Source organism: Magnolia sinica, chromosome 5, assembly GCF_029962835.1.
Source record: "Magnolia sinica isolate HGM2019 chromosome 5, MsV1, whole genome shotgun sequence".
Lineage (NCBI taxonomy): Eukaryota > Viridiplantae > Streptophyta > Magnoliopsida > Magnoliales > Magnoliaceae > Magnolia > Magnolia sinica.
Window position 1 is genome coordinate 19,056,958 of NC_080577.1, and position 72,089 is coordinate 19,129,046.

The following is a 72,089-nucleotide window of genomic DNA, read 5'->3' on the forward strand; positions in this document are numbered from 1 at the left end:
CCAAAAAACTAGACTAAAAGCACGAATGTAACTGGTCTATTAATGGACGATTATTTGGACGGTTCGGATTTGTGTTACCTAGCACATTTTCATATGGGAGAGACGAATCCTGGCCAGATACAGCGCCCTCGTGTGAATTCCTTTTCTTGTCCGTACTAAGTCGGCTCAAAGTCTCGAACCCGAGATCTGCACGAGAGCTAACACACGTGTGAGAGATAGGATCCGCTGATCAGATCATCTAGTCATCCCAAATGCAGATTCCTACAGGGGCTATGTGATGGACGCGGATTGCCTAACGGCGTTCTGTGGGACCTACCATGATGTATGTAATTTATCCAAGCGGTTCATCCATTTTTCTAGATCATTTCAGCGTTGTAGCACAAAAATTAGGCAGATTCAAATCTCATGTTAACCAAACCACAAGAAGCAGTGATTGAATGCCCACCATTAAAAACCTCCTAAGGGCTACCAAAGTTTCGGAGGAAGCTGATATTTGTGCCTTCCCTTCATCCAGGTCTGTGTGACCTACTCAACAGGTGGATGGCAAATCAACATTACAGATTTACAGTTCCCTATAAATGGTCTGAAAAAATATATGAACAGCACGGATCAAACACAGACGTGAGTGTGTGTGTAAAAAAAAGAAAAAAAAAAGGAAAAAAAAAAAAAAAGACGTCATAGGGGGGCCATAGAGCAGGGTCCAGCGTCGGTAGGCAATCCGCGTCCCTCTATGATCATCAGGTGGGCCTCGCGACTATAAAATAAATGAACCGCTAAGACGTACGGCCCGGCTGATGATCACATATGCTAGATTTGTACATGGAATCTCTACGGTGAGAAACGCTAACGAGCGGGTCCCATCTTACACGCATCTAGTTCGTTCTGCGTGTGAAGCACAGGAGCGAATGAGATTCGATGACCGATACCTGGTGGGGGTCCTCAAATCCCGACAAAAACGATCGGAACCGCTTCTAGAAAGATGTGGTCAACCACACAAACCACGTGGTTTCAGAAACCATCAGCCCAGCGCCTGAGGTGGTCACGGCATCAGTACCTTCCTTTCACCAGTTTCATCGCCACCAACCTATGCTCGAGTTTTGAGTTTGGAGTTTGTATTTTTAAATTGATCTAAACCGTTGAAAATTCGGATCCCTTACCTATGACCTAAAAAGTTTTTGGAATTTGATGAATCTAGCCATTCAATCTCTCCCTTCTTTTGACAGTCACTGAATTTTCTATCTTTACCGTCAGTCCATTAATCAGGAGGGCTAGAATCGTCTGATTAATGAGATTTTTATGGAACGATCCATCCACTATAGTGCCCACCATATCAACGGTTTATATAACTTACATCCTGGAACAACTTGATCCAAATGAAATCCCGAGTATCGTGTGTTATCCTTCAGACGTGGATCGAAAAACTCGTCTTGCGTCTCGATCTGCTCGACTGGGGTCGCGGTCTGTTTACTATACGTGTGGCTTCCGCATTCGGAGGGCGTGGACTGCCCATGTAGCACACCACACCGACGTGGTACTGTTCTGGAAAAGAGCTCCGTGGGCCCCACTATGATGTATATGTTTCATATCTGCCGTTCATTTTAGGGCATGAACCAAAAAAAATGAGGCAGATCCAAATATCAGTGGACAACACCACAGGAAAGTGGTGATTGAATGCCCACCGTTGAAAACTTTTTGGGGCATAAAATGTTTAGGATCAAGCTGATATGTGTGTTTTCCCTTCATCCAGGTATGCGTGATCTAATCAACAGGTTGGATGGAAAATAAGCATTAGAGTGGGCCCTAGGAAGTTTATAACGGTGATCGTTCAATTACCACTGTTTACTGTGGTGTGGTCCACCTGTGATTTGAATCAGCGTTGTTTCTGGGTTCATGCTCTAAAATCATCTGGAAAAATGGATGGGCCGTGTGGATAAAAAACATACATCATGGTAGGACCCACAGAGCTTTTCCAGTAGCACACGCACCAGGTGCTGTTTGCTACTCTACGCACCGAGTCCCATGGCGTGATGATGCTTGTGTGACATCCACTCCGTCCATCATTCCCAAAAACAGATCATTTGAGGTCGTGAGCCCAAAAATCACGCCCATGAAAAGCTGAAGTGGGACACATGATAGGCAACGGCGAGAACGGACGCGCACACCATTGAAAAATTCATAGTTTTCATGGGCCCACTGAAGATAAGGTTAGGTTTTTTTTTTTTTTTTTTTCTTTGTTAGCTTGTTAGTACACCCACTGTCAGTTCACACTTCACTTTTAGCCACCCCCAACTAAGGAATCGATACCAAGACCTCACTGTTGAAACGAGGTGAAGATAAGGTTTGGTTAATTTTGGTTTTACTCACTTTATGAACGGTAGATGGCATGTAAACATCACGGTGGGCCCAGAAAGGTGTCTTCCCTGTGGTGTGGCCCACTTACATCCTGTATTGACCTGAGATTCAATCTCAAGATCTAAAATGAGCTGGCACAAATCATGACAGTGTGGACGGTCGTAGGAAAAATTCTCGTCGCACCTCTTAACACACAACCGTTTTCTTCCTCCCCACGATACCTTTTTCATTCCGCTCATATAAAAAGGGCGTTCTTCTAATCCACTGATGCTTGCTTAGGGGAAAAAAGCGCAGGAGAGAAAAGAGAAGCGGAGATCTGATTAGAGATGACCGAAGAGTCTTCAGAGAAATCTGATGGTTCGAAGGGTGGAGATGAGAAGGTTCCATTCTACAAGCTCTTCTCATTCGCAGATCCGTTGGATGTTGTATTGATGATTGCTGGAACAATTGCTGCCATAGCCAATGGGCTTTCATTGCCTCTAATGACAGTCATCTTCGGTCAGCTTATCGACTCCTTTGGCGATTCTAATCAGAGCAGAGTCGTTCATGTCGTTTCTAAGGTATGATCGGGAGCCATTCATCCATCTCTTGAAAAATCATGTGATCCTAGCTGTCCAATTACTGGCCCACAAATGGATGGGAGTTCTACGTCTACGTGATTCACATTCTTGGAAGTGATCCTCTTAAATCCTTGGATCTTGCGTTCCGACCTGTGAGCCCTCCATGGCGTTCTTGTCTTATGAAGGGTCAGGATCTCGTCCATGCATCTCAATAATACCGTTTTGGGCAAGGCCTGTTTGTGTGTATCCGAAATGAGAACGGAATCAATTATGCAGTGGGCCCACGTTCTTAGATCATAATTTCAAGAGCGACATGATGAGTTGAATGACGGGCACCATGAGTTCCTTTTTTGCCTCCGTCGTGACTAATTTCCAGCGTATGTCGCTAGTCACTGGGGCCCACATGCTGTCATAATCTCATGAATTGAGCCGTCCATTTTATGTTTAGTTCTTTAATACCACAAATGAGCTACTTTCTTGTACTCACACTTTATTGAATGCGATCCATTGAAAAAAATTCTTTTCAATTTTCGAAATTTATCTACGGATATCAACCTAAATTTCCCACAGTGAAGCTTATAGCATATATTCAAAAAATGGACGGTTCCGATCAGTCAATCACGAAGCATGTGGGCGTCAGCGGAAGTCTGAGTCGCAACCGAGATAAATGGAACTCGAGCACCATAAGAGTGCGTTCTACATAGTTTACCGAATTATCCAACTCATCGACTATAATTGATATACTTAATCTGTATCGTCCAAAATGGGTTCCTTGTGGATGGATCATATGCTAAAATCGTACTAATTGGACAGTCTTAATTTTGATCGTTGATTGTTTACTTTTAACCTTCCATGCACAATGGACGGTTAGGATTATTGAATCAGTGCTTTTTTTTATCAATACTCATCCACGATAGGGCCCATGAATGGGATGATCTGGTTAGACCTGTATACCACGTATACACTGGATGAGTTACGATCGGCACAGAACTTAGCTTAGGATGCATGTAGTGGTGTCAATGGGCCGGTCTCGGGCCTAAAAATCAGTTTTTTGGATAGTGATGGCCCAACGGCCCGGCCCGAAATGGTTCAAATCTAGGCCGAGACTACCCCAGGCCCGGCCCGTTGACAACCTTACATGTAGTGTAGGTATCGTATGTATACACTGCTGAGCCTTTCAGTTTTGTGTGTGGGGTCCATTGTTTAGTGATCCAAACCGTTTATATTGTGGACACACTCTGAATGGTCTATATGTAAGGAATACTTCCCAGATTTAAAAGTCTCGAACCTTACGATAGATAGATGTTCATGAAATGGACGGTGAACGGAGAAAGCGCAGCAACGGTCGGTATCCATTTGGACCAACCAAAGATAAGATAAACCATATAATGGGCAGTTCCCTGTGGGTCCCATCACATCAAACGGTCGTCCCAAGTACAAACCGAACGTACTACAAGTCTACAATATCGCGGAAGGGAATTTCCTGTAACCCCTTCCACAGGGAGTCCCTGTACGCAGGAGGAAGGTGTCTGGGCCAGCTTGGTGTCCATGTGACATCCACGCCGTCCATCAGTTTCTCCAGCTCACGTAGGACATGATCCCAGAAATGTGCCCAAGGAAAGTTTCAACAGCGGGATGGATATTTCATGTAGTGTGGCCCACTTGAATTTTGGGTATGCTTATTTTTGGTCTCGTATCCTAATATGATTTAGGAAACTGATGGACGGAGTGGATTTGACATGAACATCACGGTGGGCCCCCTGAGCTGCACCGACAAGGGCTCCTTCCAAGGCGGGTCACACGAAAGTCGCTTGCGTAATTCCAGCGCCGTATAAAGCAAACGAGAATTGCGTGGTGATCCCGACAGTTGCAAATGTGAACGCGATTCACTTGCAAATTGCAGTGACGGTATTTGTAAAGTGGCTGCTCGCTCTTTCTGTCCCACCAACTAATGATCCAGATGGTTAATATAGAAGGTCCCACCCTAGATTGGTGGTACTGGAAAAAATCTCGGTCATTTTAGATCTCTCATCCATATTCATGCAACACACCTTTGCATGGACGGTGAGTATCTTTGGTCAATTTGAATTCTTTCGAAGGGACGCTTAGATGAACGGTCTGGATCATCACGTGGTGGGACACAGGTGGCGAGCCCCGTTTGCATTCCTACGCTATTAGGCGTGTCATGAGTTTTGGCTGACCCTTCGTGTTTCAGGTAGCCGTTAAATTTGTATACTTGGCCGCTGGAGCAGGTGTTGCGTCATTCGTACGTAAGTTCAAACGTCACTCTTTTTAAAGTATTGAATTTTTATTTGGAATTCCTTCCAATGAGAAAAACTCTCGTATTCTGATTAGGTAGGATTAATCAAACGTAACTCAACAATGCAAATTCAACTTACATATGTAAAGATGTTAGCATGTACCATCAGTCTTATTTGACGGTATGCCAACGTTAATTAGTGGGTCCCATGACCATGATAGATGTGTTACATGTAAGCCTTTAAAGCAAAAGTAGAAAACAATAAATGGTTAATGGTCCACATTCAGTGCCAAAAATGAAGAAATGGTTAATGGTCCACACATCTACGGCATCTATATGTTTTATATGAGTGCTGTCCATCTATTTTACCAGCTCATTTTAAGGCATTATCCATATTGAAATCTAAAGTAGACAACGTAATAGAAAACACTGCAGATAATAACACCCATGTTCATTTTAGAGCATAACCCATATCAAAATCTCAAGTGGACTACACAATAGTAAACCGTGCAGCTAATGGCATTTATGATTGATTGAAACCTTCCTAGCGTCCACAATAAATCTTATCTACTAACTCATTAATATAGTAACATAGACCGGGGGGAATAACACAAATATCAACTTGATCCAAAACTTTTGCAGCCTCTTAGGAAATTTTCAATGGCCCGCATGCAATCACTGCTGTTTACTGTGTGAGCTTTTGATTTTATTTTTGAAATTATACCCTAAAATATATTGAATGGCATGGATAAAACAAGTACACTATGGTGGACCCCACATGGTCATCGCCCAATTTGCTTCAGATGGATACGACCGTCTAGTAGACTGGTAATATGCAATGTAGGATATCCATGATCGGGTCACTGGATGAACAGCGTCACCTGAAGCATTTTCCAGCTCGATGTAACGTGGGGAGATGCTCTGCCATATTCCTACAGCCCAACCGTTTATAAACAGTGTCTGTATTTGGTGGATTTTCTTAATGAAAACGTCATCAAAGGCAAGTCCACACCAACCATCGAACTAGAGGATGGGATTGGGTGGTAAGTAGACCTCGGTGGTGAAATGGCGTTGGTGATGGCCGCAACTGTCTCAACACTCACCACCTGCCTAGTCCGATAATCAGTTCGGTCTGCTCTTTGGGTGGACCACCCATTTTCTAAAATTTGACCGGTAAACGAAGAACATTCGACGTGACTGCACACCTCATGAGCGATCTGCCTAACTTTCGGCCTACCCATGCCAAACATGTGAGGGATTGGAATGGGTAGGACCCGAATTGCCTGCAGAAAGTTCCTACGGTCGGAAGTTTTGTGTGTCCCACAGATATACAGCTCAGGTAGGCCACGCCACACGAAGCAGCTGGAATTGAACGGTCACCATTGAAAACATTGTAGGGGCCACATAAGTGTTTGTATCAGTATGATATCTGTGTCCGCAGTTTATCTAAGTGGTAATAACCCTATGAGCAGTTTGGATGGTGTATGAACTTCAAGGTTGGCTGAGGAAAGCTTTCAGTGGTGGAATTTTCTGTTCTCATTGTTGTGTTCCGTGGCTCATTGACGTGGGGATAAACGTGGTGAGGTTGATCACCATCTTCCTCATGGATAACTACTTCAAATCCACGTAGCTTCTCGGGACTTCTCACAGAGACTTTTCGAATTTAGGAGAAAAAACAAAAAAATATAAATAATATTAATGAAAATTCATAAATTGATTGATGATTAAAATAAACTAATATACAACCCTTTAAATAAGGATACTGGAAGAAGTTTAATTAAACTACGACTAAAACTCCTCAAAATTTGTAACTTACTATAAATAGTAAATTTACTATTTATGTCCTATTTTACTCTCTTTTTTTTTTTTTTTTGACACACACACACACACCCCCACACACTCACGCCACAGTGGGATTTCACCACCTATAGATACTTGAACCCTTGACCGGGTGTTGAAACTCCCGAGAGTCTACCACCCGAGCAAGAGTAAGGATCATCCTATTTTACTTGAACACATTATTCTCTTAATTATTCTGAGCACTTTTCATGTTGGGCACAACTCGTAAAGCCAAATGGATGAAGAGTTACAATCAAAGCAAAACTTATTAAAAATAGTAAAATTGGAAATAAACAGGAAATTCGACCGTGGATTTGATAGAATCTCGCAAATTTGGTGTGGCCAACCTAGCTAGGCTAAAGTAGCTCGTCCTACCCCAAAATCATATATGGTACGTCAAGTAACACATTCCGGTTTACGAGACATGCCTGTTTTAAGGTTCTGACGGCTTTGATGACTTCTGCCTCCTATCAGGCCTTCTCTGGTCCATATTGGACATGAAAGTGTCCGCGACCCGCTGTACATCACTCACCTGAGTTTTCAATCTGCCTGATTTTTGTATTTCTGTCCGAACGTGATCTTGAGAAACTGATGGATGGAGTGGATCTCTCACAGGAATTTATGTGGGCCCCAAATACCTTCCGACCACAGCCAACTGCATGAGTCTGGGTCATTTGCCATTCGCGTCATTGGTTACAGCCATGATTTTCAAACAGTGAGAGTGATGCAACTAGGGCTGTCAACAGGACGGGCCTGAGGTTGGCCTCGGCCCATAGTTTGAACTGTTTAGGGCCCGGCCCGAGAATCTGTGCGGTCTGGATTGACCTTATTCCCTGCATTGTGTTCAAGCCAACTTCTCGTATTGAGTCACATGGTAAACTTTCTCTATGGGGCTTGGGTTGCATCCAGGGTTGTCAAAGGGCCGGGCACAGGCTTGCCAAATTACAATTTTAAAATAGGATCGCACTTATCAAGTGATCCTGACCACATAATTGGTGGCCATCAGATAGACGGTTAAAATAAAAACGTTAGTCATTCGCCTTCAACATGCGAAATAGATGGACGATTGAGAATTTTGGGCCATGCTTCATCCACAGAGAGGCCCATGATTTTGCTATTCTCATCATGATTAGCAAAATGACACATAACAGAAAAAAGGATATTGTAAAAGAACAGAAGATTTGCATGGTCCACCATCGAATCTGCCTATGGAGTGACTGGGACACACGACCGGACCGCACATGAATGCACCATTTCATGCAAGATGATGATCTGATCATGCCACCGGGCATTACTATCTACATTAAACATTCTATATGTGACATTGATCTATTGTACAGAGGTGTCAAGCTGGATGGTGACCGGCGAACGACAGGCTGCACGCATTCGGGGTCTGTACCTGAAAACTATACTGAGACAGGATATCGCATTCTTCGACACGGAAACGACAACTGGAGAGGTCATTGGGAGGATGTCCGGGGATACCATACTCATCCAAGATGCCATGGGAGAGAAGGTGAGTGATGTTATTCAATTCCCATCCCTATTTCTTCCATTTTCTTCCCCGAAGTAGCATTGTTACTCAACCTTAAATCTGGATTGATACCGCACTCTGCAAGAGAAATAGTGTTAAGCTGCATTTGGATGCACTATCGAATTGAATTGAGTTGCAGTAACTAGTCCAATTAATGGACAAGCTGTAATTGCCTTGATATTCATATTCATAGAGTAGGTCTTGAGTTGCAACTATTACTTTGAAGAAATTAGACTTGAAAATAATGCAACTGCTGTCTGACCCATGTTACCTATTGATAGAGCAGGTCTTGAATTGCAACTATATTAGTTTAAAGAATTAGACTTGAAAATAATGCAATTGCTGCTAGACCCATGTTACCTATTGATAGAGCAGGTCTTGAATTGCAACTATATTATTTTGAAGAAATTAGACTTGAAAATAACGCAATTGCTGCTAGACCCATGTTACCTATTGATAGAGCAGGTCTTGAATTGCAACTATATTACTTTGAAGAAATTAGATTTGAAAATAATGCAACTGCTGCTAGATCCATGTTACCTATCATGAACCTGAACATGGTTTTTAGACTTGGGGACTCCGATGGACTCATTCAGCCCTGAGTCATGTCATGCTAGATGAGTTGGGGATGACTCGGTCAAGCAGGCCGAGTTGCCTCCTTTTTTCTTGAAATATAAGGAAAAAATAGTAAAAATAAAATAAAATCATATAAAAAGTTAAAATGATGCTTAGGCTAATTTTAAGATAAAATCTAGTAAAGACTCACCTAAAAATGCAATAAATATCAATTTGTTGTGCCAAATTGTTGAATAGACATCTGATTTTATTTTTTTCAAATAAAATGTATTTATATCTCTATCTCTATATCTTTGCTATAATTAAAGGTTAGATTAATTTGTAAGTTTTTTTAGTCCATTTTTTTTCACAACTTTTACTTGACTAAATTGCCTTTGTAAATCTATGACAAAATTACACCTCAATGTGATAATTCCTGAATAAATCTATGGAAAAAAAAAATACCCATTAAATTCAACTCACTTGTGGCAGTTTTAAATGTTTAATCAAGTATACAAGTTTATTTATTTATTATTATTATTTTTTTTTAAATACGGAGTTTAAAACGGCAAGTGAATTACTACATTTTGCATGATTTAAATAACCAAAATGGAAATTGGGCATTATCAGATCAGTCAGGTGGAGTGTAATGGTCGTCCCCTGTTTCCATGCCAAAACACATGTTGCATTCGAGCACAGCTCAAATACAGCTTTTGAACATGAACTTCATCGAATTCACAACCCAATCTTCCGATGATATGAAGACACCATAGGTGGCACTTATTCATGAAACATAGAATTCAATTTCAGCCCAAGTGTTGATGATTTCAATCCATTGCAGCCTACATTTCCATTTACATGATGATTCTCTCTCTTTTCAGGTGGGGAAGTTCATACAACTTGTTTCAACTTTCTTTGGTGGCTTTGTGATAGCATTTATAAAAGGATGGCTTCTTGCACTTGTAATGTTGTCATGCATACCTCCTATGGTTGTTTCTGGGGCAATCATGTCGATATTCATATCCAAAATGTCAAGCCATGGCCAGATAGCATATGCTGAGGCGGGAACTATTGTAGAACAAACGATTGGATCCATTAGAACGGTAAGAACATGTTGTGTATAAGATATAATATTCGGCATCCAAACGTATGATGTCTTTGTCATTCTCAGATCACTAGACACTGTCATACTGATTCTTTCTAAATTTATTCAAGGTTGCATCCTTTACCGGCGAGAAGAAAGCGATAGCAAAATATAACAGGTCTCTGAAAACTGCATACGATTCTGTTGTCCGTCAAGGAGTGGCCGGTGGATTAGGAGTCGGTTCTGTTCTGTTTATCATATTCAGCAGCTATGGATTAGCTGTGTGGTATGGCTCCAAGTTGATACTACAGAAAGGGTACACCGGTGGCGAGGTCATCAACGTCATGATAGCGATCATGACTGGTGGAATGTAAGTTAGAGTTGGTTATTGCATAGATGCATGATACATGTAGAGATGGTTGAAATCTGTATGCTGAAGTGATGAGGTGCTCTTTCTGTCTTTTGAAATCTTGTGTCAAACCAGGTCTCTAGGCCAAGCTTCACCATGTGTGAACGCATTTGCAGCGGGGCAAGCTGCAGCATACAAGATGTTCGAGACAATTAACCGGAAATCAGAAATTGACACTTATGACACAAGTGGAATTGTCCTGGAAGACATTAATGGTGATATTGAACTAAAAGATGTTTACTTTAGCTATCCAGCAAGACCAGATGTTCAGGTATTTTCTGGATTCTCATTTCATGTTTCAAGTGGCACAACTGCAGCTCTAGTTGGAGAGAGTGGTAGTGGTAAGTCTACGGTGATCAGCTTGGTGGAGCGGTTCTATGACCCCCAAGCTGGTGAAGTGCTAATAGATGGGATCAATTTGAAGAAGCTGCGGCTCGGATGGATCAGGGAGAAGATTGGTCTTGTTAGCCAAGAGCCTATCTTATTCATGACTACTATAAAGGAGAATATTGCATATGGTAAGGCGGGTGCTACGCTTGAAGAAATCAGAGCAGCAACTGAGCTTGCCAATGCTGCGAAGTTCATAGACAAGTTGCCACAGGTTAGTCAATTGTACATTGTATTTTTATTTTTATTTTTGCAAATTCATAATTTTCTCACAAAGATGTTACGATTGGCGGCATTGGATGATTCAATTCTGTGGTTGTGTTCTATAGGGGCTCGACACAATGGTTGGTGAGCATGGAACCCAACTGTCTGGTGGACAGAAACAGAGGATTGCAATTGCAAGGGCGATTCTAAAGAACCCCAAGATACTGCTTCTTGATGAAGCGACGAGTGCACTAGATGCTGAGTCAGAGCGGGTAGTTCAAGAAGCACTTGTGAGGATTATGTTAAACCGAACAACTGTGGTCGTCGCCCATCGTTTGAGCACAGTGAGGAATGCAGATACGATAGCAGTGGTGCGTCAAGGAAAGATTGTGGAGCAGGGTAAGCTTTATAACATTCCATTACCTTTCTTCTTCTTCTAGAGAAGTACTCTATATCTTTTGGTTTGAAGTAATCAAATCCTACTTGAATTTCATATTAAAATCTAGATATTCATTCTGTTTGATCAGGTTCTCATTCTGAATTGACCAAGGATCCTGATGGAGCTTACTCTCAGCTCATACGCATACAAGAGGAGAATAATCGAGCTGAAGAAGCACCAGGCATGGACCAGGATGAAATTCAATCAAGCTTTGATAATGGCAAGGTTGCCGGCCGGTCTTCAAGCCAGCAATACTCTCTAAAGAGATCATTAAGCAAAGGTTCTTCAGGTGGCGGAAGCAGCAGGCACTCCTCGATTTCCTTTGCTTTGCCCAATGTAATAAGCTTACCAGAGGTTGTCCAAGGAGGAGAAGAACGGCACGAAGAAACCCACCCTAAAGCATCAATCAAACGGCTTGCCTACCTGAATAAGCCAGAGCTGCCGGTACTACTGTTAGGATCCATTGCTGGAGTTGTAAATGGAATGATGTTCCCTATATTTGGACTATTGCTTTCAAGTGTCATCAAAGTCTTCTATGAGCCCCCCCACAAGCTTAGGAAAGATTCCAGGTTTTGGGCCCTAATGTTTGTAGGCCTGGGGGTCATTTCGCTAGTCGCCTTACCAATGCAGGAATATCTGTTTGGAGTTGCGGGTGGTAAGCTCATCCGGCGCATCCGGTCCTTGTCATTCGAGAGGGTGTTGCACCAAGAAATCAGCTGGTTTGATGAGCCTACAAATTCAAGGTTGGTTTGCTTGCGGCAATACACTCGTTTGAATCTCTTGGCCTTTCTGAGAGAAATTTTGGTTCTGTTTCAGTGGGGCGATTGGTGCGAGATTGTCGACTGATGCTTCAACAGTACGAAGCCTTGTAGGGGATACCTTATCACTGGTGGTTCAGAACATAGCAAGCATCACAGCAGGGCTGGTAATAGCCATGGTATCTAACTGGCGGTTGGCATTTATAATCCTAGCTTTGCTTCCTTTAGTGGGTTTGCAAGGATATGCTCAGATGAAGTTTTTGCAGGGTTTCAGTGCAGATGCGAAGGTTAGTGGCTTGAACTCATGTCGGATTTTTATTGAATTTCTTCACTTTCTTTACAGTGTATGCAAAACATGGTTTGAAATCTAATATTTTAGTCTGCCATTGGACTTTTGGGATTAACCTTAACAAGATTACAAAAGTAAAAAAGTAATGCGTGTTATAAAAGGGAGAAAAAACTAAAAACAAAAAAAAAAACTATGGATTGATCTCAGTGATAATTGTTTTATAGCATGAGATGCTCCTTTTACAAATGTAAGATTCGTTGCAGGTGATGTATGAAGAAGCCAGTCAAGTAGCGAATGACGCAGTTGGTAGCATTCGGACAGTCGCATCTTTCTGTGCAGAACAAAAGGTGATGGATCTTTACAAGAAGAAATGTGAGGCCCCAATGAAGAATGGAGTCCGTCAAGGAATTGTAAGTGGCGTTGGTTTAGGATTCTCCAACTTGGTGCTCTTCTGCACCTATGCCCTCATTTTCTATGCCGGAGCTCGTTTTGTGGAAGATGGAAAGGCCACATTTTCCCAAGTTTTCAAAGTAAGTAGCAAGATTTCCTTTTCGTTGTGCCTATTCCATACATTGTTCTTACTCTTGGGCAGTTCTCTGATCTGTGAGGGGATTTTGGGATTGCAGGTTTTCTTTGCTTTGACAATGGCTGCTGTTGGAGTTTCACAGACTAGTGCAATGGCTCCAGATGCCACCAAAGCTAAGGAATCGGCCGCTTCTATTTTTGCAATTATTGACAGGAAATCTAAGATTGACTCAAGCACTGACGAGGGCACGACATTACCCAATGTGAAGGGTGACATTGAGTTGCAACATGTCAGCTTCAAGTACCCAAATCGTCCAGATGTGCAGATCTTCAGAGACTTGTGTTTGAGCATTCCCTCTGGAAAGGTATCATCTCTTTTTATTTGGAAATCTTATACAACTGGTTAATTGATACTTAATTGATATTGTCTTCAGTTAATTTGTAATTGACCCCCAAATCATGGAAATTTATCTTCCGTTGTCATCCTTGTATTAATTCCTCGCTGTTTTTAGTTCAGTACACAACAATTAAGAAAAAACTATTAATTCCATTCATTTTATTATGGTATCAGAGAGGTCCTTCAATCTAATTGAGTTGAAAATGTGGCAAGAAGCCTACTTTGAGATTTCAAAATCTTTTGACTGATGAGATGTGTATTTTTCCTGCAGACAGTTGCTATTGTGGGAGAGAGTGGTAGTGGAAAATCTACTATAATTGCCTTGTTGGAGAGGTTCTATGATCCTGATTCTGGTCGGATATTACTGGATGGAGTGGAAATTCAGAAGTTCAAGCTGCAATGGCTGAGACAACAAATGGGGTTAGTCAGCCAAGAACCCGTTTTGTTCAATGAGACTATCCGCACCAACATAGCTTATGGAAAGCAAGGCGAAGTATCTGAAGAAGAGATCATTGCTGCTGCAGAAGCAGCTAATGCACACCGCTTCATATCCGCACTTCCCGATGGATATCACACTTGTGTGGGTGAGAGAGGCGTGCAGTTGTCAGGCGGCCAGAAGCAACGGATAGCCATTGCAAGGGCGATAATAAAAGACCCAAAAGTCCTATTACTTGATGAGGCGACGAGTGCATTGGATGCAGAATCGGAGCGCGTGGTTCAGGAAGCACTAGACAGGGTAATGGTGAACAGATCAACCATAGTCGTTGCTCATCGCCTGTCCACAATCAAAGGAGCTGATGTGATTGCAGTGGTGAAGAATGGCGTGATTGCGGAGAAAGGAAAACATGAAACGCTGATGAAGATTACTGATGGAATATATGCATCTTTAACAGCTCTTCGCACGAGCTCTTCGACATAGAAAAATGGGAAGATGGTGGGAAAGTCATTGAATATCCATTCATATTATTCACTTCTAGGCAGATGTTAGGCGTGATGATCGTAATTTTTCTGGAAGAAGCTTGTTGTGGCTGCATGCTTTGGTTTACATGCTGCTACTAACCGAGAAGTTCCGATTACAACGACGGATCGTGCTAGCCCTTGCAAAGGTTTTATGAACAAGCCTATGCTTTGAATTTCCTTGACATGGGTATTGTGGGATTAGGATCCAAACTAGAATTATATCTTGTAACTTGAGGGATATTTCCCATTATATATAGGAGAATACGAAGGAATTGCAATATGTCATTTGACAATCCAATTCAATGGTGCACCCAAACACATCCCAAATCACAGCTCTGTTACAACAACAGTAGTCAGTTGAGATCAGATTAGCCCTAGCAATTTACCAAATTGCAGCAACTAACCCGCTGTAATTTGAATGTAGGCCGTCCAAATCGCCAGATCCATTGTGTATAGACCACATATTGCAAATGACACTGATGGGGATGATCGTAATCATCTCCACGTGTGAAGCACTGGTCCAAACGAGATTCCATAACCCGTACTTGGGAATTTTCAGATCCGACAAAAGGAAGGAGTCAAATCAGTTTCCAGAACGATGGGGAGTTTGAGGTTTGCTGGAATACATCCGGAAGCATTAGAAAATGATACGTTGGGAATTTAAACAATTGGATTTGAATTATTCTCAATAACCCAAATCACAACATTCCAAGCCAAACAGCCAAAGTATCAAAGTTTAAAATAAGTCCATTTAAAAGCTTTCTTTTTTCTTTTTTGGTGTGTCGTCTATCCATTGTACAAACTGCTTGGATCGAGATGTCATGTATTTAAAGGCTAAATAGTAAAGATGTCCTTTTACTTGCATGCTAGTTCCATTGTATGCCTTGACATATGCTTGGGTTTTTAGTTTGTATTTTCTACAAGTGGGATGCTAGTTTAAGTGATCTAAACCATTGAGAATGTGGGTCCCTTTCTAGATTGTCCACGACTATTTTTTTTTTTTTTTGCAGAATGGTGTTAGAAACGTCCACACGATGATGATGATCATATGGACAAATGCATGTGTGGTATTCTTGTACTTCAAAAAAAGTTGTGAGCTAAGAAATTCAATTCACACTCAGTTAAAAATACTCAATGGGACCCACTGAACTTTAGATGCGGCTGAAACTTGCTTTGACCTCCCATCCAAGTGGGACATATACAATGGATGGGTTGGATTTGTGTACTACATTTATGTGGGCCCAATAAATAATTATAAATATTTTAATGGAGGATAACTCTTCTCAATTGTTGTATGTGGTGTGGCCCACTCAAGTCATGGATTGACTTGATTTTTAAGCCCGTGGCCCACCATGGAATGGTGCACCTAACTGATATGGTAGATCTTCGACACATATCACGGAGGAGCCCACACAGCTAGACCTCATGGGAAGTTCCCTGTGTGTGTGTGTGTGTGTATATATATATATATATATATATATATATATATATATATATATATATACATAGTAACGGTACCCTGGATACGAAAACTTCCCATGAGGTCGAGCTATGTGGGCCCCATAGTGATGTTTATCAAACATTAACACCGTGCATTTGATGAGTCCCCTTCCATTTACCGGATATCCCAAAAATCAGCTGTATACGAAACTTAGGTGGGCCATACCATCACTTTGTGGAGCTAACATGAGTTTTGGATGCGGCTGAAACTTCGTCTGGCCCCTTATCCAAGTGGGACACACAATGGATGGGCTGGATTTATGAATCACATCTCCATGTGCCCAATAAATAATTATGTATGTTTTAATGAAAGGATAACCCCTCTCAACTGCTAAATGTGGTGTGGCCCTCCGAAGTCATGAATTGATTTGATTTTTAGGCCCGTGGTCCACCAACGTGGAATAGTGCATATGGTTGATGGGGTAGAAGTTCAACACACATTACGGTGGGCCCACACAGTTCGACCAGAAGTTCCCATGAGGTCGACCCCACACACACGAGGCAGGGGAGCGCGGACAGGCAGCACCGGCGACCGAATAAGAAAGACAAAGGGAGAAAGGGGTTAGGGTTTTTAAGAGGATGGGTTTTGCAAATCCTATCTCTGATACCATGAAATTAAAATTAGGTTTAATTAGGGTAGGGTAATTTCTTCACTCCCTTTTCTTATTTATAATAATAAAATATCCGAAAATTAAACTGTAGTCCGTAAGACCACCCAATATACATAATTCTCTCACGACTCTAACACTCCTTCTCAAGCTGGAGTTTAGAGATCACGCATGCCTAGCTTGAAAACAATACCAGAGAGACGAATTCCAGTAACTCCCTTAGTGAAAATATCAGCAAGTTGGTCATTAGAAAAAAAAATAAGGTGAGGGGTATTGATAATCCCATCCTTCAGTTTCTTTCGAACAAAGTGACAAACAGCCTCGATATGTTTAGTGCACTCATAAAATGTTGGATTAGAGGTGATATGAATCGCTACTTGGTTGTGACCAAAAAAAAAAAAAAAAGAAAAGAAAAGAGGAATAGACATGGGACGAAGAACCACAATTCTGAAAGAAAGAAATGTAACCACAAAATTTCATTGGTGGCATGTCCTATTGATTTGTACTCTCAGCCTTTGCTGATGTACAAACAAGGACACCTGCCTTTTTGCTTTTCCAAGAAACTAAGTTACCTCCAACAAATGTACATAAACCTGTAGCAGAACGTTGATAACTAGCACAACCAGCCCAATCAACATTACAATAAACATGTACATGGATATGTCCATGGTTGGTATAGCAAATTCCTTTCCCTGAAGCTAACTTGGTATAGAAAATTCCTTTCCCTAGAGCTAACTTGATATAATGAAGAATGCGATGAACTGCATGAAGATGATGTGAACACAGATTTTGTATGAATTAACTAACCACATAGAAAACATAAGGGATATCAGGTCGAGTGATAGACAGATGGATGAGTTTTCCAACCAATTGCCAATAAGAGTTAGGTTCAATAGGAGAACTGGATTCCATTGAAAATAACCAATGATTTGCCTCAATTGGTGAATCTGCAGGATGTGATCCTAGCATTCCCATGGTTTTCAAAAGATCAAGGGCATACTTTCACTGGGAAATAAAGATGTCATTAGTGGAATGCTGAGAAAATAGAGTAATGGCCCAAGCTCTTTTATTTCAAACTAGCGAGCTAAGAATCCCTAAAAGGATGTGATGTCATCCGGGTCATTGCTTGTCACTACAATATCATCCACATATACAACAACAATAGTTATGGAAGCCCCATACTTTTTATCGAACACAAAATGATCAGAAGCATACCATTGAAATCTAATCTATAGCATAGCTTTACTTGAGTGTTCAAACCAAGCGCGAGGTGATTGTTTCAACCATATAGTGCCTTCTGCAGTTGGCATTCTTTTCCTTCTGAATTAGAAATCTGAAATCCAGGGGGTAGGCACATATAGATCTCCGTGTAAAAAGGCATTCTTGATATCAAGTTGATGTAGGGGACACTTTCTATGGGCGACAATGGATAGAAGAATACAAATAGAGGTGAGCTTAACTACTGAAGAAAAATATCGTGATAATCAATACTAGACTTTTGAGTAAAACCTTTAGCAACAAGGCAAGCTTTGTATTGAGCAATGGTCCCATCGGGGTCATGTTTAAGGGCGTAGACCTACTTGCACCCCACTACATGTCGGCCTTGAGGAAGACAAACAAGTTCCCGTGTTCCCTATCTATTAAGGGCGGTCATCTCATCAAGCATTGTTGCCTTCCATCGTGGATCTTTCAAGGCCTTTGTAGTTGAAGGAACGAAAATAGATAAAATGACAGAAAGAAATGCACAATATGATGATGAAAGTCGTAAGAAATGTGATTACCAATAGAGGTGAGCTTAACTACCGGAGAAAAATGCATTCTTTTCCTTCTGAATTAGAAATCTGAAATCTAGGGGGCAGGCACATATAGATCTCCGTGTAAAAAGGCATTCTTGATATCAAGTTGATGAAGGGGACACTTTCTATGGGCGACAATGGATAGAAGAATACAAATAGAGGTGAGCTTAACTACCGAAGAAAAATATCGTGATAATCAATACTAGACTTTTGAGTAAAACCTTTAGCAACAAGGCGACCTTTGTACTGAGCAATGGTCCCATCGGGATCGTGTTTAAGGGCGTAGACCTACTTGCACCCCACTACATGTCGGCCTTGAGGAAGACAAACAAGTTCCCGTGTTCCCTATCTATTAAGGGCGGTCATCTCATCAAGCATTGTTGCCTTCCATTGTGGATCTTTTAAGGCCTCTGTTGTTGAAGGAACGAAAATAGACAAAATGACAGAAAGAAATGCACAAAATGATGATGAAAGTCATAAGAAATGTGATTACCAATCGGGACCGAAGGAAGAATAGTGCGCGTAGCTTTCCGGTTGGCTCTTGGAAGATCACTCGATGAAGTGGAAACATCAAGATTTGCAACTGATGAGTCAGATGAGGCAAGACAATGAGTCTCGGTATCTACGTGCTCAATGGTGTCCATAGGTGTTGAGGGTCAAATATTGCATATTAGACCCCAGTTATTGCCTGAATTTACGAACATTGTACTGTTTAACGGCTCAATTTAATCGTGTTTGTTATGCAATGTGTATTTAGGAACTTGGACTGAAAAAGGATACTAAAAGTATAGATTTGACGCTCTAGAATCACTAAGGCAAGGGACGGACTCCAGGGGACCAAGATCGACGGATTTACATGCTAGAGATCCGAGAAAATCGAGAAACTGAAGCTCAAGCAGCCTGAAAGTCAGCCAGAATGCAAGATCACGTGGTTCCCACCATATGATCGGCTCCAAAATTCATACATGGCCTGAGGACCATAAATTAAATGTACAAGTAGAATTTCAGCCGCTAGATCCCTGTAGAAGTATCCTAATGGACAGATCAGGTCATGAAACATTGATTTGGACCCACTTGTTATCTAGATATGCTTCAAACTTGGGTTTGAGCCCTTAAATTAGCTGAAAGAAAGGATGGATGGATTAAATTTCTCATAAACATCAATATGGACCCCACTTCATGCGACCGATGTACACAGCAAGTGCACGCCCGCTGTGCACCGGACCACTCAAGCCGGTCAAACTCGGTTTGACCGAGCTCTCCTTCTCCAAAATAGAATTTTCGTTTTTATTCCAGCGTTCGCACGCCGTCCATGTGGGATGCTGATGTGGGCCACCATGAGTGTCTATTAGAGAAATCTGAACCGTCCATTCAAAGACCAAGGACCATATGACCCAGACCTAGAAGAGAGAACTAAAAGAGGATAGCTTGAATGGTTTTCAACTGTTCAAACACGGAACGGACGACAGCAAGAAAAGTTCTGTGGGCCACATTGAAACTAAGAAAAAGTCATCCATACCCGACTAGTTTTGCGAGGGGAATTCAGTGGACGGAATGGATTTTCCAGGAATCACCGATCATGGATCCCATCATCATCACAGTGTAACCATCTTACGCAAGCTCTGTTTCGCGTCCGGACGCTGTCCGAGTTTTGCGGAAGGTTATATGACCATGGTGGTGATCGGACCGTCAATCAGAACCGTCCAGTAGCTATCCAAACAAGTTTCTACCACTCCTATGTGGTTGGATTTGTTAGTTTGGGCGATCCTACCTCTCGGATTGACCTCAAACACAACCCATCTCTGCGTTTTTGCTGAGTAGAGGTGCGCAGTCCGGCGTTTTTGCGAACCACATTGCGTAAAGAGGAGTGCGGAACTCCTTCTCCAGGGCGTCCTTGCCTATAAGAAAGAAGAGAGAGAGAGTGGGAAGGGATCTTGGAGGAGATCTTGGCTTGGGTTAGACGTGGAGCCAAGAGACAGAGTTTGTTTTTATTTTTTTCTTTTTGTTTTCCTTTCTTTTCTTTTGAGATTTAGTTAATCAAAACTATGGTTGGCTAAACCTCTTAGCTAGGGCTAAGAGGTGATGCTTGTAGTATGATGGGAGAACTTGTTGCTATGCCTTTTGTTTATATTGAACTAATATTGATTTTAGTTTAATTAAGGGAATGTTTTTAGTTTTTAATAGTCTGTTGTGACTGAAATTACAATGGGTCTGCAATAGCTTTGAGCATGTTCATATTCCTTTTATGTTTATGACGTCAGGAAGCCCTGTTGTTCACCATCATCTCCTGGGCATGGTCGGATGACAGTACCCTTCCTAACCTTCATAGCATGTGGATTGGTTGGTAATTAGTTTAATTCTATTGTTTACTTTGTCTCCTGGTCATGGTTTGGTGATGGAATCCATTCTAATTCATATACCTTTCGTCTCTTGAAAACTAGATCAAAATAAGTTCAGTTTGATTTTCATGGTTACACCCTTCAACTGGATGAAGATGAGACTCTAAGTCCAATTGAGTTCTTGAAGCAGGCATAAGATCTCCCTGATCTCTACATGTGGATCCTCTGAATCCCTAGTTCCCTTTCCCTAAATTCTCTAAATTTTAGATAATTATTTCACAATTATCCTCAATCTACAATCAATATTAGATTTCATCTTAGTCTAGTTCTAGTTCTACTTAGTTTTAGATAACGTACATGTATCAGTCCCTTGGGATTCGACCTCGGTCTTACCGAGTTTATTACTACATCACAACCCTGCACTTGGGGAGTGAACAATAGGTCCCAAAATTGGAAGACGAAGAGACATGGCAGAAACTTCGTACGTAAATAGGGCGTAAACTTAAAAAAGTGATGTCCTTTGATATTTATTTATAGTGAGTGATCAGATAATAGCATTTATACCCCTTCTAAGAGTTGGAGAATCTAAGAAATATGCAAAAGGTCGAATGAGATGTGAATTTATATGAGGGTCCAGCCGCATGGACAAAGCATACACATCCAAATACCTTGGGAGGTAAGCTACAAATGGGAGACTCTAGTTGTAAAATTTGAAGGGGGTAACTATTTCCTAGATACTAAGATGGCAGTGAGAAAGACATCACCCCAATATATTTTGGGAACAGACATCCGAGTCATAGCTCTAGTTACCTCTAGCAAATGTCTATTTTTTCGTTCAACGACTTTGTTTTGTTGGGGTGTGTAAATACAAAATGTCTAGTACTCAATCCCCCAATTAACAAAAAAAGTTTGGAATTCCTTACCCATGAATTCTTTGGCATTATCTAAACCAAAAAAATTTAATGACTTTATCAAACTAGTTCTAACATATTTAGCAAACATTTGGACAATGATAGGTACTTTACATTTACTTTGCATCAAATATAACCATGTGAATTTTGAAAGATCATCTATAAAAGAAATAAAATATTTGTAACTAGAAACGGAGGTCACTGGGACAGGACCCCCAAACATCAGAATGAATGATGTTAAATATTGATGCAATACGAGTTTCACTAGGAGGATAAGAAGTACATATATGTTTAAACAATGCACAAGTTTTACAATGAAGAGTATTAGTACGAAAATTATTTGGAAAAAGATAACTATGAGCACGAATAAACATATGGCCTAGGCGAGAATGCCAAAATTAAAGTGAGTCCCTGATGTTAATTCTGGATGTTGCACTACATTGGAAGACGCTCAATCAACATCAATAAGGTATAATCCTCGAGACTCATGTCCACCACCAATCTTCTTTCCAGTTTGCAGTTCCTGCACAATGCAACAATTGGGAAAGAAAGTAACAGAGCAATGTAATTGTTTAGTTAGAGCACTAATAGACAAAGTTAGATGGAAATGTTGGAACATGAAGTACAGATAATAAGTTAAGGCACGAGCTGAGTTGACAAGATCCCCTTCCAAAGATTGTAGAGTAGGATCTGTCAGCTAGCTTGATCTGATCATGAAAGGAGGTATATGTATGGAAGTTACCTTCCTTACCCGTCACAGGATTTGTAGCTCCATAATCGATGATCCAATGTGCATTAGAATGAGACTCAGGTTGAGATACATGATTATCAGATATACCTAAATAATTTGATATACTAGCAGCAGATGCAATTTGAGAATTATCCTGCCTCAATGAGACGAGGCTCAGGAACATTGCTAATATCGATGAGATGACCTTCCCCTGTCCTTCAACTTGTAAACTTAAAGAAAACACCCACTAAACACGCATAACACACTTATCTACTCAGACATGGCTAAAACACAGATTTCATAGAAAAACACAATTTGATTAAACACTCTTTTTAGATAGCTTATTTAGGACAGTAGAGAGAAGGGTTTTTAAGGACATAATGGGAATTTGATAGATCAAGTTGAGATCATTTTGGGATTGATCCAGGGATGACTTTTTATAGATGTATAAAGGATACTTTGAAGCTCTTGAATGTGTTTATTCAATTAATGTGAACATACATACACCTTTTCATGAAAAGTCACGTCTTTTCATTTAATTGTAACTTTCCACAATCTTTTGAATTTAATTTTCTTCAAGTAACTATCCACTAAGAAATACTTTTGAGTTATAAAACTCCCTTCCCTAGCCAATGGCCATGATTGAATTCCACAAATTATTCATTTATTTTGAAAAATTCACATCGTGCCCTATATTAGCACCATGATTACATCTTATTTTTTGACTATACATCTGAACGAGGATATGTGGATGCTTAACTAGCAACGATTCAGATCTTCTATTCATATGCCAGGCTAGCACATTAGATGACTTTGGCACTGGAAGTTCTCAAAACTGGTACCATTTTTTGGGTGAATAAGATAATAGACGTCTATTGACATTTTAATGCAAGGCATTTTCATATCGGGCTCGAGTGGGGTGGCTTATGGGATACAGCGGCACACTCAGGGTGGGCGGCCTGTGTGAGGCGGAACCCATGTGATGTGGGGCCCACGATGCAGGTTCAGCTGAGGTCCTAACCCATGCGATGTGGGGCTTGGGTTATGAAATAAAGGGATTGATTTGCCATGCTCTATAAGTTCGAGTTTTTAGAGCAAGTGGTTAATTGTCCTGCATCACATTTCAGTCTTCCTCTTTTCAGGGCCTATCGAAAATAAAATTTAGTACCTTTTGGTCATGAATATCTTGATAGGACAAACCACCCTAAGCATTTCTTTACTTTGAAATAAAATAATTAGAATTAAGCTCTGTCAACTGGAATACGCATTATATGAGGGGTATGAGAGAGGAAGAGGGAAAGATCGGAGAGAGATCATATCAGAGAAAAAGGCTGGGCTAGAGAGCTGCAGGCTACACACATAGGTCCGAACTGACAGCTAGAGAGATGCCGAGAAGTTTTGATAAGATACAGTAACTGTATAACAGTACAGGAAGGGGTTAGTTAAAATATACAAATTCAATTAAAACAACCAATGATCTAATCACTCTCAAAATCCTTCCTCTCTCCATAAACTGCTTATGTTCTTGTTAAATCTCTGCAATTCCCAATCAAAATTGGAATTGTGATGTGCCTGGGCATTACTCTATCTACGTTCAGCATTGTATGTTAACCATGATCCATTACACAGAGGTGTCGAGCTGGATGGTGACGGGCGAAAGACAGGCAACACGGATTCGTGGCCTGTACCGAGAAACCATACTAAGGCAGGATATCGCATTCTTCGACATGGAAACAACAACTGGAGAGGTCATTGGGAGGATGTCAGGGGACACCATTGTCATTCAAGATGCCATGGGAGAGAAGGTGAGTGATGTTATTCAAAAACCATTCCTATTACTTTTCAGACTTTCACCCCATTGAATCTGGATAGATTTTGCACTGTTGGAAGACAAATACTAGTAGGCTGCATTTGGCTGCACTATTGAATTGAATTGAGTTGCAATAATTGGTAAAATTAAGTGGAAATGGTGAACTATAATCGCCTTAGCATTCCTATTGAATTAGGTTCTCAATTTTAACTACATTAATTTCAAATTGGACCTGACGCAGTTCCCTATCATGAATAATGCATTAATTATAATTTGGTCACTTGGAACTAGTTATTGCAATTCAGTCCAATAGTGCATCCAAACAGCACTGGTTATCTTTCAGTGCTGATGACTCAATGAGGATTGTTAAAGGATCCCAATGTTGCGCAGCACGCCAACAACGCAGTGAGCCTAGATCCAATCTTAGGCCTCACCCACACCATAAATAGGAAGAAATATAAACTAGAAATAGATCAAATCATTCAAAACAAACCACAAGACAAGATATATGTGGAAAAACTCTAAACTAGGGTAAAAAACCACGGATGCAAACTTCCACTAAGAAGAACGAAGATTACAAAACAATATACTAACCTCTCCCTTGGAAGCACATAAAAAATCCTTTGCCCACACCTTAGAATAATTTTTCCTTACTTTTTCTCTCCATATAAAAAACCCTAAGAACCCCTGTTTATAGTTTAGGAAACTTTCCTTTCCGCATCCCAGTTTCGAAAGGACTTGCGACCCGAAATCCGCGCAAAATCGCGGAATGAATCTACGTAACCTCGACTGGTCTTTAAGTCGAGCCGGTCCACGACCAGTCGAGCCGGACCCTACGACCGGTCGAGCATGGCTCACGACCGATCGAGGACAGTCCCAGATGTGGCTCCACATCTTAACAATCTCCCACTTGGAGACATATCGCCTTAAACCTTCGTCTTCTTCATCCGGAGTGCAACATGTCCCTGTCTTCAAGCCTGAAGACCAATCAAAGCTGAACAGAGCTTCAGCTTCTCCTGTGTGACGGCTTTGGTCAGCATATCCGCAAGATTCTCACTTGTATGAATCTTCTCCAGAGCAATCGATCCATCTTCCAATAACAAACGAATAAAGTGATATCTGATGGCAATATGCTTGGTCCTTGAATGAAAGGCTGAATTCTTAGTCAAGTGTATTACACTCTGACTGTCACTGTACATCTTACAATCTGCTTGCTTCTTACCCAACTCTTCCATGAAACCTTGCATCCACACCATCTCCTTGCACGCTTCTGTAGCCGCAACATATTCTGCTTCTGTCGTACTGATAGATACTATCTTCTGTAACTGAGAGACCTAATTGACTGCGGCACTACCTAGAGTAAAGACATAACCTATAGTGCTTCTTCTGCTGTCGATGTCTCCTGCCAAATCTAAATCCACATAGCCCTGTAGCTTGATTTCTGATCCACTATAGCACAGCCCTACATCCTTAGTACCTACCAGGTATTTAAGAATCTACTTCACAGCTTCTCAATGTTCCTTCCCGGGGTTATTCATGAACCTGCTAACAACTCCCACTGCTTGAGCAACGTTTGGCCTCGTGCTCACTATAGCATACATGAGACTCCCAATAGCTGACGCATATAGGACTTTAGCCATGTAGTCTCGTTCCTCCTGTGTCTTTGCACCTTGCTCCTTAGATAGCTTGAAGTGGTTGGCTAATGGAGTGCTAACTGACTTAGCACCTCTCACATTGAATCGATCAAGTACCATGGCTATGTACTCTGCCTGTGACAAAACCAGTTTCTTATTTTTCCTATCACGCTTTATCCTCATGCCTAAGATTTATTTTGCAGCTCTTAAATCCTTCATGGCAAATTCTCTAGACAGTTGTCTTTTGAGATCTGAGATGTCCTTTATGCTTGAACCGGCCACAAGCATATCATTAACGTACAGAAGAAGGATGATGTATGACATATCAAACTTCTTCAAATAGCAACAATAGTCTGCATGACATCTCCTATAACCATTTCCCGACATGAAACTGTTGAATTTCTTGTACCACTGTCTCGGGGCTTGCTTTAGGCCATATATCCTCTTCTTCCGTCTGCACACTTTGTTCTCCTTTCCTGGTGCCACGTATTCTGTTGGCTGATGCATAAATATCTCTTCTTTAAGGTCCCCATGAAGAAAGACTGTCTTAACATCTAGCTGATCTAGATGTAAGTCCTCTGTAGCCATTATACTCAAGACCATATGAATCGTAGACATTTTCACCATAGGTGAAAATATTTCAGTGAAATCGATACCTGCCTTTTGTTGAAACCCTTTCACAACCAGTCTAGCCTTGTACCGTTTCGAACCATCATGCTCCTCCTTCAATCTATAAACCCACTTGTTATGAAGAGATTTCTTACATAGGTAGGGTGACTAGCTCCCATGTACGATTGGACTCAAGAGAGTCCATCTCCTCATCCATGACCTGCTCCCACTTAACCCGTGTATCTGTCTTTAATGCCTCTTCAAAACATTCTGGTTCACTATTATCTGTCAGCAGTAGATAATGTAAGGAGGGTGAGTATCGGACCGTGGGTCTTCTCTCCCGAGTAAAGCTCCTCACAACCGGTGTATGCGACTCTGCCTTATAATGCTCTTGTGCATGATCATCCTGTGGCACTATAACACCCATGTCCTGTAACTCTTCCATCTTTACGAATTCTTTCTTCTCGGCTTTATTTTCCTGCACACTGTCCTTATGCATCACTTTTTTATTGAAGACTATGTCCTTGCTTCTGATGATTTTTTTATTTTCTGCATCCCAAAACCTATAGCCAAAATCATGCTGTCTGTGGCCTATAAACGTGCACCTCCTGGACTTCGCATCTAGCTTGTTTCTGTGCTCTGCATCAATATGAACATATGAAGTGCAACCGAACACCTTGTGATATGCAAGGTTCACTTCTTTCCTAGTCCACGTTTCTTCTGGTAGCCCACCATCCAATGGTGCTGAGAGACTTCTATTGATGAGATATGCGGCAGTATTCACAGTATCTGCCCAAAAGGTCTTGGGCAACCCTACATGTAGCCTCATGCTCCTAGCGCGCTCAAGGATGGTCCTATTAATGCGCTCAGTCACACCATTCTGTTGTGGTGTCCCTAGAATCATTTTTTGATTTTTTGATTCCATTTGCTGCATAATAATCCTCAAATCTCTTATCATAGTACTCTCCCCCATTATCAGATCTGAGATATTTTACTGTTCTACTTGTCTCGTTTTCTACCATAACTTTTCACTTCTTAAATACGTCAAATACATCAGATTTGTGCTTTAAGAAATAGACCCACAGTTTTCTACTAGCATCATCAATAAAGGAAACAAAATAACGTGAGCCACCAAGAGATGATACCTGTGCCAGTCCCCACACATCAGTGTGTACAAGCTCCAACAGATGCGTCTTTGGAGTGCGTCCTGTCTTCTTGAAACTTACCCTCTTCTGCTTGCCATATATGAAGTCCTCGCAGAATTCCAAGTCAATAGACTTCAGCCCCGGTAGCTTCCCTTTTGACAATAGTACTTTCATCCCTTTCTCACTCATATGTCCCAACCTCTGATGCCATAACTGCCCATTCACTCCAGTTGATGCGACTGAGAGTGAATAATACGATCCTGAAGTCACGTATAAAGTACCTTCATTTTTCCCTCGAGATATCATCAAGGCACCTTTTGTGATCTTCCAGGAATCACTAGTGAATGTCGTCACATAACCGGTATCGGTCAATTGCCCCACTGAGATCAAGTTAGGTTTCAAACTCGGTACTTGTCTGACATCCTTCAATTTCAAAACTGTTCCGTCTTTCTGATTGACATGAACGTCTCTCTTTCCAACAATACTGCATGGCTCATCATCACCTAGGTAGACTCTCCCAAAGTCACCTGACACGTAATCACATAGAACTTCCTTACATGAAGTGGTATGAAACGAAGCACCCGGGTTTATAACCCAAGACTTATTCCTCACATCAAGAGACAAGATTAAGGCCCCTATGTCACTCTCCTCAGATAGATTCACTGAATCCTTTCCACCTTGAGAACTTCCTTCTTGTTTCTTGAGCGTCCTGCAATCACGTTTCATGTGTCCCTTCTTGCTGGAATGCCAACACCCGTCTTTGTCTTTGAGTCCCTTAGACTTCTTCTCCGACTTAGAACGCCCGTGTTTATTGCCTCCTTTGTTCAGCGATCTTCCTTTTCCTTTAACATTTAGAGCATTCCCTGAATCCCCTGAAACTCCTGTTGCATTTCTTCTAGATTCTTCGCTGAGAATTAGACTGGCCATATCATTAAATTTTAACTTTGTCGACCCTAAAGAATTGCTCACAGCAATCACCAAACCATCCCATCTGTCTGGTAAACTGGATAAGATCAATAACGCCCTTACCTCATCCTCAAAAACAATGCCAACGGATTCTAACTGGCTCGTGACTGTATTGAACTCGTTTAGATGTTCAGCCACGCTCCCACCATCTGACATCTTCATGTTGAATAACTGTTTCATGAGATGAATCTTGTTGGATGCTGAAGGTTTTTCATACATGCTGGCCAGGGCTTCCATTAATTCTTTTATCATTTTTATCTTGGATATATTGAAGGTGACGCTCTTAGACAAAGAGAGTCGGATCATTCTTAAAGCTTTCCTATCCAGTAAAAACCATTCATCATCTGTCATCTTTTCTGGTTTCTTCTTTTTTCCTCCTAGAGGAATATAGAGGTCCTTCTGATACAGATAATCTTCCATCTACATCTTCTAGAAGGCAAAGTTTGAACCATCAAACTTCTCAATTCTAGTTTTTCCTTCTTCCGTCATCGCTCCTCCTTCTTCTGTCATCGCTCCCAATAAAACTAAACCAATAGCTCTGATACCAGTTGTTGCGCAGCACGCCAACAACGCAGTGAGCCTAGATCCAATCTTAGGCCTCACCCACAAACGATAAACAGGAAGAAATATAAACTACAAATAGATCAAAGCATTCAAAACAAACCACAAGATAAGATATACTGGAAAAATTTCAAACAAGGGTAAAAAACCACGGATGCAAACTTCCACTAAGAAGAACGAAGATTACAAAGCAATATACTAACCTCTCCCTTGAAAGCACATAGAAAATCCTTTGACCACACCTTAGAATAATTTTCCCTTGCTTTTTCTCTCCATATGAAAAACCTTAGAAACCTCTGTTTATACTTTAGGAAACTTCCCTTTCCGCACCTCAATTGCGAAAAGACTTGCGACACGAAATCCGCGCAAATTCGCGGAACGAATCTGTGTAACCTCGACTGGTCTATGAGTCGAGCCGGTCCACGATCGGTCGAGCATGGCTCACGACCAGTCGAGGACGGTCCCAGATGTGGCTCCACATCTTAACACCTAAAACCATGATAGCACGTTTTTGTGCCATGTTAATTACCAAAATGGAAAGCAGGCATATGACATTCAAGTTCCATTTTAAAGTCCAAATCCAAAAACTTTTGAAATTGAATTTCATCAAATTCACAACACCAACATTTTGATGTTATCCTCAGTATGGATTGGCTCACTGAGATGAAGGCTGAGATTGATTGCGATACCAGAGTGGTGACAGCTCATGCACCTAAGGGTACGGCCTTTACTTTTGCAGTTCAGTCAGTTTGCCCAGCCGCTTGCGTTGTTACGCTTCTTTGTTAAAGAATGTTGATGGCCCAACACTTGAAACCACGCCCGTAGTCTGAGATTTTGAGGATGTGTTCAGGAAGATACCTGGGTTGCCTCCTCAGCGCGAGATCAATTTAACCATTTCATTAACAACATACCGCATTCCTCCATGTGAGATGGAGGAACTGAGAAGACAGATCGATTGTCTGTTGGGGTCGGGCTTTATACGGCCTAGCGTGTCTCCGTGGGGAGCACCTATGCTGTTTGTGAAGAAAAAGGATGGATCCCTGCGATTGTGTATTGATTATCGCAGGTTGAACCAAGCGACGGTGAAGAACAAGTATCCCTTGCCCAGGATAGATGATCTATTCAATCAGTTGAAGGGGGCACAGTATTTCTCGAAGATTGACCTACAGTCAGGGTATCATCAGTTGTGCATTAGAGATGAGGACGTGCAGAAGACAACATTCAGGACCAGCTTTGGGCACTACAAGTTCCTTGTGATGTCATTTGGACTCACGAATGCATCGGCCGTGTTCATGGACCCGATGAACCGGATATTTGTACCGATTCGTCATCGTCTTTATAGATGACATTCTGATATACTCCAAGAGTCGGGAAGAGCACAAGGAGCACCTACGGGCAGTCTTTACTACTCTTAGGGAGAACCAGTTGTTCGCACAGTATAAAAAGTGCGACTTCTGGAAAGAGAAAGTCAAGTTCCTGGGACATGTGGTGTCCAAGGAAGGGATATCACTTGAACTCGCTAAGGTAGCCACGGTTCAGGACTGGGAGCAGCCCGGTTCAGTTACTGAGGTGAGGAGCTTTCTTGGTCTGGCAGGGTACTACCATCGATTTATTAGGGACTTCTCTAAGATTGCCAGACCGCTATCTCAGTTGACACGGAAGGATCTGAAGTTCACCTAGAATGAGAATGCAGAAACAGCTTTTCAGGAGCTGAAGGACAAGCTAACGTTCGCCCTTGTGCTAATATTGCCAGAGTAAGGGGTTAAGTATACTATATACACTAATGTGTCTTGCGTTGGTCTGGGTTATGTCCTTATGCAGAAGGACGGGATGATTGCTTACGCCTTGAGACAGTTGAGGAAACACAAGGAAAACTACCCTACACATGACCTAGAGTTGGCAGCCATCATCTTTGCACTGAAGCTCTAGAGACATTATCTCTACGAAGAGGAATTTGAGCTCTTTTGCGACCACAAGAGCCTCAGATACATATTCACTTAGCGGGACCTGAATATGAGGCAACGCCATGGATGGAAACCTTGAAGGACTTCAAGTTCGAGGTTTCCTACTATCTAGGCAAGGCTAACCTTGTGGTTTACACTTTGAGCCGTAAGAAGACCATAAAGTTTACAGCTTCGGTGATGGTGGCAGAATGGGGTATGGTAGAGTTCGTGCGAGACTTCGAGTAGAAGCTCACTGTGGAGGAGCCGTTCGAGAGTATCGCGCATGTTCGTGTGCGGCCACTTATTGATGATAGGATTATTGAGGCCCAGAAGGACGATGGATGATTGTCTGAGCTTCGAGAGCAAGCTAGCGATGATGAGGACGCCGAGTGGAGAGTTGGTACGGATGGGGGCTTACATTACCATGGCCACCTATGCGTCCCAGATCTTCATGACTTAAGACAGGAAGTTCTCGAGGCTGCACATAGTTCGAAATTGACGATGCATCCTGGAAGTACGAAGATGTATCGAGATATGAAGAAATCGTACTGGTGGGACAACATGAAGGCCCACATAGCAGAGTATGTATCCCGTTGTATCACGTGCCAGTAGGTTAAGGCCAAACATTGCCGACCTCCTGGACTGCTTCAGCCCATGTCCATAGCTGAATGGAAATGAGATTTCAACTCTATGGATTTCATCTCTGGGCTACCGAAGACGAGGAAGGGTCGTGACTCCATTTGGGTGATCATAGACCGGTTGACGAAATCGGCTCATTTTCTCCCTATCAGAGTCTCAAACTCTACAGACGAGTTAGCCAGGTTGTATATCAAGGAGATTGTACGTCTGCATGGAATTCCTATGGAGATCGTGTCGGACTGAGACACGCGATTCACATCTATCTTCTGGACTCATATCCAGGAAGCAATGGATGTGAAACTGAAGTTCAGTACCACGTTCTACCCACAGACTGACGGGTAGACGAAATGGGTAAATCAGGTGTTAAAAGATATGCTGCGGGCTTGTGTGTTAGATTTTAAGGGCAGTTGGGACGACTGTCTTTCTTATGCAAAGTTCACGTATAACAACAGTTTTCAGGCGAGTATTGGTATGGCTCCCTATGAGGCCTTATATGGGCGTCCTTGTCAAGCGCCGCATTGCTGGGCAGAGGTTGGCGAGAAGAGTCTGATTGGACCAAAGTTAGTACAGGCGACCTCAAGAAGATCGACATTATCAAGCGTCGACTTCTGGCAGCACAAAGTAGGCAGAAGAGCTACACCGATACGAGGCGGCGACAGTTAGAGTTCGAGGTCAGAGACCATGTGTTTCTGAGAGTTTAACCCATGAAGGAAGTCCTTCGATTTGAAAAGAAGGGAAAACTCACGCCGAGATTCATTGGCCCATTCCAGATACTGGATTGAGTGGAGGTGGTGGCATGCCATCTTGCTCTACCCACACCACTTATGGGCGTGCATAACGTATTTCATGTATCTATGCTGAAGAAATATGTTTCCGATCCTTCCCACATTATCAGATAGGAGCAGGTACAGTTGAGTGAAGACACTACATATATACGGCAACCAACGCGGATCCTAAACAGGAAGGAGCAGATATTGCGTAGTAAGGTTATCCCACTTGTGAAGGTACTGTGGACGCATCACACTGAGGAAGAGGCTACTTGGGAAACTGAAGCCGAGGTCCGTAAGAACTACCCTCAGATTCTCGAGGAGTACGAGAAGGTACTAATTTTAAGAATGAAATTTTTCTTTAAGGGGGGTAGATTGTAACGTCTCGGAAAAATCCGTACAAAGACCCGAGTATCACCTCAGGCAGAAATTACTCAGGACCAAACCCTTTAGAAATTAAACGAGAACTAGCTAGTGCTAAACTAGAGTACTTGTGAAATTAACACTAATTACTTTAAATATGATCAGCAAAACTCAAAATGTGCAGAATCATTGACGCTACTTTACCCTGAAATCTAGAATCAATCTCTAAACCCGGTTGCTCTCGGGAGCACCTTGAGACTCTGTATCAGACCTGGACCGCGCGTCAAAAGTCCGATTACTATGAAACCATACGGTTATGACCGCTATGTTGGACTTAACCACTACCTTAGAAATCAAGTCCTAATTGTATTCAGAAATGCACAACTTGAGTCCAGAGCGAAGTGTGTGAGAAACACGAATATCTTTAGGAAATGAACTGGGACTTAAGTGAATTGAGTCATTTTACTTGCAAGTCAAATATAAGGATTTAGAACATCGGAATCTGACCCAATTACACCCTCAGATCAGGAAAAATTTTCAACACATGTCAGTACACTTGTGGCCCTGATCGAGTATTGGTGACCGTTGAACTAAAATTGGTCCGCCACGGTCGATCTGTAAATCCGATCGGACCGAAAACTCAGCTTGACTTAGATCCAATGTCAAGAAGCTTAAGTTCGATCGCATGTAGAAAAGGGGCCTCCAGATGTGCTCCGTTGGACCGAAACGGACAGTCTTTGGCTATAACCTAAGTATACCATGGCCCTGGGGCCATTCTCGTCACTTCTGGTCATATATAAGGGCCTAAACCCCTCTCTCTCTCTCTCATTCCGTAGGAATTCCTAACCCTAGGAGAGAGAAGAGAGAGAAAAGAGAAGAAAAGAGAGAAAGTGAGAGAGAGAGTTGGCGTTTGCTTCTGGGATTCTTCCTTGACGCTCCACATGCTTAACCGCCCCATCTGTATCGCTTTTTCGGCGATTCCGACTCCGTACTTGGATAAGAAATCCTAACCCTAACCTGTTTTAGAGATTCAAATAGAGCAAACGGCGGGATAACTAACCTATTCCCTGTTATAGGTTGTTGGTGCTGTAGACAAAGACTTGGTGTACGAACTGAATTCGTTGCGAGTCTACCGGTGTAAGGTGCGGATTATAAATGTTTAGGTTATGGTTTTCAAGGCTTTCAATATCAGTAATGATTTATGACTGACTTGATTGCTGTCACATGTGTGTAGATATGACGTTTTCCACATATTGCATGTATATGTAGATTATGTGAATTTTAATGCATTTCGTGTGATTGTTGAAATGTTCGAATGTGTATGGAATTATGATTTATGCTTGCCATGCTCATTGACTAATAATACATGCTTGGTGTACGCACGGTGAACCCCTTATAAAGGGATTTGCTATAATACCTGTTATAACTACCGTATTACATGTAAAAATATGTGTAGCCTAAGTGTTTGATGAAATGCCTGAATGTGAAAATGCTTGTTTAAACGCTTGTAATGAGGGTGTTGAGATGAGATTCTCAACTCCTTATCTATGATTATAGAATCTTTTATATAACCTATCTTACTACTATGTGGGATGAGGATGAAATGCTTATGTATGGCACATGTGTAATATGTGATTTGTCGAATTGCTTAAAGTATAATTTATATTTGATTTTAGTTCTCACATGCTATCTTTGGCTACTACATGCATATACTGCGATTTGGAGTGTGTTTGGGGCTACGACGTAGTCCAGGCAATCGGTAAGGATTTCTGAGTTTGTGGCTGAGGTCGTTTCGCTACGCCAGATAGGTTAAAGGAATTTGAGTCGTATGCTGCTAGTCGACAGTGGTTAGGCCACGTGGAGTGCTTACGCGCTCCATATCGATCAGCTCGACGTATGCTCGTACCAGTCCAACTTGTTAAGCAACCCGATTGGCCTAATGTATGTTCACCATGTATGGACGTTACTGCTTAAATCTAAGGTACCAAATCACCAGTGAAAATCCGTTTAACCTTGGTACCTTGATCCGCTAAGACTCATGAGTCGGGCATGGTGGTATGGGACACTGTGGTCGAGCTATCGGCCTACGCTGGGGTGACGAGCCTCCCCGTAGTATCCAGTGAGCAACCCAGACTCGTGAGCCGAATACAGTGGTATGGGACACAGTATTCGTGTTATCGGCCTATGATCAGGTGACGAGCCTCTCGTAGTGACCTCGAGCATACTTTAAACTGCGTTGAGGTGACAAGCCTCTCCGTAGTAAGTATAAACTTGACTTGCACTGAGGTGACAAGCCTCTCTGTGACAACTTGGAATCATCTATCGTATGTGAATGACTAGGAGTGACGACCCTAGATGGATCAATGTTTGGGTATATAATATAAAGGGAGGTGTCTTAGCTTCCCAATCTTCCTATATGAAAAAGGGCTAACTAAGAACTTGGATAACACGATCATGCATCGCATTGCACGGTGCTTTGGCGAGGAAGTACACCATTACTAGGAGTGATGCATTCCGCGATCATAAGATGTTGTCACAAGAGGGAGTGCAGGCGAGGGCATGCATCATTATAACATACCATTCTTGCATTAACAAGAGTATTTAGGACATGAGTGTTGTACTGCTTTATCATTATTGCTTGACTGAATTGATAACATGTTAACCTTTGCTTCATAGTTCCACTGAGTTGATCACTCACTTCCACGTTCTGAGACGGTGTTTTAAACACCAACCAGACCTTGTTATAGTTGCAGATGATGACGATGCTTACGAAGAGGAGCCGGACTTTTATGACGATGAGGAGGAGTTCTCCTTCATGCAGTTATCAGGCGGGTCTATGTTGACCGAGTTCTAATCGACGGGGTTACAAGGAGGCTGATTTGATGCCATTACACTTGTCATTTTTCTTACACTTTTGGAACATACATGTATATTCATCTTATTCATTTTGGGAGTATACATGTATATATTTAACCTGGTAATATGTTCACACTCTAGAGACTTACAACAGTTTATATATCTTATACATCTATCACAGTCTTCCGCTTGTGTAATTTAACTGTCTCTGGAGTATGATATGTTGTTTTGGTATAATCCCATTCATGTTTAAGGCACTAATACGGACAACATTAAATCATCATTATCTATGTTGCATAAGTGACGTGTTGGAACTCGGGTGTTGGGCTCCTGCTCGACCCCCGATTTTCAGGGCGTTACAATTCAATTTTTGGGGTAAGACAAGCTAGTTTAGCCACCGAACACTACACCGGGTTGCCCACACCGAATTTGCAAAATACCATCAGATCAATGGTCAAATTCATGTTTTAATTTCGTTTTTACTATTTATAGTAAGTTTTAGTTTGAGTATAACTCTTCATCCATTAGGCTTTAGGAGTTGCGCCCAACATGAAAAGTGCTTAGAACACTTGGTGAAGCCAAATAGGACACTTACTATTTTTGGCCGAAAACCATGCGCACTAGTAGGAATCATGACCCTCTATAAAAATGTAACTTTACTATTTATAGTAAGTCGCAAATTCTAGGAGTTTTAGTTATAGTTTAAGTCTAAAACTTATTCCATGGCTTAATATCCCTATTTAAAGGGGTGTAAACTCGTTTATTTAATCATTAGTCAAATTATGAATTTTATAGAATTTATTTTCTATTTTCCTTGCTTTCTTTCCTCATGGATTCGAGAAGTCTCTGTGAGGAGTCTAGAGAAGCTCTGTGGATTCGAAGTAGTTATCCTTGAGGAAGACGATGATCAACCTCATCACGTCCATCCCTGTGTCAGGTTGGGCCTTCTTTAGTCCATTTTTGGCATGAAAATGTCTGTGATCAGCTCTACTTCAATATCACAATCACATTTCGAGACATCCTCGACCATTACCAATGCCACTCCAAAGACCACAAGAAAAAGGGTGAGACATTAACCCAGTGGTTATTAGAAATGAACAATTTTTTTATTATTGGAAAACTACAACTTAGGTTGGTCTGTTAGCGATTAAGCGGGTTTGATAGTTGAGTGAATGATGCCCACCTATTGTTTTGCCTCAGTGGTAGACTCTCTAGAGTTTCAACATAAGGTCGCGGGTTCAAACATCTCTTTTGGTGCAAGTGCTGAGAGTGTGTGGAGGTGGGTGTGCTTGTGTGAGTGCGTAAATGATGTAAATCGATCTCTTACTTTCAAAACAAATACCAACAAAGGGCCCTATTAAATTAAATTGAACTAATCTCACTGTACATATGGCATACGTGAATTTGAATCTATGTCGTCCAAATCTCACTGTGGATGGGGCTGATGGGGTTTTCCTCCTCAGTTTAGAAGAGAGGTAGTGCAACTTGTTGTAAATTGGATGCCTCAAATCGTAGCATTACTGCGCTGCTCGACCAGTTGATCATTGCTCGACTCAAAGTCCAGCAAGCAGCAATTTTTGACGTCGACCGGTCGAAGGGGTCCTTTAACCAGTCGAGGACCTAGCTCGACTAGTCGAGGGTTATGCAGATTTTGCGCAGATTTTGTGTGGACTGCATAAATTTGAGGCGGTTTCGCAGAGGTGCAGAGGAGTGTTGCTTAAATTATAAATAGGGGTCCCTAGGGCTATTTTAGGGTATACTAGGCGTTTTTACAACCAAGGTGAGAGAGCAAAGAGAGAGAGAGGAAGCTTGTGGAAGGGAGGATTCTGCTCATAGAAGTGATCTACTGCACAGTCGATGTCTCAGCGCTTCTATGTCCTCGTGATCAGTGAGATCTCTCCGTTTTCATTTTTATCTTATTGTTCATGCACTCTTATGCAAGTGAAGAAGGTTTGATTCAAGCGGTGTGTGCTTGTAATCGGTTGTAACGTTCTACTTCATAGTGAATTGTTGCTCTGTAATAAGTCCCGTGGTTTTTACCTCTTTGAGGATTTTCCACGTAAAATCTCGTGTCGTGTGGTTTGTACTTTAATTTATTTCATTGCTTTATTATATCCCATAATTCTAGTGTTCTTGGGAGGCGAGATTGTAAGGTTTTTGTGTAATGCTCCCAACAGAGGCATGGTCCAAAGAACACAACAATCAGATGATGATTAAATGCTTGATCGGTTCTGTTCATGGTCGTGGTGAAGGGATCAGCAAACATGGGATGAAACCCCAAAGATTAGACCTAATAAAGCAGAAAGAAACCTCCCTGCATCTTAGACTTCTTTCGGTGAATGATGATGGTTATTGCATTTTCTATCTTTATCATCTACTTTTAATCCACTAATCAAGAGAGCCAGAATCATCTGATATAAAATATTTTATGGAATGATCCATCCACCACGGGACCCACCATTGATTTGTATAACCTAAACCATGTGAACCACTTGAATCAAATGAAAACCCGAGTATCCTACGCTTATCCTCGAGCGGAGGGTTGTATAACTCCACAAGTTCCGGTTCTGTGTTCTCATTCCATCTACTGATTTTCACACAGCCTTTTTCCCTCCCACTCAAGCAATCTTTTCTCCTTCCACTCGAGAGAGATATGAAAGAAGGGTCATCATCAGAGAAAGGTGATGGTAGTTTGAAGGGTGGAGATGAAACGGTTCCATTCTACAAGCTCTTCTTATTTGCAGATGGATTGGATATATTGCTGATGATCTTTGGGACCATTGGTGCTATTGGGAATGGTCTTTCCATGCCTATGATGACAGTCATCTTTGGTCAGCTCATCAACTCCTTTGGAGTTTCTAACGAGAGCACTGTCGTTCATGAAGTTTCCAAGGTATGACTGACAACTCATCCACCACCTCATCTTATTGAAAACTGCTTAGTTGTTGGTGATGAAGATTGTGCACGTATCATGACATGATATCTGGATTGCTGATTAGGCGGGCCCCATTTTGGTAGGTCCATATCTTGAAAACCATGTTGATCCCAGCTGTTCAATCAATATGGTCTGCAGAAGGAATAAAAGATAGAGAAGTAGGTTGTGATAACATACAAGAGTCGTTTAGATTTAAAACCTTTGGTTGCAAATACTTCACATTTGTAAATAGTTTCACAATAAAATGTTGAACTGTTTACATTTTGTGATGTTTGGCCTTTAGGGGATAAAGGGTTTATAAATAAAATATGTTCTATGTTTGCCTAACTTGTAAGTGTTTAGGCTATAGAAAGTGGGTATTCACACCAAACCAAGCTTGGAGGTTTTTTTTTTTTTTTTTAAAAAAAAAAAAAAAAACCTATAAGAGTGCATCAGTGAACGCTCATGATGGACAGATTGAATAACCCACACCCATCATAGTGGGCCACACACACAATCTAAAAGGTTAGGTTTTAATGTTGGGTATTCCGTCAAAACTGTTCTCTTTCATGTGGCCCACATGATGAATCAATCAGCTTGATTTAAAGACAAAAGGAAAAAAATATATATATATCAGCTTGATTTTTTGGGGCCTTAAGAAAGCATCAAGGGATGCACCTGATGGATGAATTGGATGTAGTATACATTTCAGTGGGCCCTACTTATAGTGCAAGATATGCTATGTATAATCACTTTACATGAAATTTGCAACATTGGATTTTTGGCCAGGAAAAAAAAAAGGGTATTTACTTTACTTGTATGCACCCAAAATTTCCATCAAAATTATTACTAATAAATCTTTTATCTGTAAATCCTTTACAATTGAATGATTTTACAGGTGTCTAAACAACCCCTTAAAATGGTCGGGTCTTGTATTTTGAATTGTGGACCCTTCATTGTGGGGTTCTTTCAGATAGGGTGCAGATCTCTTCCATGTTTATATTCAATATCAAAATGTATTTTCTTATTCTTTTCGAAAACTATCCTTTCGTGGGTAAAATACTGATTAGAATGGAATCTAATTGTGCAGTTGCGATTTTCCCTCTCTAATTGCTGTAGAGAGACTGTGTAACAAAAAGCTTTGGTGGGCCACCTTAATGTTTTTGTGACACCTACTCTTTCCATCATTTGCACCGTAAGATTCATATGTCATTCAACTAGTTCATAACATGAGTCTCACCAAAAAAACAAATTTCAGCTTTGGTGGGCCTTGAAAGGGTCTGAATATCTTTAATTATTTTCATATGGTGTGGCCCACTTGAGCTCTGAATATTTTTATTTTCTACTCACATCGAAGCATAAGCTGACACGAGATGGATGGAGTAGATGTACAACACATATATCACATGGAGCTTTTTGTTACACGGGCTCCCTACAACAACTGGCGTGAAAAATTCGCGTCTGTGTATTGGAGATCATAATTCCAAGGGTGTATATTGTGGTAGAAGGACAGGCATGAGTTCTCCACAGTTTACAAAATTTTCTAATTCATCCAATCTACGAGTGCGATGCTCAATCCATACTTTTCAAAAGATGGGCCCCGTTGTTGATAGACCGGAGGCTGAAATTGTATAGACTAGACAGTTTTAACCATTGATTTCAGCCCATTTGATTTTGACCATTGATTGGTCACTTTTTAACCTTCTATTTGATGGTCAACAATGGATGGTTAGGATTATTGAATTGGTGTGAATTTTGATGCGTACTGCATCCACGTTGGGGCCTACAATTTGGATAGCCTCGTTAAACACGTATACCACGTGCATGCTTGAAGAGTTGCCAGGATTTACCTTAGGTTGCACATCGTTGTTTGTACGAGTGGGCCCACAATTCAGTGATCCAAATCGTTGATGTTGTGGACAACACTGTGAGTGGTATATGGACCAAAAATCCAGGTGGATTTTAGGCCATCCAGTTCCAACGTGAGCCCCATCATATCAACGTTCTGGATCACCTAACCGTGGACCGATTTGTACAAAATCCACCGTACAATCGCTTAGTTCCTTCATTCTAGAATGTGGTGTTTACTTTTTCACCTTTCGCATGGATGATATTTGCAACGGTTTACGTACCAATCAAAATGCTAAAGAGTCTCGCACCAGGATCGACCAAGCTGGTGGCCCTTCTGCCCTGCCACGTGATCCGGATCGTAATTCTAGAAGGTCTCACAATGGATCCGAATCGTAAAAAATTGAACTCGTCAGACATTTCTCATCCATACACACCCAAGTTACCTTTAAATGAACGGTAAGGATCTTTGATCAGTAAAATTCTTCCACACGGCATATCATGTATGGTTGGATATTCTAGATGAACGGCCTAGATCATCACATGGTAAGCCAGAAGGGGTGAGCATTCAGGACCGAGACTCATTAGCATTCCTGCACAATTGATGTTAATTTGGTGTGTCCATCTTGTTTCAGGTAGCCGTTAAATTTGTTTACTTGGCCGTAGGTGCGGGTGCTGCATCGTTCCTTCGTAAGTGCAACGCCAGCCTTTTTGTTTTTTTTATTCTTGTTCTTTTTCACAGGTTAGCCTTTTTTGATGCTGTCTTTGAGGGGCCGGCATTGACACATATATATATATATATATATATATAGGGAAAAGGTACTATGCGCTCGAGCGTAAAGCGGTCTCCATGCGGTCGAGCTGGGGTGGACCCCACCGTGATGCCGTTCGAACATCTATCCCCTCAGTAAGATGCACTATCTCTGGACAGGCCCACACGGCTGAAAATCACGTCCATCCGAGACTTTTATGGGCCACACCACGTCCAGAAGTGGAGAGGGGCTGTGCACCATTCAAACATTCAAAACCACTTTTGGCCCCCTTTTGAGACGTTTTTTGATGATAAACACCGTCCATCATGTGTATCCTACTTGGATGTAATTTTAGACCAATTTTCAGGTAGTATCCACATCTCATGTGGGCCCCACCAAGTGATTTTACATGTTTTCGCGTCTATACTTATGTTTTTAGAAGGTATGGCCCACCTGAGTTCCTTGGACGGTCGATTTCAAGCCGTATGGGTCCCACTTGGAGCGGTACATCTGTTGGACGGTGTGGATCTTCGAAAGGAATCACGGTAGGGCCCACCCCAGCTCGACCTCATGGACGACCGCTTTACGCTCGAGCGCATAGTACCTTTTCCCATATATATATATATATATATATATATAATATTCATGCTCACCTTTGCACCTACACATGTGCGCACCTTTTGTACACGTGTCACAGGCTTCTAATTCAAATGGTCTATGTGATGCAGAATCTCATGAAATCTTAAGGGACAAATTTTCACCTTGATCTAAAATTCTGGTATGCCAGAGCAAAGATAAATTCAAATCAAGAGTGAAAACTGTTTTTATTTTTCATGGCCCACTAAAGTTTTTGATCAAAGTAAAAATTGGGCCCGAGGGATTTCATGATGTGCTGCTTCACGTGGACAGTTCAGATTCTGGAGTCGCATTATGGATGATGAATTCTCAAAAACGTTCGTTATGAGTAACGTGGGATCTGGTGCGCAGATGAGCATTGGGAAATATATATATATATATATATATATATATATATATATATATGGGAAAGGTTTTATGCCATCGAGCTCCCGTGAAGTTGAGTTGTGTGGACCCCATCATGATGTATGTCAAACATCAACACCATGTATTTGATAGGTCCCCTTTAAATTATAGAATATGCCAAAAATCAGCCGTATACAAAACTCAGATGGGCCATACCATCTAGAATCATGTGAAGACATGGCTAAAACATATAAAAGCACTTGGTGGGGTCCATATGAAATTTGGATGCATTTGAAACTTGGTCTGACACCTCATCCAAGTGGGACACACATAATGGATGTGTTGGATTTGTGAACCAATTCTCAATGGACCCAACAAATGATTATGAATGTTTTAATGGAGGGTAACCCCTCTCAACTTTTGTATGTGGTGTGCCCTATACAAGTAATGGATTGACTTGATTTTTAATCCCTACCCCCACCATGGAATGGTGCATCTGACTGATGGGGTAGATGTTCGACATATATTATGGTGGGCATCTGACTGATGGGGTAGATGTTCAACATATATCACTTTGGGCCCACACCCCCCTGTATATATACATGAGGTCGACCTCATGGAAACTTCTCATGAGGTCGAGCTGTGTGGGCCCTACCATTTTTAGGCATGGACTAAAAAAATGGAGCAGATACAAATCTCATGTAGACCACACCACACAAAACTATGATAATTAAATTCTGACCGTTAAAAACTTCCTGTGGTAGACAAAAATTCTGGATCAAGTTGATGTTTGTGTTTAACCTTTATTCACCTCTACGTGACTTTATCAACAGTTTAGAAAGGAAAATACATATTATAGTGGGCCTTAGGAAGTTTTTATTGCTACGCATGGTGTGGTCGACGTGAGATTTCGATCTGCTTTAATTTCTGCTCTGCTGGTAAAATAGATGGATGGACTAAAAATATAATACTTACATCTAGGTGGGGCCACGTTCACATCCTGATGGAACTTGATGTTACCCTGTACTGACCAAATCAGAATCTCTTTCTTCCTTTGCTTTTGTTGCGTGTTGGCCACCGAGGGCAAAGCAGGCCTTTTTATTTTTTTTAATGTTTTTATTTTATTTTATTTTATTTTCGCCGCTGAGAAAACGGAAAATATTATTCTACTCTATGGAAATTGCCTGCCTTTCTTTTTTGGTAGCAAGTGCAATATTATTCCATTCTTATGGAAATTGGCTAAGATAACATGCAACGTACGTCGTCCACGTATCAATTTCTATTGATACTACGGGAGTACCCCTCTCTTCTGTTGTTTAGAAACCTGAAAACTCAACTCGACTCGACTCGATGTTCATTAAGGTCAGGTCCACCTGAACACCTGACCCAACTCATCTCAATATTCAATAATTATAAATTATTTCATTTATAATTATAGAGAATTTTTAAAATAGTTAAATTTAATCAAAGTAGTGTAAAATAAGAGATTTAATAACAAACAATCATATAGCCTAGTGGCAGAGTGTGTCATGTTTGATGGGAGCGTTTTGATTGGTGATCCGTACACTAGGGCTGAAAGTCGGGCGGGTTAACTCGACCGACCCGTGACCGACCTAACATTGGGTTGGGCTCGGGCAGGATGTGTTGGGTTTAGTCTCGAGCTTGGGCTATATAAACATCAACCAGATAAAGGTTGGGTTGGGCTCGGGTTGAGGTCTCGGGTTGCCCGACCCAACCCGAACCCGATCGTTACATAAGTTATAAATGATAATTGAGTGTGGAACATCTATGTTGAAGACAATAGGAAATTCCAGTACCATCAGGTCTTATTAATCCACGCCATTTTCTGGTGACTCAAGCTAACAAGATGTGCTAGATTTCTCTCTCAAATAGATTGCTTACAAGTATAGGACCCTAGCCCAACCCGAGGTTCCTATACTTCAACCCTAACCCAACCCAACTCAACCCGCCCGACTTTCAGCGCCTACACCAGCCAGCTAGGTGGTGGAAAAGCTCTGTGGACCCACCATGATCTATGTGTTTTATTCTCGCAGTTCGAATGTTTTGCCAAATAGGCATATCCAAAGCTCAAGTCAACCACATCACAATAATATATTGAACTCTTACCATTGAAAATTTTTGGGGTTCCACCACTGCCTTTAGTTGCTGTCTAATCTATTCATAAAGTCACGTTACCTGAATGAAGGGAAAACACAAACATTATTACCTCAATCCAATGCTTCTGTGACTTACTAGAAGTTTTGAATGATAAGCATTCAATCCCCACTATTTCATATGGTGTGGTACACTTGAGCTTTTGATCTGAATCATTTTATTCAAAAAATGATTTCACAAAATAGATGGATGGAGTGGACAAAACACATACATCATTGAGTAGAAACCTCCTCATTCTCCAGCTTAGCACTTTCTTGATGGCATATATCATTGACAGGTTTAGAGTCTTCCATTCAACCATTTGTTATGTAATTTCCATCTTTAAGGAAAGTTTCGGCCCAAAAATAAAAATACAAATACAAAGGCATTCGGCTATTTTGTCTGTGCACTTGCAAATTTTAGTAGTGAATTCTGTTGAATTCCACCACATACGTCCGTTATGGTTATGGTTATGGATGCTGCTGCAAGCACCAGTTTCACCATTTGAATTGACTCTATGGGTGGTTCCCACTTTGAGTTGTGCTTGATTGGGGCACTGGTCACATTTGTATGACTGTATCATTGAAAATTGGTCAATTCAATATTAGAGAAGGCACTCTTTTTTCAACAGAATTCCTAAATATAGTGATGTCCTGATAAATTTTCTGAGTAAGACGTGCCCGATCGAGACGTCTGCCTTTTTTTTTGTCTTTCAAATTTTGGAGGGTTATGACAATCTTCTTTGCATCCTTCCAAATTTGTTGGATGTCTCCAAAGAGATGAGACATGAGTCTTTTATTTTGCATATAGTGAGAAAAGCATGGTCATTTTAATATTAGAGAAGGCACTCTTTTTCAATAGTTTTCCTAAATTGGGTGATGTGACCCCATTGAGGGGTCTGCCTATTCTTTTTTTATTTTTATTATTATTTTTTCTTTTGACGTAGGGAGGGACGTGATAAGGTCGATCACCATCTTCCTCAAGGGATAACTGCCCCGAAATCACAGAGGTCCCTGGACTCCTCAAAGAGATTCTTCGAATCCAAAGGGGATGAAAATAGAAATAATTTCTAATAAATTCGAAATAAATTGATTGATAAAAATAAGTTTTTAAAAAAATGGATTTACAATCCTTTAAATAGTAAACTCAAACCTAGGACAAAATTTTAGACTCAAACTCCATAAAAACATGACTTACATATAGACGATCACCAATCCTCCTAGAATTCACGGTTTTTGGCAATAATTAGTAAGTGTCCAATTTGGCCTAACCATGTTATTCTTTTAATTTTTTTAAAGCCCTTGTCATGTTGGTTACGACTCCTACAACTCAAAGGATCAACAGTTATAATCGAATTAAAACTTACTATTTATAGTAAAAATAAAAATAAAATGAACTTTTGACCGTCAATATGAAGGAAATCTATCAAATTCAGTGTGGGCAGCCAGGCATAGCAGGGTTGGTTCGGTAAGGTATCTTCTCATATCCCAAAATCATATATAATATGTCGAAAACTCATTCTAATTTATGAGGTATGAATGTTTTAAGGTTCTGACGGTCGTAAACATTTCTGCCTCTGATCAAACCTTCCTTAGTCCATCTTTACCATGAAAGTATCTGCAGCCCGCTCTACATCGTCTTTCTTTCAAAATTGGGAGGGTTATGACAATCTTCTATGCATTATTCCAATTTTACTGGATGTCTTTAAAGAGATGGGACGTGAGCCATTTATTGTGCATATAATGCTGTTTATGAGAAAAGCTGGTCATCAGATAGAGTATGATTAATCATATGCAGGCACAACCACTGTCCCCATACAGTGGGCCAAGTAAACCCAATGGGTACCTTAGTCAAGCCCACGTGGGCTGGGTATGGGTGTAGCTAAGTGAGTAGGGTTCGGGCTCTGGGTATCAGTTCAAGCCCAATTAATAATTGGGCAGGGCCCATACTTGAACCCTGCCTACACCCAATTAAAATATATATTGCAAGTTACATGTATTTCCATTACTCCAATTAATCTATAGTAAGTTATTAATAATTCTTAGGCATAATTAGCACTTTCTTGAATTAAATTAGATAACTGCTTAAAAAATGAGGTAGGCTCCTTCAAAGGTTAACCTTATCCTACAAAACTTGTATGTGAGCCTTTGCAAGCCATCCAACAGGGGTGACCATCATGGAAGTGGTAGGCCCAAATTTCAAAAAAATCCTGCCATATCACGTGGGCCACCAAATGGATTTGGAAGTGGTTACCTCTTGATGATTAGCTAGTCCTGAATTTTGGGGCATCCCATTATCATGATAAGGATCACTTAATGTGTGGTTTAAATGGCATGCATGCACCAAAGTAAGCCCCAAGCACAAAGTATGTCAAAAAGGAATTGAACCTAATATGGGATTATACATCTAATGGTCAGAGCAGATTTCACATACCCATCATGGTGGGTCCTGTAAAAAATCAAGGGTGGCGATACTCTCCCGACTCTTCCAAAACAGCTCACATGTGGGCAAATATATTAAAATAAGAATTTTATAAGAAGGCCACTCTTGATTTTTGACAGGGCCCACCGTGATGTGTATGTGAGATCTGCTCCGGCCATTAGATGTGTAATCACACGCATTCCTCCCTCAACTGTTCCCAAAAAACAGATATGTGAGCAGATATATTAAAAAGAGAATTTTATGGGAAGGTTACCCTATGTTTTTTACAGGACCATTGTGATGTGTATGTGAGATTTACTTTGGCCATTAGATGTGTAATCTCACATTATACATGAGGCCAAAAATCAAGCTAACTTGTGATACAAGTGGGCCACACCAAAGACCATAGTTGGGAGAGAGACATCTAACCCTTGATTTTTATAGGGCCCACCATGATGATTATACGAAATCAATTCCAACCATTAGATGCCACACCAAAATTTAGCCATAGGGCTAAAAATTTGGCCAATATGTAACTCCATTGGGCCACATTACGGGAAACAATTTGGAGGGTGAGCATTGTGCTATACACTAGTTCCAATCATGTGGCCCACCTAAATCATGGATGAGGCTGTTTTTTGGTCCCTGGAAAGGTACTATGGTGATAATTACTTAGATTCATAAGTAGCTTATTAAAAATATATTTATTTTAAAAATAATGGAATTTAAATTCTATATTAAGTGGTTTTTATTATAAAATTTCTTTTTAAATCATAAATTAGTACTTTATAACTTAATCAGTACATGACACCTGGTGGATATCAACATGGGCAATAATTTTAGGCCTGACATGAGTATCCAGCACGTGCGAGGTGGGAACTCCGCACGGGAACATATTAACGAAAGTGGAGGGACACTCACACCATAAATAGGCCGGGCTTAATTTCCCGGTCCCTGGGCCGGACCTAATTTTCCTAACCCCCAGTGGGAGAATAATATATTAGCGAGGCATATTTGCTGCTCTCAAGATTCAAACATAAGACCTTCTGCTCTGATACCATGTCAAACAACCACGTGCTCCAAAAGCTTAAGCTGTTAGAGTGCAGTATATCAGTGTATATCAAGGGACTTTATCACTTCAACATGAAATTGGATGGGTAAAACAATGATAGCCAATGGTCCAAATTCGACATATATGAGTTACCCAATCGTTCATATCATGGTGGATCTTGCAATTATGTATTGTTAGAATTAAGAAAAATAGTAATAGGCTTAAACCGCATTAAAATGTTGCTATCTTTAAAGTGATATTTGCCTCTTGGGTTTGCGAGAGGGTTGTCGGCAAATCTAATTTTAAGATAAATCACGCCTGTGGCTTATGAGAATAGTGTCCTTGGACCTGTAAAATTGAAAAAACCACCCACTGAACACTCATGCACACAGTTTCATTGAACACTTTTAGATAGCTTATTTAGGAATGGAGAGAGAAGGGTTTTTAAGGAGATTATGGGACTTTGATAGATCAAGTTGAGATTATTTTGAATTTGGAATGACCTGAGGATGACTTTTTATAGACGCATAAAGGATACCTTGAAGTTCTTGAATGTGTCTATTCAGTTAACATGAACATACATACAACCTTTCATGAATAGTCACATGTCTTTTCACTGTCTTTTGATTTTATTTTTTATTTTTTATTTTTTATTTTTTAACACACGCACACGCACCCCCACACACTCACGCTGTAGTGGTTTGCAACTGCTGGAGACCCACCCACCATACACAATGCCTTTAGCATTTACTATTGAGGATGGAGCACGGCTGAAATCACACTGTTTCAAGGATACAAGCTGTCCAATTGCTGTCCATCAAATGGACGGTTAAAATAAAAATGCCAGTAGTCTACATTCAATGGGAAAAATCAGACGGTTAAGACCATTAGATCAGTAAAACTTTTGGGTGTGGTCCATCCATAGAATGGTGCAGAATTTGTATAGTATGAGCATAGTTAATGATGCAGGGATGGACGTGATGAGGTTGATCAATGTCTTCCTCTAGGGATAATTACTCCGAATCCAAGGAGCTTCCGCGGACTCCTCACATAGATTCCTCGAATCCACGAGGAAAAATAAGAATAGAAAAATAAAAATAAATTCAAAATTAAATTGATTAATGATTTTTACAAGAAAAAATAAATTTACAATCCTTTAAATAGTGATATCAAACTTAGGAAGAAGTTTCATAATCAAACTCCAACTCAACCTCCTTAAAAACACAACTTACCATAGATAGTAAACTTACTGAAGTTTCATAATCAAACTCCAACTCAACCTCCTTAAAAACACAACTTACCATAGATAGTAAACTTACTATTTATAGACGGTCATGATTCCTACTAGACTTCATGATTTTCAGCCAAAAATAGTAAGTGTTCAATTTGGCCAAACCACTTTATTCTCCTAATTTTTCTAAGCCCTTTTCATGTTGGGCACAACTCCTAAAACTCAAATGATCAAAATTTATGATCCAACTGAAACTTACTATTATGGAAAAAAGGGAAATAAAATGGACTTTCGACCGTCGATCTAATGGAATCTGATGTGGGCAACCCATCGGGTTGGCTGGCTACAGTAGCTTCTCATATTCCAAAATCATAGATGGTACGTCGAATAACTCATTCTGGTTTGCGATATAGGCCTGTTTTAGGATTCTGATGGTCCTAATCACTTCCGCCTCTGGCCCATCTTGGCCATGAAATTGTCAACAACCCACTCTACATCAGTTAACAAAATGGATTGAAGAAAAAAAAAAAGGACATGGGAAGAAATTTTGAAAGAAAGGTAAAGACATTTGGGCAATCTGAGGGTGCGTGGCTGCTTAACAACCAATAATTCAGATCTTCTATCCACATGCCAGGTTAGCACATTAGGTGTTTTTGGCACTGGAAGTTCCCAGTGAGCTAATCAGCTTTAAATCCTCCCTCTCTCTACAAACTGCTTACGTTCTCTGCAATTCCCAGTCAAAATGGGAACTGTTATCTATGTGTGTCCTGGCATTACTATCTGTCTACATTCACCATTGTTTGTTAACCATGATCCATTACACAGAGGTGTCGTGCTGGATGGTGACGGGCGAAAGACAGGCAGCACGGATTCGTGGTCTGTACCTAGAAACCATATTAAGGCAAGATATCGCGTTCTTTGACATGGAAACAACAACTGGAGAAGTCATTGGGAGAATGTCTGGGGACACCATCATCATTCAAGATGCCTTGGGAGAGAAGGTGAGTGATGTTATTCAATAACCATTCCTATTACTATTCAAACTTTCACCCCATTAGTTGCATCAATACTCAATCTGGAATCTGGATAGATAAACACTGTTAGGCTGTATTTGGATGCACATTGAATTGAATTGAGTTGCAATAACTAGCGAAATTTGGCGAAAATGGTGAAACTATAACCGCCTTAGCATTCGCAATTTTAACTACATTACTTTCAAATCGGACTTAATGCAGTTCCCTATCATGAATAATGTGGCAGTTATAATTTTGTCACATAGAAGTAGTTATTGCAATTCAGTTCAATAGTGCACCCAAACAGCATTGGTTATCTTTCAGTAATAACTCAATGAGGCAGGATCCCAAAACCATGATAGTACATTTTTGGCCAAGTCAATTCCCAAAATGGAAAGCAGGCATAATCAAATCAGTCAGGCTGGGTGTAATGGTGGATCCCCAACTTCCATTTCAAAACCATGTGGCATTCAAGTTCTATTCCAAAAGCCCAACTCAAAACAACTATTGCAAATGAATTTCATCAAATTCACAACCCCAACATTTCAAATGATATGAATAGTCTCCATAACTGTTGCGGTATTTTATGCTTCTAGTTTCGATTAGAGGTGTATTGCAAACAACGGTATCCCAATGCTGTCCACATTCTTTTAAACCAATTTACCACACTATAGGACGTACCTATGAAATGGATCAGATGCTAATCGATCACAGTGTGCATTGCCAGTGACATGACAATTCTCTCTTTTCAGGCAGGGAAGTTCATACAACTTGTTTCAACTTTCGTTGGTGGCTTTCTGGTAGCATTTATAAAAGGATGGCTTCTCGCACTCGTAATGTTGTCGTGCATACCTCCTATGGTTGTAGCTGGTGCAGCCATGTCAATATTCATATCGAAAGTGACGAGCCGTGGGCAGGTAGCATATACCGAAGCAGGAACTATTGTAGAACAAACGATTGGATCCATCAGAACGGTAACCACATGTTGTGCACAAGACACAATATCGATAGTCCATGCATATGATGCCTTTGGCACCCTCAGATCACTAGAAATTTTCGCACTGATTCCTTATTTCGTGTATGTATGCAAGGTTGCATCCTTTACTGGTGAGAAGCAAGCGATCACGAAATATAACAGGTCTCTGGAAACTTCATACCAGTCCACTGTCCGACAAGGGGTGGCCTCTGGATTAGGAATTGCCGCTGTTCTGTTTATCATATTCAGTAGCTATGGATTAGCTGTGTGGTATGGCTCCAAATTGATACTTCAGAAAGGGTACACCGGGGGCGATGTCATCAATATCATGATAGCAATCATGACTGGTGGAATGTAAGTTAGAATTGGTTACTGCATACATGCATGATCAAGTAGAAATGATATTGCAAAGAAAAATAAAATAAAATTACGGAAGCGATTAGGTCACCTTGGTCTTGTGCAATCTTGAATTATTTTTATTTTTTTGAACCAGGTCTCTAGGCCAAGCTTCCCCATCTGTGAATGCATTTGCAGCAGGGCGAGCAACAGCATACAAGATGTTTGAGACCATCAAACGGAAACCAGAGATCAACTCATACGACACAAGTGGAATTGTGTTGGAAGATATCAATGGCGATATAGAACTGAGAGATGTTTGTTTTAGCTACCCTGCAAGACCTGAAATTCAGGTATTTTCTGGGTTCTCGTTGCATGTTCCAAGCGGCATGACTGTGGCTCTAGTTGGAGAGAGCGGCAGTGGGAAGTCGACGGTGATCAGCCTGTTGGAGAGGTTCTATGACCCCCAAGCTGGTGAAGTGCTCATAGATGGCATCAACTTGAAGAAGCTGCAGCTTGGATGGATAAGAGAGAAGATCAGTCTTGTTAGCCAAGAGCCCATCTTATTCACAACTACTATAAAGGAGAATATCGCATATGGTAAGGCGGGTGCTACATTGGAGGAAATCAGAACAGTAACTGAGATTGCTAATGCAGCAAGGTTCATAGACAAGATGCCACAGGTCACTTGCTTGTACTCTTTTTTTTTTCCTTCTTTTTTTTTTTGGGTAAATTCATACTACTCTCACAAAGATTTTGTGGGTGGCATCAGCTGATTCGATTATATTGTTGTGATCTATAGGGGCTGGACACGATGGTTGGTGAGCATGGAACCCAACTGTCTGGTGGACAGAAACAGAGGATTGCGATTGCGAGGGCGATTTTAAAGGAACCCAAGATACTGCTTCTTGATGAGGCGACGAGTGCATTAGATACCGCGTCTGAGCGAATAGTTCAAGAAGCATTAGTGAGGATTATGGTAAACCGGACGACTGTGATTGTTGCCCACCGTTTGAGCACAGTGAGGAATGTAGATACAATAGCAGTGATGCGTCAAGGAAAGATTGTGGAGCAAGGTAAATATTCTAACATTTCATGAAGCTCCATTTCCTTTGATCTTCTTCTTCTTGAGAAGTACCTGATATCTTTGAGTTGAGGTAACAAAAACCATTTCAAATTCCATGTTAAAATCTAGATATTCATTTCTTTCAATCAGGTTCTCATTCAGAATTGATCAAGGATTCTGATGGGGCTTACTCTCAGCTCATACGCCTACAAGAGGATAATAATCGAGCTGAACAAATACCGGCCATCGACCCAGATGAGATTGAATCAAGCTTTGATAATGGTGAAATAGTTGGTCAATCTAGAAGCCAGAAGTCCCCTTTAAAGCAAAAGTCCCCTTTAAAGATATCGATGAGCAAAGGTTCTTCACGTGGAAGCAGAACGCCCTCCCCAATTTCCTTTGGTTTGCCTGATATAGTAAGCTTCTCGGAGGACATCCAAGGAGGAGGAGAACAACATGATGAGACCAATCATAAAGCATCAATCAAACGTCTTGCCTACTTGAATAAGCCTGAGCTGCCAGTACTGCTGTTAGGATCCATTGCTGCAGTTACATATGGAGTAGTCTTCCCTGTATTTGGAACTTTGCTTTCCGTTGCCATCAAAATCTTCTACCTGCCCCCCCACGAACTTCAGAAGGATTCCGTGTTTTGGGCCCTCATGTTCGCAGCCCTGGGTATTGTTTCCATGGTCGCCTTACCGCTGCGGGAATATCTGTTTGGAGTTGCAGGTGGTAAGCTCATCCGGCGCATCCGATCCTTATCATTCGAGAGGGTAGTCCACCAAGAAATCAGCTGGTTCGACGAACCTATGAATTCGAGGTGGGTTCGCACACTACAATCCACTTGTTTTATCTCTTAGCTTTTCTAACTGTGTGAAATTCTTGTTCTATTTTAGTGGGGCAATTGGTGCAAGATTGTTGGTCGATGCTTCAGCTGTGCGAAGCCTTGTAGGGGATGTCTTAGTGCTAGTAGTACAGAACATATCAACCATCACAGCAGGGCTGGTAATTGCCATGGTAGCTAACTGGCGATTGGCGCTTATAATTCTAGCTTTGCTTCCTTTAGTGGGTTTGCAAGGATATGCTCAGTTGAAGTTCGTGCATGGTTTTAATGCAGATGCGAAGGTCAGTAGCTCGAACTCGGGTTGATCTTCATGAATTTCTTCATTTTCTACACAGTTACATGCAACACATGAGAGAAATATGATGTTTTAGTCAGTCATTAGACTTTTGGGATTAAGCTTAACAAGATTTTCAAACTAAGTTGATAATCTACTCAGAAAAAAAAAAAAAAATCATGCAAGCAGAATAACTATTTGGAGCTTTCATTAATGTAAGATTTATTGCAGGTGATGTATGAAGAAGCCAGTCAGATAGCGAACGATGCTGTTAGTAGCATTCGGACAGTTGCATCTTTCTGTGCAGAGAAAAAGGTGATGGATCTTTACAAGAAGAAATGTGAGGCCTCGATGAAAAATGGAGTCCGACAAGGAAACATAAGTGGTCTTGGTTTCGGATTCTCCAACTTTGTGCTCTTCTGCAGCTATTCCCTCAGTTTCTATGCCGGAGCTCGCTTTGTGGAAGATGGGAAGGCCACATTTCCCCAAGTTTTCAGAGTAAGTAGCAAGATTTTCTTTTTCTTTTTATAATTCTATGTATTGTTGTTACTCTTTTCTGCTTCTTTGATTTGTCTGGTGATTTTTGAATCGCAGGTTTTCTTTGCTTTGACAATGGCTGCTCTTGGAATTTCAAATACCAGTGCAGTGGCTCCAGATACCGCTAAAGCTAAGTATTCAATTAGTTCTATTTTTGCGATTCTTGACCGGAAATCGAAGATCGACTCGAGCAACAATGAGGGCATGACATTACCCAACATAAAGGGCGACATTGAGTTCGAGCATGTCAACTTCACGTACCCAACTCGACCAGATGTACATATATTGAGAGACTTGTGTTTAAGCATTCCCTCTGGAAAGGTATCATTTTCGCAATCTAATTGAATTGAAACTGAGGCAAGAAACCTACTGTGAGATTTCCAAATCTTTCAACTACTGATATTGGTGTTTTTTGTTTTCTCAGACAGTTGCTATTGTGGGAGAGAGTGGTTGTGGGAAATCGACCATAATTGCCTTATTAGAGAGATTCTATGATCCTGATTCTGGTCGGATATTGTTGGATGGAGTGGAAATTCAAAAGTTCAAGCTGCAATGGCTGAGACAACAAATGGGGTTGGTTAGCCAAGAACCGGTATTGTTCAACGACACGATCCATGCCAATATAGCTTATGGGAAGCAAGGGGAAGTATCTGAAGAAGAGATCATTGCAGTTGCAGAAACAGCTAATGCGCACCACTTCATATCTGCACTTCCCAATGGATACGACACTTGTGTAGGTGAGAAAGGCGTGCAATTGTCAGGTGGCCAGAAGCAACGGATAGCCATTGCTAGGGCGATACTGAAAGACCCAAAAATCCTATTACTTGATGAGGCAACGAGTGCATTGGATGCAGAATCGGAGCGTGTGGTTCAGGAAGCATTGGAGAGGGTAATGATGAACAGGACGACCATAGTCGTTGCTCATCGTGTGTCCACAATCAAGGGAGCTGATGTGATTGCGGTGGTGAAGAATGGTGTGATCGTGGAAAAAGGAAGACATGAAACGCTGATGAAGATGATCGATGGAATATACGCATCTTTATCAACACTTCGAACAAGCTCTTTGACATAGCAAAAGGGAAGATGGTGGGAAAGTACTTGAATATCCTTATCTATTACTCACTTCTTGGCTGCTACAAGGTGTGAGGATTGGAATGGTTCTAATATAAGCTTGTTATGGATTCATTCTCTGGTTTCCATGAAGCTCTTAACTAAGAATTTCCAATTCTAATAATGTATTGTGCTGAGCCATGTGAAGTTATGCATGAATAAGCCTATGTTTTGAAATTTCCTTGAGAGAATAATGTTGAATGTGTGTCCCCTTTGGTCCCACAGGAACCATACATCTTCTCAGTGTTACCATAAATGAACTATGTTTAAAACACTTGGCTTCGAAATTGATCCCGGCCTTTGATTTGGAGTTGAATGTGAGTCATTTGAAAATGTTCTCTTCAATGTTCTTCATTCACATGCCCAATGTCATGGTCAGAACCATGTACTACTAAGCTTTTGCTGTTGCTAATACTATAGAGTAGCATTCAAAACATGGGTGGTTCTTATCATCGGACCATCTCGGCATGTCAGCTCCAATTGGGAAATACATGCTAGCAATTCTGAGTTGCAACATAGGCACAAGTAAAACATTATTAGGGGAATAAGAATAATTGTAAAATGACTCAATTTTAAGGTCTACTAAAACAACCACATGATGAGTTAATGCCATGTTTGTCTCAAGATGTCCAGGTTTTTATTAAAACTAGCAAAATGCAAGTGCGCTGCACCATAGATCACAGGAATTTATCAAAGGCACATGGTGAATTAGGCAAAATCAAGGAAATTTAAGGTAAATGAAAATAAATCATGATAAATTAGGGAAAATTAAGGCAAGTTTAGGGCTAAAGATCACGATTGCAGTAGGACTAAGGAATGTTAATGCGAACCCAGCCTTATTTCCTCCTTGCAAAGTAGGGTAATCGCTAGAGAGTACTACCAATCCATCTATATTGGACCCTTTGTCCTTGGTAATAGCAGAGAGAGGACTACCTGCCCATCTATGTTTGGTCCATCGTCTAGTTCATCATCTAATCTAGACAATTAGCCTATGGTTTAGTTCAACAAAATGACATGTCCCTCAATAAAAAGTCTAGATTGTCTAATCAATCTAATTTTTATCATATAACTCAACCATTTGATCAATGTATTCCACTAAATCTTCATTCATCATCCATTTTCAAGCTCTTGATTGAACAGCTAGCTTTGTCTGATCACAGTGTGTATTCGGCCACAACCAATTCGAGGCCCAATTGAATTTTGGGGTATATGAGCAATCTAAGGACAAGTATAACAACTGAACAGTCCATATCAACCAATGATCAGTCTCACATGTATTAACATGTATTATACAAAATACATAGTGGCATGCTTTCGTGTAATCCAAAGCTACTTTATAATGGAAATATTGAATTCAATTGCAGCATTATCAGGATGTTGATGAACATCTTGGGGCAAAACTTTCAATATCACAACCACATTTAGAGACATCCCCCACCATTACCAATGCCGCTCCCCAAAACCTCAAGAAAAGGTTAGCGTCGGCATTCTAAGAGCTAGTTCCTCATTATGAATAATTGAATACTGAATAATTGAAATTTAGTCATTTTGCAATCCAATTCAATGGTGCAGCCAAACACATCCGAAATAACAGCTCTCTGTTACAGAAACAAATATTGTTTGAGAAAAGATTAGCCCCAACAATTTATCTCACCAATTTACTAAGTTTTGGCAACTATCTCACTGTATATATGGCATATGTGAATTTGAATCTACACCATCCAAATTGTGGGATCCTTTGTGGATAGAGCACAGACTGCAAATGCCGGCAATAAGGATGATTGTAACTGTTGATGCTGAAATCTGGTTGTCCCTACTAGCCAGTCAAACACTTGCAAAACAGAAAAACACTTGGGGTGCCAGTTGTGGCTGGGAGCCCTCCGATGCCTAAGTCAGGCTAGGCACGCAACAAGAGTAGCAGGGTTAGGGTAATTGAGCTTACCTCTCTCTTTAACAAGGATCCCTATTTATAACTTATGAGACCACTTACGTATATGGCAATGAATCTGCTAGATAGGTCCGTATCATAAGATGACTCTATTCTCGGATACATCATGCCTTCTTAGGCATGATCCTCGGCTGAGATCTCGGAAGGCAATCCCACCCGTGTACGGGAGGATCCTTCCTTCTATTTTGAGGTAGCGGTCAGCTCCTGAGGCCGAGGTTGATCACCGAGGCCGACCTCTAAGTTGATGGTGGAGTCTGACCTCTTGGGTCAGGGCCCTTGGTCAAAGTTGATCATCGAGGCTAATCGCTCTAGGTTGTCTCTCAAGGTCGGCATACATAGCCAACCCCTTGATCGAGACAGTGACGTATCAGCTCGGCAGCTGAGGTCGTTATCCATAAGCACCACTAGTGGTGGTCGCGAAAGTCATGGTCGGCATTTGAGACCGAGCTTACTATCCGATCCTTCAGGTTGGGGTATTTCCTCTGACCTTCCCATTTTACTCCGGGTGATCAGTCAATCCGATTTTACCCAAAAAAGTAACCATCTGATTGGGGACGTCAAATGGAAAGTTGAGAACGACGATGGTCGACTGTTTGAATTCAATTGGTGAAAGAAAACGGCCAAGAGTGTTTGATCAGTGCAATTTCCTACTTGTGGTCCATCATCACTGGGGTTTGCGATTTGGATGGTCTGGATTGGGATACATAAATGCCATGTACATGGTGGATGAGTTGCTGCTATTTACTGAAGCTTTTGCTAGAAAATAGACAATCCTAGCCTTTATGACATGTATGGATCATACCCACTGTACATGTGGCATTCATGTAGCCAATCCAGGCCGCATTAGTTGTATGCCCTACTGTGGATGGGGCATGGTCCAAAGATCACAACGATCATATGATTAAATGCTCAATCGGTTCTGTTCAAATGGACAGTGAAAAGTAGACAAGATCAGCGGGAGTAAATGTCCACCAATGAACAATCATAATTGACCAACCAGTGTAGATTTTTTGGTCATGGTGAAGGGATCAACAGACATGGGATGAAACCCTAAAGATTAGATCTAATAAAGCATAAGGAAGCCTCCTTGGATGTGTGGAGGGTGTTGCCCAAAATGAAACTCTATGTTGTTTTTCCAACCAAGCAATGAACACGACTATTTAAAGGCGTATCTTTTATGTTGGGAATAAGCTATTTCTTGGCGAGGATTTGTAGGTCCTTCTCACTCATGTGACCCAGCTGCTTGTGTCATAGATCAGTAGAAGAATTATTCTATGTTGTGTTCACCTCAGCCCTAAATAGTTGCGCTTGTGTCTTGTATAAAGTACAACACCTCTTGTCTCTTGCCATCACAAGGGACTCTTTTGTAAGCTTTCACTATCCACCACTAAAATTCTTGTTGTAGCCTACTGCATCCAATCTCCTTGAAGAAATTACATTAAGTGGAAGATCGGGTACATGCTTCCCATCTTTAAGAACCAACGTGCAACCAACATTGGTCTCAACATGCATATCACTCATCCCTATAATTTTTTAATAGTCACTCTTACCCATCCTCACAACACCAAAGTCCCTCGACTTGTAAGATGTGAAGAAGTCTTTGCGCAGAGTAGCGTGATATGAAGCACCAATGTCACAACCCAATCTGTATCTCAACAAGTGAGATTGAGACATGCCTATTCGCAACCCGAGAAGATAATAATATCACCATCTAAAACAACCACTGTTGTGTCCTCCTCCTCTTCTTGCTTTCCCCTCCATTTTTCTTTCTTCTTCTCCTTTTTAGGCTTTTGGCACTCATTTTGGTAGTAGCCTAGTTTGTCGCAATTACCAAACTTTTGCTTCTCCCTTGATTTTCTATGACAAGTACTTCTGATTGAGTGGTACTCAAGGATTTTCTTCTTGTTTCCTCATTCAACAAGCTTCCCGTTGCTTGACTTATGGTAACAACTTCATCTAGAGTGAAGTTACTTAAAGACACCGCTAATGTCTCCGAATTATCGGGCAAAAAATCGAGTAGTAATAAGCCCCGCAATTCATCATCTGGCATCATTTTCGTATACGAAAGCTGATTCACAATACTTTGAATTTCATTCAAATTCTTTGCAATTGAGCTTCCTTCTTTATACTTCAAATTCACGAGCTTCATAATCATAAAAGCCTTGTTGTCCATTGTCTCTCTCATACAATCCTTCCATTTTTTTTCCAAAGTGATTGTGCCAAAGTTTATGAAGATACATAATGAAAGACATTGTCATTCAACCATTGTCAAATAAACCAAACGGCTTTTTGGTCTAGTTTCTTCCACTCATCATCGGTCATATCTTTCGGTTTGGCCTAATCACCTACCATAGGTGCACACAAGTTTTTACAATACAATAAGTCTTCCATCTTGGTTTTCTATATCATTCAACTATTTCTATTCGAACTAACCATTCGACTTGTGCTAGCCTCCATGATTCATACACAAAATAATTAGAACTAACCTGGATCTATGATATCACTTATTAGGAAGCCACACATCCTTTTCTTCTATGTGCAAATCAATGGGATAAATAATACAAAAGATTTAATGGATGACAATCACTTCTAACACAAACAAGAAAATCATCAAACATGTAGGATGCAAGAGACACTGAAATTTTTTACATGGAAAACTCTCCCATGTGACAGGAAAAAAACCACGGGACCTAGTCTAGAACAAATCTATTATATTAAAAATAATAGAAATATAATCATCAAGAAAACAACCTCTCTTGAATGCTCAAATACATCACCTAAAAGGTCGATTTCAAGCAACAATAAAAGAAAGGAATTTCCTCACCAACCAGGGATTATAGAAAAAAACCCCAACACAACCCTTGAAGAAGTCAATGGAAGAAACCCGTGTTTTGGATGGACCCTCACGAACCTGTATGCGAAGACTTTGGTGGCAGAAGGCTCTTGCTCTTCCTCTTCAACAAAACATTCTCTATTTTCTTTCTCCTATTTTTATCCCATGATAAAAAACTCCATTTGTTGCGGAACTCTCCAATTGTCCCACGAGAAGATAAGGTAAAAGACCCTTTTACTCTCCTTTTACTTGTCTGAAAGACCAAAATACCCCGCACATATGTCAAAATAAATTACTTTATAGCGTGTTCGGGCGGTGGGATTAGAAGGGATTCGGTGGGATGGGTTTTAAAAAACATAATTATTACCCATGGCAGGGACTGTCCCCTGTTGCCATCGGATAAGATTAATTCCATACTTTGTTGGTAATACAGTGGTACATTGAATGGATATACCCACCATCATTTGAAATTAATGAGAATAACACACACGTGTTATATCTAAACCGTTCATTTATTTTGTAACCTCATTTTATGGCATGAGCCTAAAAATGGGGTAGATCCAAAACTTATGTGGCCTGAAGAATTTTTCAACGATAAGTATTCAATTCCCTTTGCTTTCTATGGTGGGGTCTACTTGAGCTTTAAATTTACCTGATTTTTTGGCCCATGCTCTAAAATAACCACGAAAAATGGGTGGACGGTGTGGATATAGCCCACACATCATGGCATGACCTACACAACTTGCTAAAATTGAGTGAAATTGGCATGGGATCCGATGCAATTCCATCCGATCTAATTCGCCTTTCCATTCTTCCCAAACATGGAGCGGAATTGGCACAAGACCAGATGAATCCCATCCCACCTAATCCCTTCTAAGCCCACTGCCCAAACACGCCCTTAGGCCCACACGTATAGGTCCCACCTCTGAGAAGGAACCCCATGAGGGACCAAGAAAGAAAGGTGGGTACAGAGTGAAAGGCAAAAGATACGAGTTTGCTGGGAGAAGAGAAGAATTTCTCCCCCTTTCTCCAAAGAGGCGATCTTAAGATGAATGAGATTGCAAAATCCAAAAACCTCTTACTTCACCTTCGAGGTCTCAGCAGCTGAGGGAGATGCACCAATAGAGATGACGTAATCCCTTTCTTTCCAAAGTGGCACGTAAAATACCAGAGCTGATTTACAAGCTTTTCAAATAATGTGGACCGGTCACAACCGTATGGCTATCATGGTCCAGTCGCCTTGATTTTTGGGATGTGGCTCATCCAAATGGTGTATCAAAGGTCATGGTGACACAGATATTTTCATGGCATTACTCCAGGACCTCGTGAAGTTGTGACTAGGGGGCATTTTGATTAGGGGTGGAAATGGGTTGGGTGACTCTGAACCGAAACCGGACCCTCAGCCAATTACCTTACCCTTTGTAACTACGTAGCTCACTTAAAAATCACATAGATACTTCAAACATGCGAGGGAAAAAATAATCATAATAATAAATAAATTTTAGAAATTTGAAAATTAATTGATTGATAATTGTCTAATGTGCATGTTTCCTGTTTTACCGTTAATAAAGAAAAAGAAGAGAAAAAAAAAAAAAAAACCTAAACCAAAATTCGTAATTACTGAAAATAGTAAAATTCTAACTTTAATAAAAATCCTATTTTTAATAAAAGTTTTCTAAAGCCGAATTTCTAAAATAAAAATTCCAAATAAACATTTGCGAGGAGACTTATCATGATTACAATTTTTTTTAAAATACTAATAAAAAATCTAAACTTTAAAATTTAAAAAAAATATTACAATAATTGGAATTATTAAAAATAGTATTTTTCTTTAAAATTTTATTTTTGAGCTCAAAGCGTGCATTTTATGGAGAAACGGACAGACACAACCCGCTTTGTGGGTCGGTTCACCCCGAATGACCTATTGCAGTAAAGATTGATAGGTCGTGCAACCCGTGTCATCACCCGTTAGTCCAACTATGCTAGGAATGTATAGGTGACACGTCCTACAACAGGAACCCATGCCCAACCCATCTAGTTATAATGGGGCTCAATCAACTCAAACCCATCCCTCACAACCCAACTGAGGTTTTAGAATGAAATATGGGGCCAATCAGTAGATACACACAGATATATCATTACTTATCTTCTAACATTTTGTTTCGGGTTTTGGGTTGTGTTGGGTGTGATTATCTGGCCAAGCCCATTGATAAACTAACGGGAGGATCGGGTAGAGTAGAACCTAAGTAAATAGGCCACATTTTGTATTTGCTACCCGACAAACTACCCATTTAGCTTGGCCTAAACCTGCATCATAAGCTGGTTGAGCCAGTTGACCCACAGGACCACCCAGTCCGTTGATTACCTACATGGGCAGGTTGGGTAGAATTGAATTCGGGTCTGACCCGTTTACTAAATGGGCCATTATATCCAGAGTCCAACTTGCTATACCTTTATCATGACCCAACCCACCTCATAAGTGGGCCGAGCGATCCTATTATTAACTTATATAGGTAGGTCGGGTAGAGTTCAACCTGATCAGCCCAATCCATTTACTTAAAAGGGCCACATTTTATATCCGGATCCAAACCCGCTAGCCATTTAGCTTGCCCCGACCTGCCTCATAAGTGAGCGGAGCCAAATGACCCATAGCCCGGCTCAACGGATTGCCATCCCTTGGTGTGATGCTTCCATCAAATGCATGGAATGTTCTCAACCAAACTCACGTTGTATGGAAACCAGTACTGATTTGGATTTCAGAAGTAGGGAAAACAAAATCCCACTTGTTACAGTTCCTATTTTTCAAGATCTGCAAAACGCTCAACAATCTGGATCCGCTGAAGGCCTAGCTTACGGGTACATCCAAACGGGCCCTAGTGAACGTGGAGTATTGATCCGTTTTGACTTTGCAGCCAACTGTAAAAGTGGCTGCAGCTTCAGTGGATCCGGGTCCCTGATTATGGAGCCCACTGAGATGCATGTGCCTTACATCCGCGCTGTCCATCCGTTTTGACAGTTCATTTTTTGCCATGATCCAAAAAATGAAGTACATCTAAAATTTGGGTGGACCCCGCCACAGGAAATGGTGGCGATTGACCATTAAAATTTCTGGTAGACCACAAAAGCTTTGATCAAGCTGATATTTGTGTGATCCATTCATTCAGGTCTTTGTGACCTTATCAACAACCCAAACTGTGAATACATGTTAGAGATCAACCGAACACTCTCACTTGAGAAGCATTGGCATTAGTAGCCCAAAAGCTATAAGCCCAATTGGTTATAATCATGAGACATGTGTAAGCATATTTCGCTCACGTGGCAAAGTCATCTATTCATTATATGTGGCCTCATGACCAAAGACGGGTATTGACAGAAACACGATTGCAGTATGTTACGAATTCAGCTAATTAGCATCTCATAGGAGTCCTCATGGCTGAATGTTCATGAGGCAAAATAACAATAATGAAAAGTTAGTCAAGTTTCATGGCATACTACACACATCTATGCAATGAAAATGATAGTTATATCAACACATAGTGTTTTGAAGAGAGACTCTTATCTATGTAACACGAGTAGAATGTGCACGTAACCAATGGCTAACCCATAATAAATGACTAATATACATAGCATTGCTTAATAGGCTATAACTGTCTTCGGCCAAAATAATTATCTACATATCGGTAGACATGAGGAGTAGGGTTGTATATGAACCGAGTTAACTCGGTTAGCTCACTTGACTCGACTCAATAAAGCTCGATTTGACTTGGTTTGAAACTAAGTTCGAGCCGAGTCAATCTAATTTTTTTAGCTCGAAAAATTTTCAAACTAAGTTCAAGCTTGTCCGGGCTCGCCTCAACTCAGATTGAACCCAAACTCGAATCGAACGATTCAATGACTCGATTACTTTTATGTTGATGTTGCTCACCAAGTGTTTAATGAAATGACTCAACGAAGGGTTTGACTAGTCGTAAGGAAGGTACGTTTATAAAACAAATACTCATTTTTCTTGATTTTGATTAGCCTATAAAGTGTTTGATGAAATACTTGTAAACAGCTGTTGTTGTTTTACATATAGTAAGAAATTGAAAGTACACTCTATGTGTTTGTGAAAATGCCACGCAAGCTCGATCTTAGCTCGAACTAGCCGAGCTGCTGACCGAACCAAGCGGAGATGACCAGTCAAGCTCGAGGACCAAGCCAAGCCGAGTTCGAGCTGGGGTCAGCTAGTGGCCGAGCCGAGTTATGCCAAGCTCGACTCGATTCGATTCATGTACACCTCTAATGAGGAGTAGGTATGACGATCTCTCTTTAACTACCGCCTCAAAATCTTATAAATAAGAGAAGAATTGAAGAGCTTCAGCCCTTTGCCAACCCAAATCCAACAGCGTTTGGTACTTGTACCAACATATATTATTACATTAGGATGTGTTTGAGCAGACTTCTTTGAAGAATGCCAATTACACTCGTGGGACAGTGATTTAATTTGAAATTGGACTGGCCTCACGAGTGGAGACATAGCATAAGATGTATGATAACAAAGCCCTCGCTCAAGGCAGCATCTTATTTAAAAGAGTAAATTCTCCAAAATACTTATGGCATATTAGTAATTCAAATTAAACCATTTATAGTCGCCCTGCTTTAGATGGATTGTAAACTTAAATTTACACTAATTCAATTATTTATTGGATGATGGCGATAAAAATACCCGATGAATTGTTCAGCCATCCCATCTTGACTGAGGGCCTACCTACCAGGCTGCTCTGATCTTGAATGAACTAATTAGCAACACCAAGGTCTTGCATGTGCATAAGAGGAGATAGAAAGATAAAAGGAGAGAGGTGATAGTGGAAGAAGGAGACAGACGATTGTCTTTTTAACTGTGTTTCTGGTAATGCCCAGTATGGCCATCTTTTGACAAATCCACACCGTCCATCATCTTCCTCTCGGGATTTAAACCATGAATGGTGAGTTTTGATCATCAGATGATGTAACCCACTGAGACAATCAAGCTGAAACAACAGCCGAACGGTCTTCTTTTGATTATTGTAGCGATCATGAGGAAGTACATGGCCATGAAAGGTCAACATGTTTTTGATGGATTTTTCTCCCTCTACCTGATGAACGGTTCAGATCCACCTTTCACTGCATGATGGTGGCCCACAACGAAAAGACGGAACCTCTGTTTCGCAACAGAGTCGACGTACGTCGGCTTTATGAAGTTTGGTGGCCCACTTATTGAAACTTCTTGAAAAATTCACTCCGTCTATTGGATTTAGGACGAAAAACCATCCGAAAGGGAGTGCTTTTGGAGTGAAATCAGCATGGCCCATGAGGGTGTTTACCGTCAATTTCATGTTTAACGGTTGAGATTCTGCAATAGTTTGCATAGAAACGAAAGGACACCTAGGCAAGGTAATGCCCACCCTCTAAAGTGAATGAACGGCTCAGATCATTCAATGGAATAGTGAGTGGGCCCCACTACACACACATATATACATCGTGTGGCCCTGTCCGATCGTTTCCAAAGATTGATCTGACATAAAATTGTATACATGCTAGAGTAATATGTCATATCCAAACATTGGTTAGTGGCACGTTTTCACTGGATGTATTCTGAATATCGCCCAACGTATACGTGAACAGTATCGATACAATACAATACAACCAAAACGTGAATCCAAACACGCCCTAAAAGAAGGAAGCTGGTTGAATTGGAAACGGATTGGCTACTCCCCATTACACCAGCCAATGGCTGGTGGTCAGTGCTCTGTGGGCCCCACCATGATGTGTGTGTTTTATCCATGCTGTCCATCTATTTTTATAGATCATTTTACATTATGAGACCAAAATTTAGGTATATCCCAATTTCAAGTTGACCATGTTATATGAAACATTATTGGATGAGCGTCAAACATTAAAAACATTTTGGGGGCTCTAAAAGTTTTGGATCAGGCTTATTTTTGTTTTTTACCCTTCATGTTGACCATTATATGTGAAACATTGTTGAATGAGCGTCAAACATTAAAAACATTTTGAGGGCTATGAAAGTTTTGGCTCAGGCTTATTTTTGTTTTTTACCCTTCATCTGGGCTTGTTTGACTTAATCAACAGATTGGATGTCAAATAAACAGTACAGTGGGCCTTAGGAGAATTTTAATGGTGGATATCCGATCACTATTGTTTTCATGTGGTGTGGTCCACCTGAGATTTATATCCCTCTCATTTTTAGGATCAAGCCCTAAAATTAGCTGTAAAAATGGATGAAACACATACATCATGGTGGGCCCATAGAGCACGGACCACCAGCCACGGGGCTGGTGTCAGGGGGAGTAACCAATCCGTTTCCATTGAATCCAAGCCGTACATTGTGTGGTGAAATCTTAACCCTTACTTGCCAACAGCTACAGTTTTACCACGAATTTACCCTTGCTTAACTAAGGCTGTGAAGACAAAATTCAAGGGCAAAAATGTCCAAAGCTGCCAGCATTATGGTCCAGGCGGGGGGCAGGAGCAATCTGCTTCGAAATGGATCGGCTACTCCGCCTGCAACCAGCCCGGTGGCTGGTGGTCGGTGTTACGTAGGCCCCACAATGATGTATGTGTTTCATCCATTCCGTTCATCCATTTTTTCATATCATTTTTTATTGTGCTAACACATGAGAGAGATATAAATCTCAGGTGGACCACACCACGGGAAAACAATAGTGATTGGATATCCACCATTAAAATCCTCCTAAGGCCCACCGTACTGTTTATTTCACATCCAATCTGTTTATTAGGTCATACAGACCCAGATGAAGGGAAAAAGCAAATATCAGCTTGATCCAAAACTTTTATGGCCCCCAAAAAGTTCTTAATGGTCTACGTTCATTCAACACTTTTTCCTATAATGTCGTCTACTTAAGATTTGGATATACCTCATTTTTGATCTCATACCATAAAATGATTTAGAAAAATAGATGGATGGCATGGATGAAACACATCATGGTGGGGCCCACAGAGCTGACCATCAGTTATTGGCCGGTGGCGGGGGAGTACCCAATCCGTTTCATAAATGTACCTCCATTAATCTGAGATGATAAGCAGATTTTGAAAAAAGAGTAAAGAAAACGGTGGTCAACCTCAGCAAGTCAAATCAATGGCAATTCGGTGGTCACCATCGTTTATGACAGACACGTTTCCCGGAAATATAAATTTAAAAATTAATAAAATAACACAAAATCTTTAATGGAGGTCAACCTTGCATTGGTCCGGTTTCGTAGTACCAGTGCTCTTTTCAAAATAAAATATGAGCGTGTTTGGATGCCTGGCCAATAACGTAAATGTATCTTATCTGTTAGTGAAATATATCCTTGAAATCGGCCCGAGTATGTCGCTCGCCCAATTTCTCGAAACGACGCATCTTGTAAAACACTTTTAAAACGCAGGCGTCTGTATAGCAGACGAGAGTTTTAAGAGAAAAAAAATTAAAAAATCCTGAGATTGCGAGTGGTTCAGCGGACATATATGATCATCAGTGCCTTCCCTGTGAGCACACGTCGGGCAAAAGGAAAGAAGCAACTAAGGAAGGAAGAAATAGTTGAGTTTGCAAGATCAAAGATTTTCATCAGAAGCATATTTTCGAAAGGAGAGCCTCTCATTTCGAAGCTTATAACCTTCTCTCGATACATAGTATTCCCAGGCGCTATGTTCGCCTCCCTTTACTATTGCCCCGAAGACCATACTAACAAGAAGAAGATTTCCTCTTCCTCTGCCTGACTTCTTCCTCCATCCTTCCCATCCTTCCTCCATCCTTCCCATCCTTTCCAAGTTTTTTGTGGATGAGCTACGGGTTAAAAAAATCATATCCGCTCGTTGAATGTGGGCCGCTGCTCCAACCATTATCGATGTGGTGGGCCACGAGATAGCCTTTCGATCGCCAGGCCAATTTGCAACCCGTGTGCCACGAGGAGGGAACTGCATATTAGAGTTCCTCTTTGATGGATGATGTTGAAGCTAAGTTTGCTCATTCGGCTCACAGATCGACACGAGGGGCACATGTGCCAGATTAGAATTCCCCTATGCCATTCTCACTATGTAGATGTCCTATTGAAGGAAACAGGCTCTTCTCATCACCAGGCGAATGAACGTTAATTTCATACCTATTTAATGCTTGGAAAGCAATGCGGCTGATAAACACTCCATTCACAAATACTAATTTCGAAAACTATAGTCTCGTGTGATTATAAGCGCACTCTTATCCAAACATTGTGAGTGGTTTGCAATTTGCAGATGCTTTACTGCTGCAGGACCACTAATACCTTGATGGGATAGTTTTACTTCCCTCTATAATACTATACGCGAATCCAAACACGCCCTAAGGGCCTATTTGGCCAAGCATATTGGATGGGATTGGATGGTATTAGAGTGGATTGCACGGATTTCAAGCTAATGATAGCTGCGTCAGTGGATTGGTGCAAGATCTATGGGATTGCTATATCCAGTCTATTTGGCACGCCCGACCAATCCTGGGATTAAGCCTTCCAATCCCTTTCAATTCCTCAAACCAAACACGTCCTAGGCAATGTTGAAGGGATGAGGGTGGATTGGATGAGATTTAAAGGTAATGATGGTGATGTCAATGGATTGTCTCCAGATCCATGGGATTGTTATATCCCGGGATTAGGATCCCGTGTTTTTTTGGCACGCCCGGCCAATCCTGTGACGACCTTGGAAATTTTTGTGCTAATCTTTCCTTAAGTAGTTGTTTTTGGGGTAATTAGCGCTATTCTCGATTGCTTGTGAAATTCGCATCAGTCACTTTAAATTGTATCTGCATGGCTCAAAACTTGTAGATTAGTTAGCGCTACATTACTCTGAAATCTGGGATCCATCACTAAATCCAGTTGTTCTGGGGAATTTTTGGAAGATCTGGATCGGACCTGGACCGCGTGTCGAAAGTCCGATGGCGATGATCTTAGGCTGTTGCGGTCACGGAGTTGGGCTTGGTCATCACCTCGAAAATCAAGTCCATCTGATGTTCTGGGTCGATTTGATTGAGTTCAGAGTGAAGAGTGTGAGAACGGTTGGAATTTAATATATTTTTTATGAAATTTGAGTCGTGTCGCTTGCACGACGATTTTAAGCATTCTGACCGTTGGATTCTGACCCAATTTCACCCTCTGATTAGGGAAGGTGGCCCAGGCATATCCTAGTGCTTGTGGACCTGATCGAGTTTCCGTGACCGTTGAATTGAGTGTGGTCCGCCACGGTTGATCTGAAGAGCCGATCGGTACGAAAACTCAGCCTGACCTAGATCCATGGTCAATGAGTTTAAGTCCGACCTTTCGTGGTTATAGGCCCACCAGAAGTGCTTCGTTGGATTGTAAGAGGCAGGTTTTGGTTATAACCTAGGTATACCTTGTCTCTGGGGTTATTTCCATCAAAGTTAGGCCTATTTATAGTCCTTAAACCCTAACCCTCTTTTCCATACGAATTTTCTCTAACCCTAGCTTGGAAAGAGAGTGGAAAAGAGAGAGAAAGTGAGAGAGATAAGTTGGTGAATCATCTTGGATTCTTCTTTGTTCTTCTCCATCTTTGAACTTTCACTTTGAATCGTTATTCTGACGGTTTTGAGTTCATCTTGGGGTAAGTTAATCTAACCCTAATCTGTGTTAGAGCTTAGATTAGTCTTGGTGTTGTTGTATCTCATTTCTATCCTTGTTTTAGGATATTCTATCGCCGTTGACGAAGACAACTCGTCTAAATCAGTTCGGTGTTTCTTTCCTTACTTAAGGTGCGGACTTTAAGTATATAGGTTATGGTTTTCAAGGCTTTCAATTCCAGTTAGTGATTTATTCTTGTTATGGATGAGATTTCACATGCCAAATGTTGTGTTTACGTTGCTTTCCTGATATGCATGCGTTATATTGAGATTTGTATATTCTATGTGTATGTATAAAGTACCGTATATGTATAAAATATGCACTTGTGTTTGCCATGATTATTTGTCATGTATGCATGCTAGATGTATGTATGATAACTCCTTGGAAAAAGGGATTGTCTAAATGCATGTATTTCACCATACGTCATGTATGTTGTTCCATGTATGCTAAGTGTTTGTAGAAATGCATGAATGATCTAAAGTGTAATTTATTACACTAATTGCGGGCGTTGAGAAGTGATTCTCAACACTCCTATTGATGCGCATGATTTCCTTTATGCAAGTTACATTCCATGTTATTTAAATTCAAGCATTACTTGTGCTTACATTTATGTTAAGTTGATATTCTTCAGATGCACATGTACCATGATTTGAGTTGTTGTTCCATTACTGTTTTACATTTAACATGAATATCTGTTGTAGTGTAAGGTGTTTGGGACTATGCAGTAGTCCAGGAAATCGGTAATTCGCTTCATGGTCGTGGTTGAGATTGCTTTCGCCACGTAGGACGTATTAGACGAACCCGAGTCGTATTAGAGTTGGCGGCAGTGGTTTGGCCACGCGGAGTGTTTGCGCACTCTATGTCCTTCTACTCAACGTGCACTCATGCTAGTCGAGTTCGTCAAGTAACCCGATTGTCCGTTGTGTGTTCACCATGTATGGACGCTATTGCTTGAATCTAGGGTACCGAACTTACCAGTGAAATCCTATTAACTATGGTACTTGATCCGCTAAAACTCATGAGCCGGACATGGTGGTATGGGACACCGTGGTCGAGCTGTCGGCCTACACTGGGGTGACGAGCCTCCCCGTAGTGACCAGTGAGCAACTAAACTCGTGAGCCGATTATGGTGGTATGGGACACTATATTCGTGCTGTCGGCCTACATTGATTGGTGACGAGCCCTTTGTAGTGACCTCGAGCATACCTGGATACCGCAATGAGGTGACGAGCCGAACTGTGGTAGTAAAGGCATGAAAGGCGTGTATTGATTGGTGACGAGCCCTTTGCTACGACCTCAAACTATATGATCGTATGAGATGTCTAGGAATGACGACCCTAGAATGGATTACTGTTTGGATGGTGACATGAGGAAGGTATCTTAGCTTCCCAATCCTGCTGTATGAATTGGACTAATAACAACTTAGTAATCATATCCATACACCGCATTTGCATGTGCTTTGTAGATGTGGCGCACTTTGAGGCGATGTCATGCGTAACGTAAGATGAAGACGTTGAGGGTGTACGCGTGAAGGCACGCATCATTTTGCATACATCCTTGCATTAACAAGAGTATTTAAGATTTATTTAATTGTCCTGCTTTATCATTACTGTTTGATTGAACTGATAACATGTTAACCAGTGCCTTATTGTTCCACTGAGTTGATCACTCACTCCCACGTTCTGGGGCGGTGTTAAACACCCACCAGACTCTGTCTTAGGCTCTGATGTTGCAGATGTGGATGCGACTTCTGAGGCAGAGCGGGAGCTGGATGATGATGAGGCTGCCTTCTCCTATATGCAGTTTTCAGACGGGTTCTAGCGAGCCTCGGTCTAATGTGCGGGATTATTTTTGGGAAATTAAATGATGTAACTTGATACTTATAATTTTGTTAAATAACACTTTTATATGATCTAGCTTGTATATGTATTTCAGGGATTTACACTTGTACACATATTTTTTTATAAGTCTTCCGCTTGCTTTATTCACTTATCCCTGAATCATATCTGTGTTTTGGCTTAATATATTCCATGTTTTATGCACTAATACAGTCAACATACATCCATCATTAAATATGTTGCATAAGTGATGTTTTGGAACTCGGGAGCTGAGTTATGCTCGACCCCCGAATTTCAGGGCGTTACAAATCCCGAGATCTATCTTCTAATCCCTTCCTATCCGATCCAATCTGCCTGGCCAAACAGGCCCTAAAACTCTTTAAATAAAATAATAATTTGTCGAGACCATCCGCATCCGCCTACAAACCAACCTACGTTGACTATGTTGTGGAGAGGAAAGATTATGTTTCTAGATTTATGGGTAGTGCTAATATGGAATGTGTGCTAATATGGGTGGTGTTAACATGGAATGTGTGGTAATATGGGTGGTGCTATTTTTTGTTCTTTTCTTAGCCTAGAAGCTTCTTGT

The 72,089-nt window shown here is 41.0% G+C and overlaps 1 protein-coding gene and 1 long non-coding RNA gene across 6 annotated transcripts; one reads left to right on the forward strand and one right to left on the reverse strand.

The window, feature by feature from the left end:
* Positions 1 to 2,635: 2,635 nt before the first annotated feature.
* LOC131245656 (ABC transporter B family member 4-like) lies at positions 2,636 to 55,219 on the forward strand. Of its 5 annotated transcripts, none has more exons than XM_058245254.1 (12): positions 2,636 to 2,912; positions 5,128 to 5,182; positions 8,352 to 8,527; positions 9,982 to 10,203; positions 10,316 to 10,554; positions 10,669 to 11,194; positions 11,310 to 11,583; positions 11,712 to 12,366; positions 12,440 to 12,668; positions 12,934 to 13,200; positions 54,185 to 54,448; positions 54,552 to 55,218. In XM_058245254.1, the coding sequence occupies exons 1-12, from the start codon at positions 2,679 to 2,681 to the stop codon at positions 55,197 to 55,199; spliced, it is 3,789 nt and encodes a 1,262-aa protein (XP_058101237.1). In that variant the 5' UTR covers positions 2,636 to 2,678; the 3' UTR covers positions 55,200 to 55,218. The 5 variants fall into 5 exon arrangements, with proteins under 5 accessions (XP_058101237.1, XP_058101235.1, XP_058101239.1 ...); XM_058245252.1 differs by lacking the exons at positions 54,185 to 54,448; positions 54,552 to 55,218 and adding exons at positions 13,297 to 13,560; positions 13,864 to 14,850; XM_058245256.1 differs by lacking the exons at positions 54,185 to 54,448; positions 54,552 to 55,218 and adding exons at positions 13,297 to 13,560; positions 13,868 to 14,049.
* On the reverse strand, positions 51,770 to 60,198 carry LOC131245657 (uncharacterized). Its single transcript, XR_009170945.1, has 2 exons — positions 60,097 to 60,198; positions 51,770 to 53,643 (listed from the first exon to the last, which is right to left on the reverse strand). It is a non-coding gene; the product is annotated as an uncharacterized LOC131245657 (long non-coding RNA).
* Between the last annotated feature and the right edge of the window lie 11,891 nt (positions 60,199 to 72,089).

Excerpts from the sequence above, each read along its gene's own strand:
- LOC131245656 (XM_058245254.1), top strand. The coding sequence starts at position 2,679 with ATGACCGAAGAGTCTTCAGAGAAATCTGATGGTTCGAAGGGTGGAGAT. Across the intron at positions 8,528-9,981 it reads AAGATGCCATGGGAGAGAAG|GTGGGGAAGTTCATACAACT; the intron begins GTGAGTGATGTT and ends CTCTCTTTTCAG. Across the intron at positions 13,201-54,184 it reads CATTTTCCCAAGTTTTCAAA|GTTTTCTTTGCTTTGACAAT; the intron begins GTAAGTAGCAAG and ends TTTGAATCGCAG.